Genomic DNA, 72,089 nt, shown 5'->3' with positions numbered 1-72,089 from the left:
GACAGCAGCGGGAGGCCATAGCAATGGTAGAGAATCGTGATTTTCCCCCGTCTGATGACACTCATAATGGCTTTTCTGTGGTAAGAGAACAACTGGACAAATTGGTGGGGAAACACAGCCGGGTTATGAGTTGAAGACAATGCTGTCTTGACCCCCTTTAAAATTCTGTGAAGGAAGCAGGGCAATGGCACAAAAAGAACCTCAGCTGGAGGCACCCCAAAAGATCTAAAATATACAAGTGACAGAGCTACAGTTATATATTTCAATATAACTACTATAAACCATAATACATTATTTTCTAACTAATGTAAACAACTTGGAATTGCAACATTAGGGAAAGGAATAAACCAAACACGTTTACCTCTAGGAACTAGGGAGGCGGCCAAGATATGTTTATCAGAAGATCAAAGCAAAGAGATGGAAAGGCATCTCTGTAAGAAAATAAACATAAGGTGGTTCTTAAAAGAGGGATCAATGTAGAACTGAATTAAAAGGTAACTTCATCACAGCAGAGAAATCTTGTGTCTATGTATTATGTTGATACTCCACATCACTAAATATGGTGTGTTCTCTCCTGAGAGAATTTGGAAGGATGCAAGAGGAGGGTACCAAGGCTGGATTACCTTTCTGTAGCCCTGACAATTCCCAGGGAAGAAGGAATGACTATTTCTCTAGTCCAGAGAGAAAATGTGCCTTTTAACATCAGAAAACAGATCTGGGGACAAAGACTTGTCATCCAGCATCCCTGCAATACTGGAGTGACATCATGGCTTGCCACTCTGTGCTTACACACTGATTGGAAGTTAAAAAACCCTGTCATGTTTTAAACACTTAAGCTGCAATTGTATCCAGGGGTTCACCCCAATGAACATAGTGGGGGTTATTTCTGAGTAAATATTATTTATTTATTTATTTATTTATTTATTTATTTATTTATTTAATTGCATTTCTATACCACCCACTAGCAAAAGCTCTCTAGGCGGTTCACAAAAATTTAAACCATGGAGACAATTAAAAGTATAAAACAAACAGTATAAAAACACAGTTTAAAAGTACAACATAAAAGCGCAATCAGGATAAAACTGATCAGCAATGCAGGAAAGTTAAAAAAAACCTAAGATGATAAATTGTTAAAGTACTGGGAAAATAAAAAGAACTTCACCTGGTGTCAAAAACAGTATAAAGTAGGTGCCAGGTGAATCTCTCTAGGGAGCTCATTCCACAGCCGGGGTGCCACAGCTGAAAAGGCCCTCCTCCTGGTAGCCACCTGCCTCACTTCCTTTGGCAGGGGCTCACGTGGAAGGACCCCTGAGGATGATCATAGAGTCCAGGCAGGTAAATATGGAAGGAGGCATTCCTTCAGATAACCTGGCCCCAAACCGTTTAGGGCTTTGAATGTTAATACCAGCACTTTGAATTGGGCCCAGACCTGGACTGGATATGCATAGGATTGCACTGTTAGATGCTTTTTGCAGCAAGGGATCAAGTAAGCAGGGCCAGCCTTAATAGGCAACTGCATGCAAGCAGTTATGTTAAAGGTTATATTCATGGGAGAAAAGAGGCCATGAATATAGCCCAAGGCTCACTACTGCAACCCTGCCACATGTGTGACCTCCACGCCCATCTGTAAACCACCTATAGATAATTGGATTAAAACTGACAGATTTGTGCCAGCTATTCATGAACATTTGCTTTATTTTGGTACATGTTGTGGGACTGAACAATGATGGGAGAAGTCCCACTTTGAGCACCCTGGGTGTGGTCTCATGACAGAGCAGGGGTTTAAAGCAAAGCAGCAGCAGCAGAAAAAAAATGTCCTGAAATACTAGAAGGGATCAAGGATTATATGAACAAAAAAATGATGCTTCTGGTTACCTCCCATTCTGTTGCCAAAACTCCTCCCTTAGAAAGAATTCACTTAAACGCCCTGACAGCTGTAGGTAGATGATATGTAACATCAATTGAAAGTCGTGTCACACCCTTCTCAAACTGTCTTTGTTGTAGTTTCTTGCAGTGCTGTTTTAGCTATTTATATTACAGCACCCTTTGGGAAAGGGCCCGTCTTTGTCCTGTTTAATACATCCTAGGCCAATATTTGGGGCTGAATGAAAGCCTGGCAATAATACAAAAATAACAAACATTCAAAAGAACGGGGGGAAATATTTCTGTTACACAGGGAGCTAATATCACTCTGCATTTGATTTGATAATACCATGGTGCTGTAGGCAATGACTAGATTCCTATTATCTCATAATAAAACAGTTTCAAAAAGGAAGGGCCCATAGGTGAGTGGTAGAGCACGCAAGCTTCCAGGTTCAGTCGTTGGCATCTCTGGATAAGCTGATAGAATTTCTTACTCTGAAACCCAGGAGAACTGTTGCCAGTCTGTGTTGACTGAGCAAGATCAGTGAGGAAAGTAACCTCAGACCCTGGGACCAAACTGCCCCCCCCCCCGGGCCCAATCTGGCCTTTCGGGGCTCCCCGATGCTCCCTTTCCCTGCCCCCCCTTTTCCCTCAATCTTCTTTTGTTTGGTGGAGGTTCAGTTTTTGTGAAGTTTCCCCCTATCCATTCTAAATGGTTGAAATGCCTCCCCTGAGGTTTTGATAATGGCATTAAGACAGGGTGGCTATATGGAAAGGAGGACAGGGCTCCTGTGTCTTTAGCACTTGTATAGAAAAGGGAATTTCAGCGGGTATCATTTGCATGCAGGCAGCACCTGGTGAAATTCCCTCTTCCTCACAACAGTTAAAGCTGCAGGAGCCCTGCCCCTTTGACCATATACAAAAGAAGGCAGGGCTCCTGCAGCTTTAACTGTTGTGAGGAAGAGGGAATTTCTCCAGGTGCTGCATGCATACAAATGATACCTGCTGAAATTCCCCTTTCAATACAACTGTTAAAGATACGGGAGCCCCGTTCTTCTTTCCATATGGCCACCCTAAATAAAAGCTTTAAGCTATAGTTTTCTGGTGTTTCTTTGTATTTTTGGTCACACCCCTTTTGCCTTTGGCTTGCCCACTGCTGGAATGAGAACATCTCCCAAACTGGACTTGGCTGTCAGGCTGAAAGGGGTTCCCCACCCCTATGCTAGATGGTCCAGTGGTCTGCCATTAAGTTCATCATATTGTCAATGCTGAGGTCAAATATTATGCTGTGGGGGCTCAATGGTCATCTTAGGCCCCAATGCATGTCAGTGCTGATATGGGTCTCATGTACGCAGCACCTGTAATTTAATAAGCAAACACTGAAGACATAGCTGCAAGCTGCACAGACGTAACATGTCATTTTGCCCTCACCGTGAGTTTGGCAGAGTGCTTCAACTCAAAGAGAACTGATCTTGGATCCTTGGCAAAATATCATCTTCTTCTTTTTCAAGCCCTCAGCTACAGGCTGGCAGCAGAGGGGAGACATGTGATGCTGTATCGGTGATGCTGTATCGGTTGTTCTAGAGCATTGTGGAACAGTTAAATGGCCAGTCAGCCCCGCTGTTGCCAGGTAAACTCATGGCCAGAGCCCCACGGAAAGAATCAGAATCCATGGGCCATGCCAGGGTGCTGCAGCCCTGGCAGCTACCCAAAGCTGCCAAATGTCAATGCCAGGTCTTTCAAATCTATAATCTCATAAAACAGCAACAGAAACTGGTGCGGAGAGAGAAAGCCTATGGAATATAGGGAGATCCTGGGTGGAGCAACCTTGGGGTGCTCCACCAAATTAAGATCTATGGAATATAGGGAGATCCTGGGTGGAGCAACCTTGGGGTGCCATCCAAATTAAGATCTATGGAAAGCAGTCAGATTAACTTCCAAGGAATTTCTTCGCAGGTATAAAGAAATATGTAGGCTGCAATCCTAAACATACTTATTAGACTTCAAACTCCATCGGACACCATGAGACTTTATTTCTGAGTAAAGATGCATAGGGGCTTCCTTTCTTGTTGGTGAGTTTAGGATTGTAGCCTAAGAAACAAACTCTCTCTTTACAAATGTAAAGTTTGTTTCTTAGGCTGCAATCCTAAACTCACCAACAAGAAAGGAAGCCCCTATGCATCTTTACTCAGTGAGGCTGATTTGCTTTAAAGTAGGGGCATTTCTGCTCCAGAGAAAATTACAAGCGTTTTTGCCTTGAAGGAGGACTTTGTCCAAAACGCGTCGGCAACTTACCAATAAATAACTTGTAATATATCTCCATTTCCACCCCTTGCCTTTGGCTTTTCCTCACGTGTTACTTGGAGTTTCCTTTCCTTTTGCTGATTAACTTTCTAGTCAATTTTACCATCAACCTATAGCCACATTGGCCATTCACATGGTTATATAATATATACTTATTTGCTAGTATATCTTGGATCAAGGGTCCCCAAGAGGGTTTCGAGTGGCACAGTGGCACCCTTGAGCTCTTTAATTGCACCCTGGTGATTTCTATGTGTACAAGGCATGTCTGCTAACTTCCTGGTTGTTCTATATTTTAAATCTATGGAACTGGTTTCTCTATAATTTTAAGTCTATGTACCTCAGCTTACAGCTTTGAAATGCCCCCTTGCTCTCTGATTGGCCAAAGTTATAGATTACAAACTGGTGTCCTTACTCCCGTTCAATGCCTTCTAGGAGTGGGTCTGAGTGATGGGTGTATAGGTGTGCACACAGAGTGTGCCCAGGCACACCCTAAATTTCCTAGCGCCACCTCTGCTTTAACACGCTGCCACCTCCCACACTTCAAATCAGAGCTTTTAAGGAGGTCAGGGAAACACTTTCTGAAGCCTCTGAAAAGTGCATAATTCCCCCAGGCATGCTGTAAAAAGCCTACTGAACTCAAGTTGTTTGCAGCAGCCTGAATAACAACGTACTGAACTATTACAAGCAGCAATAGACCTGTTGCATGAAATAACTGCTAGTCATAGAAATAACTGCTAGTCATAGAAATAACTGTCCCACCTGTTACCAGATGGGACAGGAGGACATATATAAAAGCTACTAACTTGGCAAACAACTTGAGTTCAGTAGGCTTTTTACAGCCTTTTAAAAAGCAACAGAATAGTGGCTAAGGCAATTCGAAAACCATTTTTTGTACTTTATGTGTATGTAAATTTTAGCATACCACTGAAGAAGACCATATAGGGTCGAAACGCGTTTGGTTTTGGTTTTATTCTTTATTGTGGTTTTATTGCTTATGGCTTGTATTGTTTCTCGATGGTTTTATGTAATATCATACAGTTCAGATTTATTTGAACTATATTGAACACTTTTGTTACATCGTGTATTAAAGACATCTTAAGTATTCCACTTACATTCACATGACTATTGATAGTGGAACGATTAGCAGGTTTTCCACCTCTTTTCCCTAGTTCATCGTTTTAACCTCAAGGGGTCAGGCTAGGGTTTTTTCGCTTCTGCGTGGGTGGGTGGGTGGATAAAGCAATGCAATTTCCAGCCCGTTCATTCATCTGCCCACATTGCTTTGCTTTACTTTATTTATTGATTGATTGATTACATTTTTATACTGCCCAATAGCCGAAGCTCTCCGGGCAGTTTTCAAAAATTAAAACCATGAAGAACATAAAAACAACCAACAATTTAAAAACACAAATACAAAATACAATATAAAAAGCACAACCAGGATAAAACTTCCAGGCTATGGGTACCTGCCTTGTATTTGCTGTGGCACTCTGGATGTTGTTTGGTGCATGTGTAGAACACGTTCAAAATTAAGGATTCTGCCACATACTTTCTCACACGCTTGCACTATTTGTAATCATTGTGCATGCTAGATTTCTGGGCTCGCTGGCTGCCCTACCCAGCCCTGTTTGGTTGGTTTTTGTGGCGTGCAGCGGCGGGGGCCATTATCAACTATTGATTCATAATGTTTAGATGTTTGTATTTCTGTTTTATTTATTTGTTATTAAACTATTTTTGCAGTCTTGCCATCTTTTTGAACTGCACCCACTGGCCATTTTGTGAGTAACCACACACCCATGGTTGTCATTTTGTGAATAGCCACACCCCCAGTGGCAGCCATTTTGTGGTGGCCATTTTCTCCCTGGTGCCCATGGCACTTTTTTCAGGATCCCAACTGCACTGACAGGCCGAAAAAGTTTGGGGATCCCTATCTTAGACTGTAAGCTGAAGGGCAGAGAAATTCTTAGAGATGCTATTAAAAATATCAACCATTTTAGAGACTCAAACAACCATCCCTTTATCCTGCTAGTAATCAGTAGCTAGTTAGATCCCATTACCAATCATTCTTCTTAAATAAATCAATTTAAGCATAGGCAGCTTGTGGCTCAGATTTATCATCACATGAAATGCCAAGAATCACAAGACTCAAGGAGGAAATATCCATGCAAAAAATAATAATCATAGGATCCTGATTAAACACAAGATGACATCATTTTCATTCATTTATTATTTTTTCTTAATACCATATTGCACAAAGAATCAGTAACCTAACAGGATCTTGAAAGGTACTACTACTGAATCCAAACAGAAGATAAAAATAATAAGCATGTAATCTCCATGATTTCCCCATGAAAAAGATCTGAACCAGTTATAAATTCAGTCTCCTAAAGGTCTGTACCCCTGTCAACTAAACCACTAAAGAGCTCTGTTTCCCATGAGAAACTTCTCTTTTTAGAAATATATTATCTCTACACTTTCTTTTTGGCAGAAACTAAGAGGTGAAAGTTAAAAAGTAAAAAAAGACAGATCAGAGGATGTTCTATGATGACATCCTTTTAACATCAAATGCATTTATTATTTTATTTGATCATGTTATTGCACCAGAACTAAAAGAAACACTGTATGTGAAATAGTGTCAGACACTCCATTAACTTTTCAAATAATAGCTCAGTAATTTGAGTTCAATGAAAACATTTAAAATTTGCTACTACAGCTTAAAATAATATACAAAATATGAGATTTACAAATATAAAGTCAATAGCAGCACTGTATTTTTAATGATGATGGGGATGGTTTTATCTAATCCTTTCTCTAAGTTGGTTACTCTACTCATGCACTCATGAAATACTACATGGGAAGGATCCTTAATATGAAAATTTTTACCCACCTGGCTTCACCCAAATTTCTTCCTATATAATCTAATTTATTGACTGGGTTTGGACAACATGATAAAAACGGTAGTTTAAATAGTTGATGGTTGGTTATTTAACCCACCATGCGATATCGTGTTGTGTGGAGGGAGTTCTTTAACCAACAATTGGTTATTTGGCCAAAATAGCCAATGCAAATAATCAACTCTGTGTAGAGTTGGCTATTTGAACCACCATTGGTTATCATGTCATGTGGAGGCACCATTGGTTATTTCCTTGGCCACTGTTGGTTATTTCATCAGCCACAGAGTCTCAAAGCAAGACCGATCAAAGTGGCAGTTGCTGCTCTAGTCCAGCCAGCAGGATAGATTTTCGGCAGCAATGGCTGATGGGATACTAGCAGAAGGACTAAGTGGGGGCAGAGAGGGTGGGAGATGAGTCAGTCAACTCAGCCTGGACTAATAGCCAACTCAACACTGGTTCTAATCCACACCACAGTTGATTATTGTCATGTCATGTGAAGAGTACCCCCTAAACAACTGTTAGAGTTGATTATTACCACACCGTGGACTATCCAAATGCAGCTACTGTCTTGCTTCCACACTTAAGTCTCTGAGGCTGCAATTCTATACACACTTATCTGGCAAGAAATCTCATGGATCTCGGCGGGGCTTACTTCTGAATAGAAATGTATAGGATTACATTGTAAGCAGTCTTGAATGCTTATTTTCCAGACCCTGAGAGGTTTGTGTCATGTACCACAGGATCACAAATGTTATCCAAGGACGCCACATTTGCTCTTCCAGGAAACAAGCCCTTGCTGGGATGCAGAGAGATGTTTTTGTTGTGCAACTTTGCTGTTTTGCCAAATTTATAGGTCCACTTAGCGAAACCCAAACTAAATTCAACTATTGATTGTGTGTCACACACACACACACACACACACACACACACACACACACACACACACGTACCCCCAAATCCTGGTTTGATTGCAGGAAATTATCTTATTTTTGCATTTCTTGGTAGAGGATAAGTATCTTTTGCTGTATAATGACACAAAAAGCATATTCTTCCTATTATTTTTTCTGAGTTCTCTTTTTTCAGGCAGTGATATTATACAGTATTTCTCAACGCCTTCTACTTTTTCCTTGAAAGATCCTTTTCAGTTTCTGCAGATTGGCTCATACAGAGTCAGTCATCCATTAAAACATCACTTTCGCTAATAAAATAGTGGTTGCAGTAATAGTAGGATGCAGTATCTTCAATATCCACGGCACTTTATAGAAAAAAACAAACAAGGGGAAAATAAGAGCGCCCTCCCCTCCCCTCCCTGCCCCTTACAATCTGATTTTCAGAAGAAGGAGACAACAGAAAAGAAACAAGACAACCAAGGATGTACATGAGCAAATGCATTAGGCTGTATTTCAATTGCATGACCAAAAGCAATCAAACACCAATTTGATTAAAATGTATAATGCTGTGTGATACGGACAGAGGGAAATTTAGAAATAATTAATATAACAGAAATAGAAATATATTAATTTTTGTGAACCGCCCAGAGAGCTCCAGCTATTGGGCGGTATAGAAATGTAATAAATAAATAAATAAATAAAATTATGTCTCTCCATTGTGCAGAAGGCTATGATCAGGTGTCCTGTCTGCTGTCCAGATGTTAACTGTGGTTGGGCAATTCCCAGGCCCCTGCTGCTCTTCCTCCTTATGGTTCTTATTGCTAAAACCTTGTTCACCCAAGTCTGGTTTAAACAGAGGATGTCTTCAAATAGAGGACTGACCTCTGTAAGATAAGACAGAAGGCCACCCTTCTAAAAGGTTAGACTACAGCAGTCTTCCCCAACTGGATGTCCTCCACATGTTTTGGACTACAAACCCCAGCAATCATTACCATTAGCTTTGCTGGCTGGGGCAGATGGGACTTGGAGTCCAAAACATCTGGAGGTCACAAGATTGGGGAAGGCTGGGCTATAGGTCTTACATAAAACTTACAATAAAAAGTATTCATATGTTGATAAGATAGTAGAAAACGGGAAAACAACAATCACAATAAAATCTGATTTACAACATAGAAACGGAGGCTCCCGCCACATGGCTTGCCCATGAAGCAGGTTAAGAGATTTCCTGGGTTTCAGTCGCTTCCATTCACAATCTGACTGATGCCACGACTGCAATACTCATTTGCTCGCTCTACCACAGCTAGGCTTTCTCTTGGCAAATGTAGTAATGCCATTTTGCATTTGTTCCTCCAGTTACGCAATTTGTTCAGGCTACGGAATCTATTCTATACCATATTACCCTTTTGGCAGTGAAGCCTTTGACACATGGTGACACGGAATGTTCAGCTGCTCCAGGAAGTCAACAATTTGCAGTCCAATTTCTATGGAGAAAAGGCACATTTGGTGGGAATGAAAACCTCACACAGAAACTAGTTGAGAACTGGGAGCACAGGAACATAGGAATGCCAAGAGAGACCATTGGCCCATCTAGCTCAGTATTCTCTGTGCTGAATAGCTGTGGCTCTCCAGGGTTTTAACTGGAGTGTTTCCCAAACCTATCTGGAGTTGTTGAGAATTCAACCCGGGATCTTTTGCATGCCAGGCTTGCGCTCTACCATTGAGCTGCAGCCCTTCCCATGGGAAGAGATCCCAGGATGGAGGGAAGCTAAGTGACAGAGGCTGGATAAAGAACGCACCTCAGAATAAGTATCTAATTGAGAGCAACGCAACATGAATATAAGGCGTCCATGCTCTGAATCACTGAGCTGTGCATTTTATTGAGTATTTGGACAGACATCCAATGAGAATTAGGAACCTGCAAGAGATGTGCCTTAAGATACTCTAAAGTCATGGAAGTCACTACAAGACATGTGACTGGTCTGGCAGTTGAATCTTTCAACAATACCAGTGATGGGACAGCGTCTTCCACAACACCTGAAGGCAGCAGGCGAGTTTAGGAGGTGCAGGCTAAGCTGCATGAAACACACACAACTCTCTCTTCCAACACCTTGTGACTGCCTCCAAGTGCCTGTCACCTGAACCACCCACCTCACTATGCCTCATTGTAAGGCCAGCCCTGAATAGGATTAATAAGATCTAATGTGGGGGAAGTGGACTAATGCCAATAAGTCTCCTGTGATCTCCTTCCAACTGAAACAAAACCTGGATAAATGTTGTATCCGTCGAACGTCTCACTACTTGGAGAAGTGTGCGTGTATGTGTGTGGGGGGGAGTATAACAGTAAATTGCCAGCCATATATCCCTGATTGGATTCAGCAGGCCATTTTTTGTTTTAGTTTTTTGAAAGCTATTCAAACATGCCAATCCTCTGTCAGCCATGACAGAGGACTATCAGCCTCAGGCACTGGCTTGTTTCCCTAAAGACAGGATGAGACAGATCACACCTAGACAAAGCCTTTTCGCAAAGCAGGTGTTTTAATACCAAGTCTGAATGGAAAGAAGATCAACATCATGATTATTTGGATTATTGTCCCAAGATGTTCCTTATTTCCAGCATTCTAAACTCCCCGGTCGGGCAAGGCCTTCATTACCTGGGTGGAGATTTTGGAGAAGCTCATGGGAGACACGTCTCAGTAGTGGGTGGGGCTGAAGACACAAGGGGGCAGGGCCTACCTCCAGCACATTGTAGTTTAAATCTCTTCCTACCAATAACTAAGCCTTAGGAGAGATATTTCAACCTTTTAGAAGGGTGCAGGGGGACTGCACAAAAGCCAGAAAACAACCAAATGACCAGTTATGGAGACAAAGAGGGTGGGGCCAGGGGAAGAGGTGTGGCCTTCTGGAAACCCCCATTGGGCCAAATTAGAGCTTTGGGGGCAGATTTGGCCCTTGAGCCTGAGGTTCCGCAGCCCTGCTTTATTAGGACCAGCCAAAGTGTCACAGAAGAGCAAGCAAGCTTTCACGTTCTCCAGAACTCTTAACCAGCCTCTTCTCTCTTCCACCACTTTGCTCGAAAGCCAGCCTGATGAAGAGTTCTGAAGTACTCAAAAGCTTGCTTGCTATTCTGTGACATTTTGGTTGATCCCAATAAAGACATTGCCCGATTGTGGATTTCTTCTTAGAGACCAACACCACGGCTTCCTTTGCTTTTTATTTCAAGAAGTCACCATCTACCACATTCTTTCAGATCACTCAGCTGTCAAACATAATGTGTATCCTTCTTTGCTTCTGCATTTCATAGGAGGTGTGCAGATGTTCCACCCTATGGGTATGCCAAACAGGAGAGGAAGAGGGAGACTGTGCTGTTGGCCACGTGGTCCATGCTTGCTGATTGCATGGAAGAGCCCTGTGGGCATAAAACCATATGCATGAAGGACCCTTTCTCATTTACACTGAATGTGTGGCCGTTGCATAGGCATGGCCAGTGAGTGCATCGGTATAGAGAAGGAAGCATCATCAATGTATTTAGTAACACACACACACACACACACACACACACACACACACACACACACACACACAGAGAGAGAGAGAGAGAGAGAGAGAGAGAGAGAGAGCGCCTTGCAGCCATAGCTCCTGAACCAGCTTTTAGCAAAAGGCATTATCACCCAACTGTCATAAGCATGCATCCTAAATCAGCTGACCCCATCTTGGTGCTGTTCAGATATATTGGGACTACAATCTCCACCACCGATCATCAATAGCCATGTTGGGTGGATATTGCTTTTTTCTGTGGTTTTACTGTTTTATTGTGTGCGTTTTTAATATATTTTATTGTACGCGTCTAGGGAGGGTTCCTGCCCTGAAAGGCAGCCAAGAAATATTTTAAATCATCCATCATAAAATAATAATAGGGGAGGGTTGTTGTTTGACACATCTGTATTTTTTAAAAAAAACTAAGGAAGGGGAAAATCCATAACAGCCCAGTGAGTATTGAGGGTCATCAGTGACCAAAGGATGTTGACTGAATGTAGAGGTGGGGAGAGAAAGGAAAGCCAGGGGAAGAATAGGAATGGAACAGAACAAAGTGGCTGGAATACTGAACAGGGAGCACACTACACTGCAACATTTTGTTGCAGGTCAAGTCCTACTTGTCTGCAAGGTTCCTAATGCTTTAACTTGGATATCTTAGTATTTTAAAGACTCGTCTAAGGAGCTACATTAGCCTTCCCCAGGGCCATGCCCCAGCCGGGAGATGATGAAGGCTGTAGTCCAACATATTTGGAGCGTACCAGTTTAAGGAATGTTGCACTACATTTCCTGCAAATAAAGAAGGTATGGGTGACTCTTCATGAATCTGTATTGAAGATGATAAATATGACTTTATCTATTATATAACAGCCACCCATGAATCCATTTTCTGACTTTAGCTGTAGTTATGTGGTGTGATTTAGCTTACCTCCTTAAGCGGTCTCTGCATTCGTTTTGAGATTCATTGGTTTTGCAATCTGAACTACGTTCCAAGGAGGTGTCCAGCTTTAACCCCTTTGGGGCATTCTGGGAACAAAATCAATCTATGGCTAGAACACTTCATCAACCATTGGACAAACTACGAATAACATCAAAACAAGGACAATGCTGGATAAGAATAAAAATGGCCTGCCTGAATGATGTAAAGTTTGAGATACTAAACCAGAAATGCCTTTCAACACATCAGGAAGAGGACGTGGGCTGAACGACCAAGGCAAAGTGTGGATGTGTGGAGGCTGGGTTCTAAGCAAGCACAATACGTGAGACTGTAGCACCCGCTCACTGCTGACATGGTGTGGAACTTAAGGGACACAAATAACGCTGCTTCCTAATCTGTTTCCAGAAACTAAGCAAGACCAGGGGGTCTGGAAAAAACTGAGCAATAAAGCAAATAGCAAGGCAAAATATCATAATGCTATTGCTGTTGACTTTGTTCTAATATTTATTTAATAACAAAAGAAAACAACTCTCTGGATCTTCTCCACTGGCTCATGACTACAGGAATGTGCAATTATAATTTAAAGGGGGGGGGGGAATTACACTCCTCAATGTTCCCTGCAAAGATTTCCACACACTCCTTGTATATAGCCACTTTGGAAAATAGGCAGCAGAGACAAAGATTTTCCTATTCATTAATTTAAAGAGAGAGAGAGAAGATTCACACCATTTATAACATGTATAAATAAAAAGTTCTTTTGCATCTGGGACTTTGTGCAGAACCCAGGCAGGCAATTGTACAGACAAATGACCCACTTGATTGTAAGTTATCTCCCCAGGACCCTGCTCTAACATTTTTGATTTCTATTCCAACCAAATTGTAATTTGGAGTGGGGAGAGTGTGTGAGTGAGTGAAATCTGACATAGTTGTTAACTGACTTCCAAAGAGAGGTGTTGCTTCCAACGTAGGGTTGGTTCTTCAGTACCAGAGGGCATCTCTATATGAGGCTTTTATCCCACACCTTTCCTGGGGCTTCTGCTTCCAGATTCTTTTCAGGATTAAGATCAGCTCCTTTACACATGCTTCCCCCCCACCCCAGGGAGTTTCTCTCTCTGCTTTTCCATATGTTTCATTATATATTCACTAGATGGTGCTGTGGTATAGCAGAATTGCACAATTACATGAAGAGTTTAATGGCGTCATTAAGGATATACCTGGCTTTCCCAGTTAAGGAAAAAATGTCATAATGGTCGCAAAGCACGGGAGAGGCCCCAGAGGATGACGATGTTGTATAAAGGACCCTCAAACCACCATGCGTGAGCAAGCACAAGCACACAATAAAAGCTTCATACAGAAGCTTCAAAGTGGCCTAGTCAATTCTGCTTGGCTGCACCCTATTTTGCTCCAGTAACTAGTGTAATCAGGAGGCCACAAGGCTTACTTACTGGGCCAGCCCCATCAGCTTCAGGAAATGGACAGCCCTGCTATGGGAAGGAACCATCTAATTCATCCTTTCCATGTGCTTTTTCCATAGCATACATTATTGCTGCAATGACATGAGAAGCAGCCACACAGGAGTGGCCAGTGCGGTACCGGACCAGTGATACCAAATTGGAAAGGACCCCACCCAGGTAACATGAGCACAAAAGTTGTTTTAGAGCAACTCTCAGGTCTGTTGATCACCGTGCCCCCTGCTCCCAGCTTCACCCTTTTCTCCCAACCACTGAATGTTTGGAGGTTTCCAGCTTTTGTGCCTCTCCTATGCATAGTTAGGCCCCACTCAGAAGACACCTTAAACCATGGCTTTAACCATGGTGGTTAAACCAGAAAGCCAGGCTGTGTTTTTGCCTTATTCACCATGGTTAAAGCTGTGGTTTAAGGTGTCTTCTGAATGGGGCCATTCTAGCAGTAAGAGCTTTAAGCTAAAATAGGCTGGTGGTTTTGGTCTTTTGGCCCCACCCCCTTTTGCCTTTTTGCCATGCCCACCACTGGAAGTTCCCCTTGAGAACTTCTCAGTAATGGAGTTCAGCCCTCGGACTGAAAAGGTTCAACATCCATGTTTTAGCGTAATAACCAAAAACATTTCAATCAATGTTACACTAACCCTTTATATACGGATAACATTAGGGTGCTTCCAGACAGAGGGCTCCTAGTGCTAGCAATCCGAAGGCATTGTGCAGGTATTTCATCTTCTTTTCCTTAACCAATTTTCTGCATTAAGTGACAACATGGAAGATGCAACAAGAGAAGATGGAAGGATCACAAGTAGAAGACTTTGGGGGTCATCAGACAAGCGTTTTAGAGCACACTCGATACTGCGTACCCATGGATTTTCACAGGTCCTTTCCATGATGCCGTTCGCCTTCCGCACGCCTCACACTCCTCCTGCTCATTTTCCCATTAAAGGAAAAGCGCCTGGAAAATCCATTTTTTTTCTCTTACAGCGAAAAAGATTTCCAGCTGTGTCCACCATTTCCAGCTGTGTGCAGGAAAAGCAGCGTGATAAAAACACTGAGTGAATGGGCCATGTGGTCTTTGCTTACTTCCTCTTTCTTCACAATATGGACAGTAGTGAGAGGCAAAGTGATGGGAGGGAACCGCCCGCCCCCCCAATCTGAATAAGCTCATTGTTGTCTGCATCTGGCATAAATGTCCATCACTGAGACAGGGCAATGGTGTCATAAAAGCATCATCTGGAAGCACCCCTAGGTATGTATACATAAAGCCGTAAAAATCTCCAGATATTTTGAAGCCATGGGGGTGGGGGAGTGGGATTTCCGCTGGGTTTTTAAGGGAAGAAAATAGAAATTTGGAGAAAAATTGAACAATATGCATATTGCGTTCATTTTGTATTTTTTAATATTTGATGGTTTAAATTTTCCCATAGTATTTATTGTTAATGGGTGGTATAAAAACTGTTGCTAATAAATAAGTATACATGAATTAATTATGTTAATTAATTAACATAATATTCGTAGATCACGAATATTACTTTTTTCCCCTTTTGTAATAGTAATGAATTGAATTCATTGCTCAGATGAATGAAATATTTTAGGGGGAACTGACTGAAGTCAGTTTTCTTTGCATGGAGGTTTTGAATACAGTGATTTGATTGTTTTAACAAGCCACCATCTGCTCCCAGTTCTGTGCTCATTCCCTGCAGAGTCAATGAAGGAACATTTCCTTTAATGCTGGTGAATTACTAGGACAACAAGGAACTTAATGAAGTGTGGCAGGATTAAGGGTTGCTCTGAAAGTTGTTGTGCCTTTTTTTATAGGCAACACCAGTATTTATACAATCCATTTTCATTGCTATAATTTATATTTCCATAAATACCTCCTTTGCAGCACTTATCTATCCATAACTGCTTTTACAATGACCTTATGGGATGCACTTTCCCTTGGTTGAAATATTTATGATAGTTGATTATCTGCTATAGTTATTTGGGGAATGCTCCATTCTAAATCAGCCATTAACAAGTGATTAAAGCATGAACTGAAAAATGGCAGAAAAGAAGCTAATGTAGCCTCAGAATGAAAGTGGCAAGTGTTAGCAAGATGGTGCCCATGGGCAACAGTGCGCCCCTGGTGTTCTCCAAGGTGCCTTACCCCTCCCACTTTTCTTTTTATAAAAGAGAAGATGAACACGTTTTCTTACCAGCTGTGGGTTTAAAGGAGTTGTTTAGTGAGTTGGGGCTCAGGTCCCACCTCTCACTTGTATTCAGTCTTTTGAGCAGGTTACTTGCATGGCCATTTTGTGGTGGTGCTCAGAAGCACCACTCCCATGGCATCTCTGATCCTTGTTCATTGTCCCTCAGCCAAGGAACCACCCATTAGAATCATCAGCTTCAATCCTATGTACATGTAAATGGAAGGAAGTGACATGGGATTCACTTTGAGTAAACGTAGATAAGATCAGGGATATTGCTCATTACTTCAAAGGTTTGGCCATTTGCTAGGCCCTGACCAGAAGAAAACTAATTCAGTGGGCAACTTCTTAGTAAAAGATTTCTTGGTACTTTTGCACAAAGTTCATCCTATCCAACTTCTCATCTCCACTCTAGTGGTGGCCCTTCTTAATACCTTAGAGCAAGAGTAGGCAACCTGGTGCCCTCCAGACGTTTTGAATTTCAACTCCCATCAGCTCCAGCCACCACAATAACTATTATTATTATTATTATTATTATTATTATTATTATTATTATTAATTTCTTACCCGACTCTCCCTCTGGATTGAGGCAGGAACAACACAAATACAATATAATACATAAAATTATTTAAAGGACATATAAAACTGATACAATATTAAAATAACAATAACAACATCTTAAAATTCTTTGGTTTAAAATTCATCTGGGTAGGCCTGCCGGAAGAGACTAGTCTTTATGGCTGTCTTAAACTCAGAAAGAGGTTTTTTTTTTAATTTTTTATTTACCACAAATTAAAACATCATACAAAAAAAGAAACAACAACACAACATACTACATACATTTTGAATAAATGTTGAATACATATATATTGAGTAAATATTAGCTATAACCTATCCTATCATAACAAATATAGTCAATCTTAACATATAAGTGCACCCCCCACCTTGGGATCTATTCTTGCTTCCAAAATCTCATACTTTCTTCCGCTGGCGGTTTCCCACTTCCCTTAGAAAACACAAATATTAGGAACTGTTTCCAAATTCCTTCAAACTCATTTATTTTCGTTATACCTTTCCTCCACCTTATATTACAAGTCAATTTATCATTAATAGCTATATCCCAAACTTCTTTATACCATTCTTCAATAGAATATTCCCCCTGAATCTTCCAGTTCCTAGCTACCATCAATCGTGCTGCAGTCAGCAAACTCGATATCAATTCTTTAATTTCTTTTCCACATTTTAAGTCTTCAAATAGTGACAGTAATGCCATTTTTGGTGTTTGTTCTATTTTCATTCCCACTATTTCTTCAATTTCAAGAAACACCATCTTCCATAATCTTTGTACATATTTGCATTCCCACCACATATGTAAATACGTTCCTTTTCCCCCACAACCTCTCCAACAATTTGCTGAGTGCTGATTATTTATCTTATTCAATCTAATCGGGGTTAGGTACCACCTCCACAAAATTTTAAAGTAATTCTCTTTTATTCTCACTGACATACTTCTCAACACTCTTTGTTTCCACAGTCCCTCCCAGCTCTGTCGCCCTATTTGTACCTTCAAATCTTCAGAAAGAGTATTAAGCCAACGAATCTCCTCCTGCAGGCCATACCACAGTTCTGAGGGCAGCAGAAGGAAAGGTCCTCTGGGTAATAGTTGTCAGCCTAGTTGTGGCTGACCGGAGTAAATTCTTCCCAGAGGACCTGAGTGTGGGGGGCAGATTTTACAGGAGAAGGCGATCCCACAGGTAACCTGGACCCAAACCATGTAGGGCTTTAAAGGTAATAACCAACACTTTATACTTTGCCCGGAAACTAATTGGCAGCCAGTGAAGTGATTTTAAAGTTGGTGTAATATGGTCACCCCTATATGTACCAGTGACCAACCTGGCTGCCATATTTTGAACTAGTTGAAGTTTCCGGACTAGGCACAAAGGTAACCCTATGTAGAGCACATTGCAGAAGTCGAGCCTCGAAGTTACCAGCACGTGCACTACCATCTTTAGGTCTTCCGACTCTAGGAAGGGGTGCAGCTGGCATATCAGCTGAAGCTTATAGTAGGTATTCCTGGCCGTCGCATCTATCTGAGCTGTCATTTGGAGCGACAGATCCAGAAGCATCCCCAAGCTGTGAACACAGCCTTTCAAGGGGAGTGTAACCCCATCCAGAACTGGTTAACACACCTCCAAACCCAGGTTGGGACCTTTGACAGCAAGCAGCTCCGTCTTGTCTGGATTCAGCTTCAGTTTGTTTTTCATCATCCAGCCTATTACCGCCTCCAAGTATTCATTCAGAGGAGACACACTATCCTTAGCTGACGCTGTTGTCGAAGGCATAGAGAAATATATTTGGGTGTCATCAGCATACTGATAGCACCCCGCCCCATGCCTCCGGATGACCTCTCCAAGTGGTTTCATTAGATGTTGAACAGCATTGGGGATAGGATGGCACCTTGTGGTATGCCATACAACAGCTCCTTCTTTGAGGAGCAGCTATCCCCAAGCATCACCACCTGGAACCTACCCGAGAGGTAGGACCAGAACCACTGGATCATAGTTCCCCCAATTCCCAATCCCCTCAGGTGTTCCAGAAGGATACCATGGTCAATGGTATCAAAAGCTGCTGAGAGGTCCAAAAGTACCAGCAGAGACACACTCTCCCTCTCAATACTCATGTGAAGTTCATCCACTAAGACAATCATAGCGGTCTCAACTCCGTATCCTGCCCTGAAGCTGATTTGAAATGGGTCTAGAAAATCTGTATCATCCAAGACTACTTGAAGTTGGAAAGCAACTCCCCTCTCAATCACCATGCCCCAAAACGGAATATTTGATACTGGTCTGTAATTATTAAGGTCCAGGGAGGGCTTTTTTTTTTTAGAAGCGGTCATACTATGGCCATTGATTAGGAATTATGGGACTTGTAATCCAAAAACAGTTAGAGGGCACCACATTGCTCATGCCTGCCTTAAAGAAAAGTGGGGGAAGTTACAGGAGGAGGAGAGGCATATAAGGGAGAAACATTCCTGGATGCACAAATTAGAAAGGGAACGTTGAGATATGCAGCTTTTAATACAGTGAAAAGAAAAGTTGCACCTACCAATGTTCTATTCCCTATGAAATGCAGCTGTGAAATACTATGGAAGTGCAGCCTCCTTGACATCTGATCATCCTGCAACCTGGTCCTGGCTCGGTGTGTGTGTGGCAGTGGGGTGGGAATGCTTTTTTCAGTTCCAGTTGGATGACCATTTGGGAAACCATTTCACCATCTTCCTCATGCATTTCTTCAAATAAGAATTGCACTACAATTCCTCTCCTGCTGCCTCCCACTTTGAAGTTTTCTCTGACAACAAGAATGACTGAAGGAGAGGCCAAGGGCTGGCCCAGTGGGGAGCATGAGTAAGGCACAAATTCTTGGTTGTAAACAAGCAAAGCTTCCATTGTAATGCTTTCCTAAAGCAAGTACTGTTGTTTTTACTTGTCTGGTTCCCTACACACACACACAGGTCACAACCATATATTAAAGCAATCCATAAGAAATGCCATCTCCTAGTTCTGCACTCACAAACAACAAATGATCTGATGTATGATTGCTCAGGAATAAATCCCATTGACCTGGTTTGTACAATCACCACAGCCCACCATGGCTTATTTAAACCATTATGAGCTGCACCACTTGCAGGTTGCCTGTTCAAGCTTCGGCTGCAGCTTCTCATGTATGTTCGAACCTAAGTGGCATGGTTTGTGGGAGAGGGAAACATCCTCCAATAACCCATGGCCTGTTGTTGTGTTATTGGAGAGTTGTTTCCCCCTCCAACAAACCCTGCTGCCCAGGTCCAGACAGCATGGCAAACCATGTTGTGGTTTGCCAGCATGACAACCTCCTGCCAGGGATTGAATACCCAAAATGGTTGAATATTCAAAATGTGCCATGAGCCAGTGTGGCTTACATAGGCTGCACTGCACTGATCATGCGAACTGGCTAATTCAGCAAAAGTCTACAAAGCTACCTTATACTGAATCAGGCCTTTGGTCTATCTAGTCCAGGGCCCGATCTACCCTACTGCTTTAAAGTGCTTTAGAAGAGTTTTGACAACTATATATGGAGTGTGTCCTGGGCCCCAACAGTTGTCAAAACTGTTATAAAGTACTTTAAAGCACTTTAAAGTAGTAGTGTAGATCCTGCCTTAGGCATGCAATCAGAATTGAATAAAAAAAATTATGAAAAATGCTTATCTCCCCCCCACCACCCAAAAGGAACATGGGAGCCGATTCAGTCCTGGGAGCCAAATCTGGTCCATTTGAGGCTGCAATCTGTCCCTTTGGGGTTCCCCAGACAGCCATGCCCCCTTCCCATCTTTTGTGCAGTCCCCCCCCCCCAAGGTTGAAATGCCTCTCCTAAGGCTTGGTAAGAGGATTAAGCTACAGCATTTTGGCTCCACCTCTTTACCTTTGGGTCCACCCACCACTGGCATGAGGCTCTGATTGCTTCTCCGAAATTGAATTTGGCCCTCAGGCTGAAAGAGTTTCCTTCACTCCTGATATATAAGATCACATATTTTTACTTTCTCCTTGATCGTTAATCTGGATGAACAAGTTTGCTGTTTCTGCACTCAATTGCTTAAGGTCTCTGCTTTACTCTTCATCTGAAGTGAGGTTTCTAGTCTGCTTTGGTGCCGTGGAACTTGAGGGCGGCAAGTGATTGGATTAATTCATGACCCTGTTCAGATGACACGCTAAGCCACGGTGATTAAGCATTTTGAGCTAACCGTTATGGCTTAGCGTGTCTTGTGTGAACCATTCCTAACCATGGTGGCTGCTTAACCACGATTTAAACACACTCACTAACCATTTGCTGCAAAAGGGTTAGCAGCATAACCATGGCTTAGCATGTTGTCTGAACAGGCCCAAAGTCCAACACAAGCATGTTATAGTGTGCCTTTAGACACTATACACATTGTAATGAATAAGGCCTGTTGTTGATCGTGCATCTGATGAAGTGGACAGTGTCCAAAAAAGCTTATGCCAGAATAAATTTGTTAGTCTATAAACTGCTGCCAGACTCTTTGTTGGTTTTGCTGATTATTTATTTTCTCTGCTGATTATCTATTGTTTTTATTAGAGGAGTAGTTATCGTTGCTTGCTTTTAATATTGTGGTTAGTTGGGATTTTTATGAAGGGTTGGATTAGAAATAGTAACAAGTAAAAATGCATATTCAAAATCACTATTCCAGTCTGTTTCTCATTTACACACTTGCACCCCCTTTCAAACATCACATCAGGATTGTTAAAGAGTTGAGAATATGAAAACAAGGGTTTGTACTTAAGATCTTTCAGCATATATTATATTAATTTTGCCCATTCATAGAGTTGAAGGATCTCAACCAGGAACCCATGGTCTTTTTAAGAGTTCTGAGACAGCTGTTGCACCCCATTTCTTGGAGCTGTCTGCACAGCACCGGGTTGGCACTGTGTCCCTCCTCAACACCGTGCTTTTCCTCTCCTGCTGTGGTGTCGGGAGTGAGAGAGGGGTTTCTGGGCGACCATCCGGGTCCCAGAGTCGCTCCCCGCTCTTCCTGGTGGAAGGTGACCAATCACTGGTTGCCTTCCACCAGGTTCCGCCCCTGGGTTGGCCACGGATTGGTTGCGGAGCAACATTAAACAGCAGTAAATGCCCAACTTTTTCAAATCGGAGCATTGTAGGGAAGCTGCACCTGCATCATGTAACCGACGGGGTGCAGATCCACAGCCACCATTGCACTTTCCTCACGTGTAGACAGCCCCTAAGAAGACCGGTTGCTGGTTAAAGATGCCAAGAGACAATAAATCCACTATACACACACCTGCACACACACCCTTGGAACTAGCAGTGTATAGATTTTGTAAAATCTGTTCCATCTGCGTTTCGTGGATCATCAGGCGTCTTTCGCTCCATTGTTGGCTCATTGTAGGAATCAATTTATTATTATTTTAAGGATGTACGAGCATTTTGTTCCACTTACACAAACGTTCAATAAGACTTCTTGCCCCCAAATTAAAAATAACAACAGTCCACAAGTCCACAGAAGCCGTGTGACTTCAGAAAAGCTGATCTGCTGCAGAATTCAAAGGTCAGATTCATAGAAATCTAAACTCATCTGAATCCGTTGTGGAATTCTCCGACGTTTCTACTTGGAACTGGGAAGAAGTCCTATTGAATTCCAGTGGGTTTACTTCTGAGCAGACATGTGTAGGATCGCACTGCACGTCACAGGGTTAGTGTCCCTTGCTAGGTGTGTGATACTTGGTTGTGTGGATCAAAAAGACCTACTAAGGGATGCCCAAATTCCTGGGGGAGGAAGCCCCTTTCCCTTCTACGCCAGCCCTCCTAGCAAATTTGAGGGGTCATGCTTGGGCTAAAATTTGAGGCCTGGGGCTTGTCAGATAAACCTGTGGATACCTTTCGCCTAGATTCTGAGCACTGAACTCCGTCCAGTCCATGCAGTCAGAATCTCAAATCTGCTTTCTCACCACTTTAGCTCCCTAAGAACACCTTTGCTCCCTCTTTAGAATCCTGGTTAGCAACTAGTTTTTAAACTCAGAGGGTGTTTTGCATTGAGCAAAGGCTGAAGGGCCAGCAATGTATGCTCCACCCACTGACCTATTCCAGCCAAAGCTGGGTGGGACACAAGCAACGTGCCCTTTAACCCTGTCTTCTCTTTTCCAGTGGGGCAACAGAGCAGGCGTCCCTTATTATGTACCTTAGCAACTCACTGGGAGTGACACAGGCAAAGGTCGGGGTAAGCATCTTTGTGCAACCTCCATATATTTAGGATGATGACGCCATCATCTTTTTGGCCATGATGGAGGGGACTGATGGGAGTTGTAGTCCAAAACCTCTAGAGGACACCATGGGTAGTACCCAGTATAGTGTAGACCCATTGAAATGAATAAAACTTAAATTAATCTGGACTATTTTAAATCCCATTCATTTCAATGGGTCTACTCTATGTAGGACTAAGGGCTAACATTGGATACTAATGCAGGTTGCATAGCACTGGGCAAAGGGCATTAAAAAAAACCCTCTACCCTATCGATGTGAATTGGAGCAAAAGTTCTCTCTGTATTCACTGCAATTTCTTTGCTTGGATCTCGACAAAGACCATAGCTAGACCTAAGGTTTATCCCTGGATCGTCCAGGGGTCAAACCTGTTCATCTAGGTGACACACAGGGGATCCAGTGCTCAGGCAGGGGCGAACCCTGGATGATCCCAGGATAAACCTTAGGTCTAGCTGTGGCCTCACACTCAAAAGGAGTGAGAAGTTTGAGAGCGCATAATGAGGAATGGGGCGGGGGGGGGAGTCAAACTGGGGGGCAGACTGAGCAGCTGGTCTGCCAGTTGCCTACCCCCTACTCTAATGCATCCATTACCGCAACTTACGCATTCTCCCCTCCCCCCCCCAGCAGCAAACCCTAAAACAGCCCTCTTCTTTTCTTCGACTTCCCTCCCCACTTATACTTAAGCCGTTATCATGCCAACAAACATGCCCCGTTCTCAACCGAGGAGCGCCGTTTTAGTTACATCCCAATTAGGTCTACCCGCTGCCCAACCCAGCCATCGGCAGGATCTTCTGTACGCCTCTAACAAGAAACAGGTGCCTCCATCCCCTTCGCACGAGACCGCCAGTTGTGAAAAAGCTGCACCTGTTGAATTTCTGCCCGGCTTAAAGGCGCAGGAGCACTGCGTCCGGTCACGCTACCAAAGCGGCCAACAGCCCTCGAGGCACAATGTCTGCACGTCGCTGCTCCCCCCCCACGCCCCCAAATGCCTTCCTCTGAATCTAAAGGCAGCCCCCGCCCCGTCTGCTCTCCCGAAATCGCGTGCGCGCTCGTACCTCAGGTGACACGCTGCCGCGCGTCCTTCGCGATGACCGGGCTCTGGTAGCAGCAGCAGCAGAAGCAGCCAGTCTGACTGCCCCCTCCCTCGAGATCCGATCTGCCCTGGCCCCGTGTGTCCGTCTATGCGGGAAGGGAGGGAGGGGGGAGGGAGGGGGCAAGGGTCAGGGGGGTCGCCCACACCCAGAGGCTCCTCCCCCGAGCCACTTGCGAAGCCAGCAGCTCCGGCTGGCCGCCGCGTCGTGGGATCAAAGCAAAGCACCCGCAGGAAAGTAACAGTGGAAAGATTTGGCCCCTTTCCCCGATTCTTGCAATCCGATTACTTAAATGCACTCTTCCCCACCCCTGGCTTTCTTTGGGGCATTGTGAACCTCAGGGATTTACAGACTAGCAACCGGCTCGTTAATCCGGTCTTGGGGGCGGTGTGAAGGAGGCATGGGGTCGGTGCGAGCCCGGGAGCGCGTTTACTCGGAAGGTAGTCGCGCCGAGTTCACCGGGGCGAGGATTGCTCCTCCCAAGATTAATAAATATACGCAGCTCTGCCCTTGCAACCGCGCGGACCCGACCCTAAGCACGTTGACTCAGAAGTAAGTCGCGCTGTGTTCAGTGAGGCTAACTCCCAAAGTCAGTGTGCGCTTGTTTGAAGCCACGACGCAGCTCGAGACGAAGCCTGGTAGCTCGGAAGTTCGGCTGAGTTCCGGACGGCGCTTCTGTGCTACGCCTCAGGATACCGCCGTAATTTTAGGGCTGCGCATAGATCCAAAGGCACTCCGCTAGTTTACTTCGGGACTCTCCGTTACTCAGCTCTAGAACCTGTCTTAAATGCCAGGACACATCCTGGGCATGCGAAGTTGTGATGAACGTGAGAGAACCTCTGAGCACGAACAACCAGGGTGAATCAACAAGGGAGTTACAACTAATCCTTTCCATTGCTGAAGATAGGTTTGCAATGCTATCCCCTCGCTCCTGAGTTAAACATTGTTGTGGAACTTTCAAATGGTACTCACTGCTCCATCACATTTGCCTACCATCGCTTCTCAGCTCCTGCTTTTGTTGCTCCATACTTCTTCTTTTGAAAGAGGAAGTAAACAACTTGCACGTGGCCCATTCAGTGGGCTGTTTTGATCCTGCTGCTTCTCCTGAACACAGCAGGAGATAGCAGCAACTTCGGTATTATGGACTTACCGGTGGGAGGCGCGAGGGACGCAGACGATGTCCTGAGAGGGATACGCAAAAATCCCTGAGGGCCCAGTAACAAGCGTGCAATAAAACTCACCTTATTATGTTGATCCAAGAAGCTCAAGGTGGAGAACATGATACCCCCCCACACACACACACACTGTTTTATTCTTACAACAACCCTGTAAGGTAGATTGGGCTGAGAGAGAGTGAATAGTACAATGGGTTTCATGGCCAAATGAACTTCACCAGTCCTAGTCCAACACACTACCCATTACACTACAGTAACTCAGAAGCTATTGGGCTGATGTGACTGCTACTATCCAGTGACATAGTCCTACAATTCTGGTCTGCCCCACACCTGGCCTGCTGCCCTCAGTAAGCTACTTTTTTATCCTGTTTTCATCTGTGGTTTCCCCCTCGTGTTCCCTTAGCAAGTCGAGCGCTGGGAACTTTCATGTCTTGTGCATTGTTGTGCTCTTTCAGCTCATGTATCTCTTTACCTGGAGCACTACCATGCCAGCAAAATCTTGCTTTTTTCACAGCAGACAGCCAGACACCGTTTCAATGCTTCCATCTATTTCCACCACAACTCTGAATCCCTTTCTTGGACTTCCATCACACCAGGGGTTAATACGCTCCCTACCTTGTGTTTCCCTTCCTCAGTTACTTCCTCTTTTCAAAAGAGGAAGTACAGAACAAGCAGGAGGCCAATTGAGTCCGCTGTTCTACTGGCACTGCTTCTTCTGCACACAGCAAGAGAGAGCAGCAATTCTGCGTTTAAAAAAAATCGGACTTAATGAGGGTTTTCTTGTTGCGCGAGGAAGGCCAGAAGGGATGGAAGGCATGCGGGAGGCAGATGACGTCATGTAAGGGACCTGAGCAAACTCCATGAGTTCCCAGTAACGAGTGTGCGATAAAACACTCGTAGGATGGAGCTTTGGATCTGTCAACACCAGATCATACCCCATCAGTGCACATGTGAAGTTATGTACATTACTTTACACCTGCTGCTTACACTGAACTGCATTTGCTGTTTTAATGTCCATTCACCCAGTTTAGAGAGATCCTGCTAGAGCTATCCCTTTTTGTTTTAAATGTCCTAAACAATTTGGTGTTATCAGTAAACTTTACCACCTCACTGCTCACCCCTAACTCCAGCTCATTTATGAACAAGTTCCTGCATTGAGCAGGGGGTTGGACTTGATGGCCTTATATGCCCTTTCAAACTCTACTATTCTATGATTCTAAGTTAAAAAGCACCAGTCCCAATAAAGATTCTTGTTTATATCCATCCATTGTGAGAACTGGCCATTTACTCTTACTCTACATTTCCTGTTCTTTAACCAGTTGCCAATCCATAAAAGGATCTCTCTTGTATTCCCATTCTTGTATTCCCATTCTTGTATTCCCAAGACTCTTATGTTTTCTCTGGAGTCTTTGATTAGGCACTTTGTCAAAAGTCTTTTGGAAGTCCAAGTAAACTATGTCTACTGGATCATCCCTATCCACATGTTTGTTTATTTACACTCTCAAAGAACTCTTAAGAGGTAAACTACACACTATCTTAAATATGTAGTGTACAGATGATCCTCCATTTTTACCTCAGTGGTCCAGTCCAGGTCAGCACCACCACATGCAATTAGGAGGGGTTTAAACCTTCCCACCCAATTGTTTTCTCCACCTTAAATTGCCCACCCCAGTGCTTGAATTTAGAAAAAGAGCAAAAAACACAACCAATGGAAGGTCCCTCCCTTTTAGCTCCTGTACAGAAGAAAGTGGGGGTGTGGTAGGGGGTAGAAAGCAGCAGAGAGGCAGATTATTAGAGCTCCCCCCACTTCACAAATGATGTTTCTGCTGATTCCTGGTTGTTACCAGTGGAAGCTGGCAGTACGTTCTAGACATTTCAAACTGACTCAGGCACCTGGCAAACTTTCTTGAGAAGTGACTTTTTAATTCAGATTAACATGTGCCAAAGCAAACACCAGTGAAGACTATTAGCATGGATTTGTGTTACCTGTCACATTTCCATCAAAGAGAGTTATCAGCAAAGAAAAACAAGAAAGGCAAAATGATCTGGGAAGGGTGACTATGCATGCTGTCCAGGATGGATACATTCAACTTTGTTTCAAAAACATTATAAAAGATCTCATTACCGTATGTATACATGTTCTTGTTTATTTTTTAATTTTACAAAAAATAAAAACTTATTAAAAAAATAATTTAATTTATATAGGTGTGTATACCCCCATTCTATCAACCCTAAAAAGTTTCCAGGGCAGCTAACAATTAAACTAACCAACCATGAACATGACAAGTAAAACACGCAAGTATGATTGTAAACTACCTCCAGGGCATTTGCCAGTTGGCTGGTATATCAATCTAAGAAAGAAAGAAAGAAAAAGAGGACTGCAACTAAATTCTAAGGTTTTATCATTGGCATAGTTGTCACTACATAAAAGTATTTTGTTCTGATGAGAATTTATATTGGCAGATGAAAGGGGTAGCCATGGGGTGCCCCATGGTACTAATCTTTTCATAAGCCACTGATCTCTTTTAAATATAATAGGAATTTGAGAGATGATGGTTAAAAGTGATTTTGGTGTTTGTCAGCGAACAATTTTGTGGCTGACTTACTTTGAAGGGTCATCGTCTATGTGGAAGATGTGTATTATTGCAAGCATACATCCAAGATGAAGGGGTTTGGTTGTTGTTTTTAAATCAGCAGGATGGGGGAAAGTACATTTTAAACCATTTTACAATCTGTAATAGTATATTATATTATAAATAACGTTCCTACCATAGGAAAATGTATGTGGGGAAAAGATCCATGGGTCCTTAAAAAACAAGCGGATGATCATTTAAGAAACATCAGGAATGAAAGGGAATGGTCCATTTTGGTACAACATTTTCAAGAACAACCATTCTATCTCAGACATGGGGCAGGGGAAAGGTTGGACACTGGAATGGGTGGATCAGAAAGATGAAAAAATGTTATGAAATCAAGTGGAGTTGGTTTCCAGGAAAGGTTGATTGAGATACAATTTCTTCTTTTATTATGATGGTGGCATTGTGTTACATAATATTTAAATGTCATGTGAATGTACAACAGGTAATTTTTCACTAGTGCAAGTAAGTGTGTCTTAGTTTTAGTGGGTGGTTTTGTTTATTCTGTTTATTATTTTAACATACATTCATGTTTGAGTTTTCTATTTATGAGTTTTGTGAATTTTCTTGTGTTGAAAGTTTCTATTACATTTGTGAATGGATGCAGTTAATTAGTCCATGGTGGTTTTTGTGTTGTATATTTTGGATGTATGTATATAAAATTATTATATTCTCTGTTTTAGGAAGCCTCCAAGGAAGGAGTTTATCTCTAAAACATTGGGCAGACTGGTACAAAAACAGGTGCCTCTGTGATTTTGTGTCATTTTTGGTTTTTTGGCTACTCCATTTTGGTTGAGAATAGACCTTCACCACCTCTACCTCCTTTCCCTCTTTCTCTTCAAACAGTGAATTGCACATATTGATTTTAGACCAATCTTGTTTATTATTATTATTATTATTATTATTATTATTATTATTATTATTATTTATATAGCGCCATCAATTTTCAAGGTGCTGTACAGAACAAAATAAAACAAAATACAAAACACCCTGCCATATGGCTTACATTCTAAAATTACAGTAACAAACAAACAGGGAAGGGAAAGGCCAATTCAATTGTAAATGTCACACTAGGGCAATCAGAGGCTAATAGCAGGATGGTTTTCTGTCCATGTTTTAAATCAGGGGGTAGTCTACAGGCAACACTTGCCCCCTAAGGGGTTATTGGGCATCACTGTGTTTGGTACCATATTGAGGGAGTGACTTCCTCTTCTGCAGCAACAAACACTGCCCAAAGTCTGGCTGCAGGCTTCCATATAGCTGTCTAGAACCTAGTGTCTCAAAAGGAAATAGCTTCAATCTTCTTGGGCCCTATAACAAACCTTCCTTGTGGAATTCATGAATGAAGCAACCCTCAAAAAGAGTTCGCATATGAACACACACACACACACACACACACACACACACACACACACACACACACACACACACATTTTAAGAAATTGGCTGCTGATCGTAACTCTGAATGCCTGGGTGAGCCAAAGGAACACAGCTGAGATCTCCCTTGACTCACAGAATATGAATGCGTCTCCAGTAGGATTCTCTTCACTTGGATACTTAAAATCACAGACTAAGTTTAATTTTAAAAATCCAGAGGGAGATCGGAAGAGATATGAATGTGCAATTCTGGGATAGCCAAACAGCAAGTGGGATTCAAAACCAGATAGAAATTCCACACAGCAGCCTTCCATCACCAGGTGCCCTCTAGGCATTTTGGTCTACAACTCCCATTATTCCTGGCCATTGACCATGCTGGTTGGGGGTGATGGGAGGGCACCATGCTGGGAAAGCCTGTCCCACAGCATCGTTCACCTTTTCCATGTCATAAGTGATGGGAGGGGTCCTCTCTGTTTTGGGTTTTGCTGTTACTACTACCTCTTCCTATCTTGCTCCTTTTTATCCCTGTTAATGAGACTAGGGCCATAATTTCACCCCACAGGAGAAATCAGTTAGACATTTGGATGTGGCTTAGTTGCATTGGTTAATGGATCTTATCCAATGGGGCTTTTCAACATCACTTTGGTATACTAGCACCAAACTACAGTGATGTTACGTAGCTTTGCTAATGCAACAAAAAACAAATGTATCATGAAAGGTGTCAGGGGAACACAAGACTCTTAAAATAACCTGGATAATCTCTAGGAAGTTTTTGAAGGGTAGAAGATGTAAAGATGGACATCTTGGGGGATTTGAAGGGGCAGTGTTGAGGAAGACATATGGTAACCTTCCCCAAACTGGTGCCCTTCAGATGCGCTAGACTATAACTTTCAGTGCCTCCCCGCACTCCCAGCCAAGCTATAGCAAGTAGAGTCCCAAATCAAGTGAATTTCCTATGACAGATCTACAGAGTAGCCAAAGCCTACTCAGTCTTTTAAACACCAATGGTATGAAAAAGAAGTTATATTTAAGCTGTATTGAGTGACATCTTTTTCAACACTGGCTTTAAATTATTTTAAAAATACAATATTCAGTAACAGCAGGGGCAAATATATCACTGCTCTCTAAGATGCATATATGAAATCATTTAATCCATGGCAATAGGGGCATTGTTGGGTCTTGTCTTTGATTCAAATCTTTCTGTGGTTCACCTTGCTGGTTCAAGGCCATCACCCTCTCTTATCTGGCATGCAATCACTAAGATGTTTTCAAAAATGTCATTCCATTACTATTACTTTGTTAATTTGTTCACTGCTGGACTATTTTTGCATAAATCAACGGCATATAAGATATGCAGTAAGAATTTTCCAGTGAAATCTTGGTGTACAAAAGCAGGCCTAATTTATTAATATTGCACTCAGCTTATGACTGTGAGATAAAGCATAAAACAGCTGATAAAACAAAGTAAGTGAAAGATTACTTTTGATACAGTGCTTTTGATACTATATTTTGTATTTGTGTTTTTAACCTGTTGGTAGTTTTATTATGGTTTTAATTTTTGTGAACCACCCAGAGAGCTTCGGCTATTGGGAAGTATAAAAATAAACCACCCAGAGAGCTTTGGCTATTGGGAGGTATAAAAATAAATAATAAATACTCATGCACGTTCCATGGAAATGAATGGAGATTATGGATAATCAGTAATAAAACTTAAATATATTTAATCAGCATGTTCTTCACTTCCCCCACTGTCGCCCCTGTCCACCACTTCAAATGCTCAGAGTGCTTCCTAGAATTATTTCAAAGATTCTTCAACTTTTTGAAGATCAGCAGTATTGTATCTTACAGATCTTACTTCTGGATTGTAGCTCACACTCATAACCAACAGAAGCAGTGCTCTTTCAGTTCCAGATGGGTATTAATAACTACTGAGGACTACTTGGTCACCTCAGTGTTTCTGCCAACGTTTTTACAATATTGTTTGGCTGGCTGCAATTACCAAAATAGTATGGTTTAGCCTGCAATCCCATACACTTACCTGAGTAAAAGACATTGAAAACAATGAGACTTCCTTCTGAGTAAACATACATTGGAATGTCGTGAAGGTTTTCTTTGGATAAGAACTGGAGACTTGTAATGCCTGTCTTGATTGTTTTAATTTGTAACCTATACACCGGTTTCATTACAGGCCTTCTAATTTGTGGTGCCTCAAGTATGAAATGCCCTCCATAGAGGAGCATGCCTGGCATCATCTCTGATCACCTTTTGACAATTGAAGATTAGGCATTCCCTATTATGTCTATAGCTGGATTTAGGCTCTTTTATGGTCCCGGAGAGGTCATTCCAGGAGCCATAGGATAGTTTGGATCACCCTTGGAGGGAGAGATCCGACCTCAGATGCCCTCTCTCAACTCCTGTGGAATCCTGAAGGGTGCCTTACAAATTGACTGAGTAAACAAATAAGATGGTATCTTGATTCTAACAGCCCATTTCGAAATGGACAGCTAAAATTCATGCAGTTATTGCTGAATGCTAAGATTCAACTGACTTGTCTCCCCCCCCACCCCGCCTGCCCGCCCATTTCATCTTATATCAACAGGAGAAAAGCAATAGGCTCTCTTTCTCTCAAGCAATTTATAGATATTGAGTCTTTTTTTAAATCTCCCTACCTCGAAGAATAAACTTTTTAAAAATAAAAACAAATGAAGTAATAAATCTAAACTATATGTTCAGATAAAAGCATTTTGACAGATAAAAGCAAACAAAAGAAACACATTAAGCTCAAACTCCAGTCCAACAATGCCATCTCCTGGTGAAAACAAGGCATGATAGGAAGAGTTGTGAGGGACAATGATGTCATTGCTTTTGTAAGTGCTGCATAAGAGGAGCTTTGAGATTTTTAACTGTGGAGTCGTGTCATGACATTCCAGAATGAATTACTTTGCAGCATCCAAACTTTCTGCTTTTTGCATTGCTCTCTCAGAGCCTACCACATATACACCCAACATTAAAGTTGTTTAAAACTGATATTGATTCAAGTATTTTTTTTTCAGTTTGTAGGTGCTATCACACCTCTCTAGCCCCACTCACTTTGGGAACACTCAAAATATTGTCTCCGCTACTTTGAAATCTTTAAATAATACTTCAACCCTAGCCCCTCCTGGGAGTTGTCAACTTGTGGTCTTATTTTTTTTCTAGCACAAAATGCCTGACATTAAAATACCGAATAACATAGTAAAGCTGATGGTTACATTACAACATCACTAAAATAAAAAATACCAAATGGCCTGAGCAGGGTTCAGCACATCCTGAAACCTTTCCCCCTCAGTGCCTCCACTCTCCTTCCCTCAGGCCCAGTTGGTAGTTGCTAAGCAACAGTATAAGGAACATTACTAGGTGAAACATAGTGTAAAAAACGCTGTGTAGCCCAGTAAAAATAAGGTTGAACTTTAATTGAAAAAGGAGTGTGTGAGTGTGTGTTTGAGAGAGAGAGAGAGAGAGAACAATCAGACTAGCGTAAGGAAAAAGATACTAAAAGTCACAATGTCCAGTTTGATGCAAACTGGGTGTGTGTGTTTCATCAGCAGATCTTAAGTGTCAGAAGGAACTTGCTTCTTGGAAGCATCAGTGGCTGCCATAGCAGTCACAGCAAATTGGTAGCTAACGAAAGTTCTATTATACTAGCAAACTAGCACTGCCACAATATCACCCACCGGGTCTTCTCCACTACTGCTGATGGCAAAGGCTGATATCTTGGCAACAAGAAATCCTCCACTGGCAAGTCCTATTTCTCCAAGCAATGCTGCAGCAGCAAAAACCATGATGCCTCTTCCCAGGCCTGCTCTGCTCATAGCTCTATTTCCATCCCTGCATCCAAGGATCAAACTGCTGTTCAACATCAGAGTTATAATAACCAAATTTCATGCTGATAATTCAGTGCTCAAGTAGATATTGCAAAACTGTGTGCTTTATGTCTTTCCTGGCCCCTATGAGAGCAGATGTGGGAGTCAGACTGGAGTTTGAACTTGCATAGAGTTGGCTCCTGAATATGTGTACCAAATTTCAATATTATTATTATTATTAATAATAATAATAATAATAATGTTACTCGCCTCTCCCTCTGGATCGAGGCGGGGTACAACACAAATTCAAACACCATAAAATACATATAACTAATTAAAACATTTAAAACTAATACATTATTAAAAGCAGCACATTATTAAAAAGGCATCTTAAAATTCAACTGGGTAGGCATGCCGGAAGAGATCAGTCTTTATGGCTTTCTTAAATTCCGGAAGTTCAATGGTCATTGTATTACAAACCAACAAATACAATGCCAAGAGCAATTGTGGTATAATGGTTAGGGTGTTGGACTGGGAGTCAGATCTGGGTTCTAGTCCCCACTTGACCATGGAAGCTCACTGGGTGCCATTAGACCAATCACAGACTCTCAGTCCAACCTACCTCACTGGGTTGTTTTTGTGAGGATAAAATGAAGAGGAGGAAGATTATGTACCCTACCTTGGGTTCCTTGAAGGGGGAAAAAGTGAGATATAAATGCAATAAACAAAAAGAAAATAGGCTAGTTAAGCCCAAGACCTCATTTCACTTGGCCAAAAAGTGACTAGATATCAAGGTGAGCCCATTTCAAAGCTCTTTCAAAAGCTAAGGCCAGAAATTTACTTTTATATTCTTTTCAATGAAAGTTTTGAATGCTGAAGAGCTGCACCTCTCCACCACTGCTTTACACATGACAAGTAAACAAAAACTAAAAATATTTACAGGAAATAAGGACAGATGTAAGGTAAGGTATACACACTCATCCTTCCCTCCAAGGGTGTGAGTATTTGTTGTTGCTGCTTTTCTTCCTAACTAGACGTTTTTAATTGGTAAAACTCTGATCACTTATATTCTGGTCTTTTGGTATAACAGCAGAGATTCAGGTGCTGGGTGGGTGAACTGGATTGGTCACATGTGAGTGATGCTCTTTTCTTCTAGATTTCTTTTAAAGCAACCCAACAATAAAAAGTACCTGTTGCTAAAACTTAAAATGGAAAGGAAACAGGACTGCAGATTCCTTCTAATCATTGAGGGAATGAAGACCACAGATGCATTAGAAACCATCACAACAGTCATGGACTTTTATTGAGCCAGGTAAGTCAACAGTTAGAATTAATTCATGAAAGGTTTGAAGATAAAGAAAAAAATACTGTATTCCAAAGAAAGAAATCCAATTTATTAGAGAACTTTTGCTCCCTGAAACATATGCTGTCATGTTATGGACACTGCACAGCATGTGACAGCAGAACTGTCCTTCCAACACCAGTCAACTAGATAGAAAATAATTTAGTATGTAATGCTGTTCTTTGCAAGGTCTGGAAGTTTCTAGTTAATCACACAATTGTAGTATGTATGTATTTATTCTACTTTTAACAATTGAATTTTGAATACCACTAATCATTTAATGAATTAGTATACATTACATTCATTCTCAACATAAAAATTGACTTGTGTTTGACATTAGCTCAGTTTCAACTCAACGGAGAACTCCATGGAGCCCACCACACAACATGCAACATGACAGTTGTGCAGGAACTCTCCTCTGCAGTGTGAATATTCTCCATGGAATGTTTTCCCAAAAAAATCCACCGTTGTGCGGAGTTTTCCTGCCAGACAATACGTTTCTCAAAAGTGGTGTAACAACTCCACCACAGAGTTCTAAAACCATCATTGACTAATATGTTGTCCGAACTGAGCCATTTTAAAAGATGTCGAACAGATGGCATAATATTCATCTTGTATGACTTCCGTTTCCATGTGTATTTATTGTAATAAACATGTCCTTTAAGGCCTGTTTCTCACATAAACAGATGATAAACCTATTTCTGGATTGCACCATTTCAGACTGCTGGTGGGGCCTCACATGATTGAATGCTCCTTCCATATGAAATAATAATAATAATTATAAAAACCCTGCAAATAGAAAGCCAGGATGTGCGAGGATTTTTTCTCTATGTAGAAGAGCATTCAGTTATGAGAGAACAGGTTTACCATCTTGTCTACTGTTTGTGGGAACCAGGCTTTTTAATGTCCAATAATAAAATGTGTTCAACTCAGATTACTAGGTTTTGGGTACTGTGGATAGTAAACTCAGTGCATACATTTCCAAAGTGTACATGGTGTATCAGGATAGGTTGAAGTGTTCTCCCTATTTTCAGTAGATTTGATGGCACATCGAACAGTACTTCTCATTATTGCTAACATGGGCTTTCAAACAAAAGTAGTCTGCTTGGGGAAGATGGGGAAATAGTTTAATGAACAATGAAGGCAACAAGATTCATTACTTTAGTGTTCACACTAAATGCCAGTTTTTCAGTTTCATTTGAAACCAACAGCAATCATGAAACGTCATGAAAGATTTTTTAAAAATCTCCTAGAGCGATTACTAAATGAATAATTATCACACTAGATCAGTAAACCCCAGAAGAAAATAATAATAAAACCAGTGTCTCATATCTTATGTCCTTTTCCCATACAGTATCCATCATTATTTTTTACATAATCCATAAAAATCTGCCAATGTTTGGCCACATTGCACATTTTGTCTTAAAAAAATGTAGTATACAAATAAAAATGCCTTTTTAGATTCCTGGTATGAATTCTGAAGTTAACGTCCAACCCTAAAGTTAAAAGATCAGCTAAAACAAGTTTAAATTATTATTTACAAATCCAGCAGGTAGAACGTCCATCATGGCTTCTTTCCCATCCTCTTAGCAGCTGTCACTCTTACAGCAGTCTTGCAGATCCTCGGGGCTTTATCACTGATCATCTGTCATTTTAAGCAACTCTAGAAGGGCCCCAACAGCACCAAAATAACCCTTCAAAACAATTGGGGGGGGGAATTAGTAAAATTAATTTTCACAATGTTCAATATGTAACACAACAGAAAAAAAATAGTTTTTTTTAAAATGTAAACATCCAAAAACATCAGGAATCATAACAGATACTGTAAAATAAAATACAGAATGTGTAGAAGGCAAAGAAAAGAATCTGCATTAACCAGTGACCATGAATGTTAGGAACAGCAAACAAGTATACTGAGAATATAATTGGTTGGTCTCAAAAATTCCCAACACTTTTAAACAAAAACTAGTTGTCCTAATAAAAGATTAAGCACTTCACATATTTTACCAATACACTGAAGGTAAGACTTGGATACAAAAGCCAGATCATGTGTTGTGTTCATTCATACACTTGAATTTTATATGAATCTTCTTCCAATGAATGTGAATTGAGGAAAGGGTTGAACCCATAAAAAGCAAATCATCATAATATGAATAGATAATGTCTTGCCTGTATTATAGTTGCACAGAACAGCCTCCAGATTATAGAGGCTCCATGTATCTTGCAAGTCCCCACATCTGGGGAAGTAGATAAAGACTTTCATAAATTCACTAGTAATCAGGAAGACATCTATCTGGTCAATGTGGTACAGCCATAGACCCTATGACTTGCTTTCATAGCGAGTCATAGATTTAACATTCTATTCGAAGTTAGTTTAACAAAAAAGTCTGAGCCAGTTTGGAGCCAGCACATACATTACAGATGCCACTTAGAAAGATCCTTAAGTAACACCACACGGGGGCCATTCACAATGCGGTGAACTGTCATAAGGCGATTTTCTCCACAGTGCTGCAAACAGCCCCAAAGGGTGTGTGGTGAAGAAAAAGTGTCCTTGCCGCACAATAAGCTGCTGCGTCCAAATCATCTACCATGTGGTGATAGCTACACCTCAGAATGGCCTCCAGGTGGCAGGTGGAAAGCAGAAAGGCTGTATAATCTTATACATGTCTACTCATGTAAGTCCCAATGAGTTCAATGGAGCTTGCTTGCATGTGGGTATAGGACTGTATCCTAAGTCAGAGAAAAATCTATATTTCCTAGAATATTCATTCTCTCTCTCTCTCTCTCTCTCTCTCACACACACACACACACACCCCCATACACACACCTTATCTCTTGCTACTATGTTTTCATCTTCATTAAAAGGTCCTATTCAACTCTCTAATAAGTAAGATTCCCCAAAAGGTGTGTAATCGATTTCTTAAATTCCAAATGAAAAGTCTATAGGATTTCCCTGGAGCATATTCTGTCTTTTTTGTACAATTTTATTAATCTGCATTGTTATATTTAATTAACAGTGGGTTGTATCCAATTGGTGGGCGTCTTGGATGCAGTGGAGATTTGCATTAATGGCAGTGAGAGCAAAGAGATTTTTGGCAATTTCCCTTATCCCTAAAGCCTCCCCACAAATCTGGAGAAGAGGGCAGGAAGTGGTGTGGGTGACTGTACAAGAGAGCAGGAAATCACTGTAAATCTTCTCCCTTCCTGTTCTACTGGCAGGATCATCTGCTAGATCAAAGAGCCTTATGTCAGCAAAGGCCCACCAACTGTATACAACTAAGTATTTCTTTGCTGTCTGTCCTCACCGGGAGGCTGCATACCTACTACTACTACTACTACTACTACTACTACTAAACATGTCAATCTGTTTTTGAATGAATACTAATCTTTCTTCTCATACATGCTTTAAAAACTGGAAAAGATTTGTTACAACTTTGATCTTGCAGGAATGCACTAATAGATTAACAATGTTAGAATCTTGCTGTCTTTTGAACAGCTTTTACCTCATGTTCCAAAAAGAGAGCTTTGAGTTGTCCCTTTGACCAATAGTCCATGGCATAGGCTAGCACCTTCATGGCGACCATGTTGATTCTCAGAAAGTTTCCAACGAACACCACCCTCTCAATGTTCTGTAAAATATAAGTGAAATATACACATTTAAATAGGGTGCCATTTTACCTTAAAATATATGAATTTTTTCCACAGCATTTACAGCTACAAGGTTTATACCATGTATTTTAACAACAGGACATCAGACAGCCAAAAATAGATAATCTTGATTAGATAGGAAAATACCCTGAGGTAATATTTCTGGGTAAATTAGAAAGCCATTTCTGGGTGACTCTGATGAACTGTATACAGTGCTACTACTGTCAGTATTTTATATTCTTTCTCACTTAGAGAATACCACATTTTTAAAAGCAAAAACAGCCACTGTCGTACTGTGATAACACAGCCTTGCAAATGTCCACAAATACTGCTAGCTCTCCAAAAAAATTTAACTAGCTCACCTAAGATTATGACAGCAATCTGTGGTATAACAGTGAACTGTGGGAGAAAGAGGCAGAGGAGACACAGCCATAGGTCCAATCCTATAAACACTTACTTGGAAATGAGTGCAACTTTCTTCTTACTCACCACAGGCAACCAGGTGAGTAATTATTTACATAACTAAATATAATATCTAAGGGATATATTGATTACAACATTTGTCTTCAGCATTACCTGTACTAAGGCAAATAATCAAATTCTGTGGTCAAATCATATTCCTCTGCATGACCACAATCCTGCCACTGAGACATCTAAAGTGTGAGGCAATGCAATAAGCACTATATGAAAGCCCATATTTTACTGTAAGCCATGGATGGCATCACGTTGCTAAAAGACGCTATATTTCATAGACGGGGTGGAGATTCCCTCCAAGAAGAAAGAACCTGATCAGAAACCAAAAGATTGCTACAACATGCCAATCATCAGGTGCTGGAGGTCAATGCCACCTCAAAGCTAGTTTTGTAGGTAGCAATGGGAATGAACTAGAGGACTGGTTATGAAATGGGCACAAGGAATCTCTGTGCTGGAACTGCAGCTCCTACATGCAGAACAACCTAGAAGATGCAAGAGATCTATGCTACTGGTTTAGAAGTCGCTACCTATGGCAAGAATCTGTTCTTCTGCAACACAAAAGCATACCATAAAATTAATTTCAGAATTGTTTTTTGAGCTACCTTGTATATTTTACACACCAGATAGATAGCATCGTTGTTCTGTGCTGGCTGCCTGACAAGCGTATGCTGAAATATTGTATGACAGCCATCAGTATTTAGCATGATAGAACTAATTTGGAAAGAAAATGATCAAAAACTGTTTAAGAGCACACTATTTATGGCAGTGAATGCTTTCTTCCAATACTGCAGTTTCCGTCTCAAAGTTGACAGTCTAATTAACACCCTTGGAGTTGGTGACTAAATAAGCATCAGCTTATTTTATTTTTTTAAGGTTAAGTGCAAGTTATTTTTGCCTCAAAAACTTCCAAGGTGCTAACATGAGGAAAACTAGTGTTAATCATGCACATCTACCTCTTCTGACAACTCAGTTCTCTTCCTGCAATCCAAATATACTCTTAGTAAAATTGGAAAATATGTATCCTGTATCATTTATACTACCTTTGTCTGAAGTTCTCTTTGCATTTCCCTCACAATATTTGTATCTTTACAAAATATTCCTTCAAGTAGGCCAGTATTATTGTTATCCTCATAATACAGATGAAGATCTGAAGCTAAGAGATAGATGATTGTCTAAGGCTGCCAGTAAATTCAGAGCAGAGCAGAGGTTTGAGCCAGAACCTTATTATTATTATTATTATTCCTGGGTCATCATTCATGACTTTAATTCTTGTACTACACCACCTACTAGAATGATTTTAAAATATCGCTTTTAGAAGTCTGATTGAAATAAAAGCTTTGTTTTTAAGATGACTTAGGGCACAATCCTATGCATATTTAGACAAAAACAAGTCCTACAACTCCCAGCATTCCCTAGCCAGCCGCACAGTAGCTGTTTAGGGACTTCTGGGAGTTATAGGGCTTTTTTCAGCCTAAATATGCATAGGACTGCTCCCTTAAGGATCCTACAGTAGAATATACATGGAGTTAACTGCCTCCCTATTAACCAAAGAGATGGCTGGCCATCTTCTCTTAAGAGAAAAGGGGAGCTTAGGGAAGAAAGATAATTCTGCCACTTGTCTTTTGCCTAATGGAGGCACAATGGTCTTTCTTGGTATAAAGTAGCTCCCTCTATTCAAAGCTCAGCTAAGAAGAGTCTTCTGAATGCAAACAAATTAATGGAATTAAGGCTTTGTTACTCTTGGTTCATAGAATGGTCCTCATGACCATTATGGAATGGGCTCTAGGTTTTTGTGAGAATCATAGGCTCATTTTGTGAGAATTAGACTCCTCCAAATGATGGTTTGGAAGATCAGAAAACAAGCCACAGGCTCATATGCTCCTTCCTTTGCTCTTGTGTAAATTCACTTTAGTACAAACCATAGTTTGCCATGGCCTCAAAGTCAGCAAACTATAGTTTGCATTTGCCCTTAAAACCAGAATTGGAAACCATAGTTTGAATGGGCTTCCAATGGTGGCGTGGAGGAAAATGTTAACCATGATTTCCCACTTTGGACATTAATAGTAAACTGATTATTCCAACACTGCAAACCAGCCTTTCCCAATCTGGCACCCTCCAGAGTTTTGAGTCTTCAACTCCCATCTATCCCAGCTAGCATGGTCAATCATCAGGAATCCTGATAGTTGCAGAACAAAACATTGAAGTGCACCAGATTGGAGAAGGCTGTTGTAAACTAAAATTAAAGCCATGTGGAAGCCTTAGGTCTGGTTCACACATCATTCTAGCCCATGGTTTATTTAAACCATGGTTTGTTGCCCTACCCAGAGTTTGTCTGGTGAATGAGCTAACAAACCATGGCTTTTTTCTCAGTTCCTGGGTTTCTTTCCTCCTTCACCCGTCCTCTCCCTGTATCCCAACTGCCTTTGCAGCACTCCATGTTAGCATATAAAGAGGCTGGGTATTTGCCCACATTTGCCTGTTGCTTCTGTAGTCTGGTGAAGCAACCCATGAACAATCCACAATTCTGGATTTGCATGTATCAACCACCCATGGTTTAAACAACCCACAGTTCACAACCCCTCAGTAAACCATGGGTTCTCTTTGTGGGTTGTTCATGGTTAACCGGCAGTTAATCCCAATTCGCAGTAATGACAACCCATGATTAATTAATTAAACCATAGTTTGTCGTTACGTGCGAACCAGATTATAGTTTCATGAACTACAGGCCTTTGCAAAATGTGGCTAGATGACCAAAAGACCACAAGGATGCATATCCAAGTACACAAAACTGCAGTCAATTTCTGCTGTCAAAGAAAATAACAGGAACACATAATTTGTCTAAGGAATCCCATTCAATTATATTCACAGCACATACACACACACATCCCGCCCTCCAAGAATTAATCCTCTTTCAAAACTAATGACATCATACTGAGTAGTGGCCATTCTCTTCATATCAAATGCAACCTGAGTCGCTCACTGTAGTTAACTCTCTATGCTTTGATAGCCCTGTACAATGCTGCTTGAACTCCATGCCACAAGGCAACACTGTAAAGAAGCTGAAAGCAAAGAGAAATAGGATCAGGATTACTTGATATTGAAGAAGCTTCCAATGATACTAGTATGGAAAATTTTAGTTTGTATCATACAGGAATATTAAAAAGAGTTCTCAGTCACCAACACATGGAAGAAATAAAAGACACACATATGTACTTTGCTTGATCTGTTATGTTGGTATCTTGCCTTCCACTTGATCTGCTTTGTTAGCATCCTACCCCCTACAAATTCCTTGATGTTATGGCAGACACCTGGCTGTTGCAAAAAGCAGTATCCCTATGCTTTCTCTCTCTCCTGACAATGTCTAATCATGTAAAATGTACAACAGGGTGTTCCCTTGCTCTGAGTTTCTCTGCCCCCACAAGTGGCACAGCTAACAAAGCGGAGATGAGGCAGAGATGGCACTTGTGTACTACTAGATGTTACCACTGGAAAGTAGGATGTGGACTGTTGCTTTAGGTTGCAGCTACAGATGTCCCTGTAACAGCTAGTTCTGGCTTCAAGATGTATTCGTCTCACAAGCATTGTGTGGGGCAGTGTGGTGACTTGTCTAAACCATCACTGAGCTTCTTGGTTGAACCCAAATTTGAAGTCTTCCACAGCCAAATCCAACACTCTAGCTATGGCAGTACACTGGAACCAATTTGTAAGAGCAGAGCTATAAACGCACACCTCCAATGATGTACCAGGATCCAATTGGTTTGGCTTGACTTTGAAAAGGCTGTAGATGTCCCTGTGTGCTCAAGTACATATTAGGAGGCATGTAACTCTCTTTCTTGTAGCAATAGCCCTACTAAAACAAAGATTCCAATATACTGTGCTGGATGACAAGCAATTCCAACTCCAAGTGGTGGGGAAGAATTCAGCCCAAAGGACCAAACAATATAGAAAGCCATAATTACCACGCAGCCTCACTAACAATGGCCTCTCCATCAAATAAATGCAGTTCACAGGCTTACATTATAAATATTGGGTTTGCGTAAGAGAAGAGTACAAATCTGATATGCAAACCTTGAGCAGACACAGAATTCTAATGGTGGTGCTGAAGAATAAGAAATTTGGGAACCACCGACATTGTACATGGATTAAGTCCTCATGGAATAAGACACATTAACAGTAACTCTGTTGAACAGTTTAATCATTTAACAACAAACAAACCTGTGGATCCGTAGGACAAAGCTTCATACGACAGTAAAATAAATACTATAAAATGGAGTGGGCAACTTGTGGCTGTCCAGATGTTTTGGCCTACAACTCCTACCAACCCTCACTATTGGTTATGGTTACCAGGGCTGATGGGAGTTGTGTTCCAAAACGTCTGTAGGGCCACAAATTGCCCACCCATGCTGTAAAAGGTTCTTCAGTGTTTACATCTGTTGGACAAGTTATACAAACTAGACAGAGATCCAAGTACTTTCAGTAGCACAACAGAAACTTTCATAAGTTTCCTAATAAACACGCTCTTACCTCATTCAAAGCACACATCCGGGCAATGGAACCGATGTTATTGGTGATGGTGACTAAAGTCGCTCTTGCTAGGTCCTCTTTACTGATGGAATCTCTCTTTTCTTTGCTCATCATGTTGCCAAAGCTGTGTGATAATACTAGAGGATATGATCTTTCTTACATTTTTCAGAAAGGGCAAGGTTTCTAAAAATAGGTTTTTAAATAGTTTGTCTGGGATATATATTCAAGGCACAAACATAAACACTAAGGATGTTACCAATCAGAACTACTATCTGTAGTAAGCTAGCATTACTTTCTTGCATTACTTTCTTACAAAAGTATTGTATTTAAATTGAAAGTGTTTTCTGTGTTACACTGTAGATATTTACGAGTGAGCAAGAACCATAAACAGAGACCTGAGATGCTTTAACAACTAACAAATTTATTTTGGTATGAAGTGGACAGAGAAGATGTTGGATATTATATACACAGTGGGGGAGGGAATCCGTTTTTCAAGGTGAGATTCAAGTAAAAGCAATGCATCCTGAACAGCAAAGGGATACCATATAGGAGCCAAATCAATCTCAAACACTAAAGTCCTACACACACAAAATACATAACTATGGTTTGTTTACCTTAACAATGTAAGCCAACCTTCCCTAAACTAGTGCCTTCCAGATGTTTTAGACTACAACTCCCAGTTTTCTTGACCATTAAACATGAACACAGGTTAACTGAATTCCCTATGGCTCTTTATTTTCAGGGAGGGTTGCTATGGGAGGAGACAATTCTAAGTAGAGAAGCATAGAGGGTGCTTAACTCTTTCCCCACATGTTGTTTCTCCAGGCCATATCGCCCACCAGCAAGCGGTTTTCCCTCACTGGTATTCCAAATATGTGTTTCTGTATGGAGAAAACACAGCTTGGCATAGACAATTTGGAACAGAGAAACAGCAAGTAAGGAAAGAATTTAGCAGCCATCATCCCCACCTTCTTTAGTGCTTTTCTGCTCTAAACTGCCTCTTGAAACAGCTTTTCCTGAAACAAAGGGTGGGGGAAAGTTGCACGCATCTGCATATAACATGTTGTTAGTCCCTGAATACCTAAAACCATGTGTTTGGCATGGTAGGAATTGGCAGCAATCAGGATATGAAATGATAGTTTGATCTGAGTTTACAAAACCATGGTTCATGTTAACGATGGCTTAACATTAAGGCAGATGCCCTGCCTCTCTGGTTGTAAGGTGAACAACAAACCTCACTAATATCTGCCTATACATGCCCTTTAAGACATAGCTTAGTTTGGCAAGCTGAACTATAGCTTTACTGTACATTTGGAATGTTACCCAGGGTTAAGGCAACAAACCATGATTAGTGCCAAGCATGGTTAAGTGTTATGCCTAGAGGCTGACCAGCTCATAGCTCTAGATAGGGCCTAGCACACACACCTAACTTGCAACTTGGTGATCGAGTTTTATCACACCATTGCTTTCAGGATTTCTGCCCATTTTCTCATCTCATCTTGTACCCCACCACATCCCAGCCTCATTTCTATATGCATGTACCATTTTCACTGTTCACTTCACATATTTGACGAAATATGCTCTTATCTCTTACAGCTCACGACGCAATACATTTGACAGCCTTTAAGGCACCACAGAACACTCTTGTTTTTTCCTGCAGAAGTCTGACACAAAAGGCTAATGGTGGTCCACATCACATAGTCTAGGCAAACATAGGACTAGCAGGCACACCATGATTTACACTGAACTATTGATATGTACCTTGATGCTACAGCAGATCCTTGAAGTCCAAAACGTTCGTAGTCTCCTCCATAAATATCCTTCACCAGTTTATCAACATTAGTGCTATCTCCTTTAGCTGCCATTTCTAGAGCTTCTTCAAATGTCTCACAGCCAGTCAGCAAGCAACATAGGCCCAGGAATGTACCACCACCAAGACTAGGAGAAGAAAGGGATCATTTCAGCCACTTGTCACTGCTTGGGTTCCTAAATACCTGTCCTCTGTGCATGTCTCAAATTTCTCCCTCCAAAAGAGCCCCTTAGGTTGCCACTTCACTGCACATTGATAAGGGGGTGGGGTGGGGAGATGCTGATCGCACCCTCAATCAGTTTTGATAGTCGAAATGAGATGCATCTGGCAACGTTTTGGTGGTTGTGGTTAGAGTTCTGTTACAGAAGAATCACTCTGGGATGGTCCATACATTCATCCAGGCATAGTCCCAATTTGTGAAATTCTTTCCCTTCAACTGAGAAGATAGACAATGCTAATTGGGCCAATTAGCCCAATTAGCATTGTTACGTGTGTGTGACAATGCATGTTATGTGTGTGTGTGTGCAGGCACGTGCATATTCTTATCCACCACCTGAGAAGAACAGACAGCCAAATGAACTGACTCAGTTATGCAAATTCAAATCCTCTTCACCCGCTACATTTTAGTGGGTTCATGTTATATAGTAGGTCCTCAGTATGCACCTGTTCAAATAGTAACCTCTGTAAATAGGCATACCTGTAGTATACTTACAGTCTTAGAGAAGGAAAAGATATGTAGCCAGTTCCAATATAAAGGTTACCTGAAGGATTGCCTTCTCCCATATAAGCCTGCCCAAATACTAAGATCAGGAGCCCCCACCAAATGAAGTAGGGCAGATGGCTACTAGGAAGAGGGCCTTTTCTGTTGTGGCACCCTGGTTGTGGAATGAGCCCTGCAGAGATTCACCAGGTGCCTATATTATGGTCTTTTTGGCACCAGGTGAAGGACTTGGTTTCTTGGAAAGCCCCCTGGCAGACTTAGCCAAGACTCCCTCCCTTGGGCCTTTCCAGTGCTGCTGGCCTGCTCGTGCCTGAAAGCTGAAAAAGACATTCTGTTTTGCTTTGTTGTTAAGAAAAGTCCATTTAATAACAACAACTCCTCTCTCAGTTTTTAGGCACTGAGCAAGCAGCAGCACAGGAAAGGCCCAAGGGAGGCAGTCCTGAGTAAGTCTCTAGAGGGGTATTCCAAGAAGCTCAAGCAGCCAGAGAGGCTGCGAGGACAGAACAGGGGGTGGGTGGGGGGATAAAAGAGCCACCTCCTTACAGCAAGGTAATCCCTAAATCCCTGCACCCAGAGAAATGTCTCCAAAATTCTCAACATCCCAATGAAAGAGACAAAAAACCCAACAGCCTCTTTCACAGTGAAACAAAAAGGCTGAGAAAGGGCAGGTGGGGTTTCTGCACAGCACTAAAATAAATAAATAAAATCTTAATGAGCATATGCTGCAGGATTATTAAGAAAGATCTGTTAAAATCTAGGGCATAAAGTGGTTCTCAGTGCTGCTACTTGTTTTAAAGGCCTGGACTGGCTCCTGCCTCAAGCTTCCTTCTCTGCGCAGTTTTGTCTGAATGGCTCCAAGCAGGCCCATGAATGGTCAAACAGCTCGTGGATCTATTTGAGAGCATCAGCTGCATGCATTAGTCTTTTAGTCAAGGCATGTGCAAAACCTTTATAGCCCAGATGTTTCTCTACATAAGTCGCCCAGTCTTTTTCTCTCAAAATACAATAATGCAGAATTGTTCTTGGGTATAAGAATTCTGATCTGAGAAGGGCATTTCCTCCACATTTTTGTAAGCAACTTGGAACACTTTAGCAGCAATGATGTCTGCAAACAACAGGGCCAGCTGTCCCATGAAGATGGGTGGGGTGCTGATATCAGGTGGTGGAGTGGTAAATAGCACCATTTCCCCACACACACACACACACACGAGGCCCCACCACAGCTGCCCCACTGCTTCTGGCAGGTGCTCTAGATAGCTACGCCAGCCACACCCCTGCTGTGGCATTTACTGCAAGGAAAGAGTGGCCAGCAAGACTTTCTGGAGCAGCCACTGGCACTCCGTTTTCGCTTGCCCTCCCTTACTTTTGCTGCTGCCACATCAGCTCTGTGGAAAGCTGCATGGCCAGGAGCAGTAGCTGCAGGGCTCTGGCAACAGCTTGCCTGGGGTCTCACGAGCAACCTACCTGAAACCACTTCTTCTGCCATCTACACGTGACTCTCCGCAGAGCCAATGTGGTAGCAAAAGCTTGTGCTGGGGCTGGCAAAGAGTAACATTTATACTTGAAAATTAAGGACACTTTACTATTAAGTACACTTCATTACACATAAGATGTGACCGCTACAGATAAATAAGTGGGGTATATTGTTAGACAAAAGAGAGGGCATGAAAAACATTGCAAAATGGTGGGGGGAATAAGAGCTACCTGAATTTACTAAGTGACAAGTGACAGACAACAGTGTTGCAGATTCAACTGAATTAATTTTATCAACAATATTCCCTACAGGAAAATGTCTCTATGAATATTTAATTTACATGGTTTCAGGTAGGCTGAGCGTTTCGAGTTCTTAAGATAATTCTAATATTCTTTGTGTTAAAACCTTAGAACTAGTTCACTGTCTAATTTATTTGCTAGGCAGCCCATAACAAACAAAATAATGTTCAGCAGTTTATTTGTCAAAGAAATACATCTCAGCAAGCTAACAGTCAGCTTTATAATTGACTACGATTTATGAATACTGGTGAAAGTGCGCAAGTAGTCAGGCAGAGAGCACCAGTATAGGATTTGGCAATGGTACGCAAGTACTATTACATTTAAGCTTTTAAGTATTTCCCCCACCTAAATCTGGATTGCAGCATCAGAATTATGTGCATAATTTCTAAAAAGAAGCTCAAAGCTTGTGTGGACATCCTGTTTTTATTTTCTGGAAGGAAGCCCTGTTCCTTAATTCTAAGACTATGGGGACAGGCTGCAGTTGCTCTGTGGTGAGGAAAAAAACACTCAGGCCTGTTTAAGACATAGCATTAAACCATAGGTTAGTGTTATGCAAACAAGCCACAGCGAGCCTCAGGGTTACATGTTCTCTCCTCTCTTCCTCCAGAGCAGCCACAAAGAGGAGATTGGAAGCATCCAGTTCTTGTTTTAGAGTAACCAAAGTCTGTTGTTTTATTCAAAATGCAATTTAAAGTATGGTTAACAAACCAGGACCATACACGGCAGTTTGATCCTGGCTAGTTTAAACTAACCAGAGTTCTCCCCCGTGCCCTCTGCCCTCTGGATGGTAGGGATAATCCAAAGGCTCATTGCTGCTCATTCCTATAACACTAAACCATGGTTTAAAGTTACATGTGAAATCGGTCTGTGCATGCTCAGATGCATTTTTCTTTATTACTTTGCAAACACCTTTCTCCAGAGAAATACATACAAAGAGGAAGTGCTAAATGTAGTGGTTTAAGAAAGAGAGGCAAGACTACACAGCCCTGAGATCTTAATCATAGAATAGCAGAGTTGGAAGGAGCCTACAAGGCCATCGAGTCCAACCCCCTGCTCAATGCAGGAATCCACCGTAAAGCATCCCTGACAGATGGTAGTCCAGCTGACTCTTCAATGCCTCTAGTGTGGGAGAGCCCACAACCTCCCTAGGTAACTGATTCCATGATATAGGGAGGGATAGAAATGTTTTAAATAAATAATAATAAAATACAGTGTCTTCAGGAATTTCTTCTTTGAAGATTACCTTAAATGCTGATAACTACTCATACATTTCAAACCTTTTAAAAGCCTGTAAGAAAGGCTACTTAAAATCAAATTGCTCAGACAGTCCCTAAGCACTGGATTCCTTTCCTTCTAATATAATAAAAAACCTTATTGAAAGGTTACATTTTTCATTTGCTTAAGAAGACACCTACTTAGCTTATATAGGCAGTAGATTATTGTCAAAGCCTAAAGGATTTGTGTGTCTTAAAAGTACCTTATTGAGTTTGAAAATAAGGCAAGACAATGAGTTGTTGATTATCACTACACTTTGGATTTTTTTTGTCAAAGATCTCAAAGAACATTCTACTCAACTGTGTCGACTGAATCCTGGGCATTTAAATGAAGCAATTTGCTATTTTGCCTCCCTCTAAGATTCATGCACAATAGACAGTGCACTCCAATGGATAGTCCTAGGGATGAACCTGGGTTTAAAATACAGCTCAGCCATGGTGTCTTTTGGCCCCAATTACCCAACTCAGGGGCCATTTTTCCCAAACTCATGTATGCTTCAGGAGGTCAGACACTGACTTCAGCTCTTATCTGACTTTAAGAGGCCTGCTGTAATAAAGATTCAGAATCTTTGATCTAGAAGGGTTGACATTGTATTCCAGCAAAACAAGTTATTTTTGAGACGTAAGTATATTCACCTGGTCCCCGTAACTCTCTTGTAGTTGTCCTTGGAATACACTGCTAAGATGCTGACCCCAGAGCCTATATTAACTAGCAGCATAGGGAAAGGATTATCAAGGCAGTAAGGCTTTTTCTGACATCGTTCAGGATCTGCGGGATTTTCAAAATAATAGCACTCCGGCTGGCCGTTGAAACCAACAGAATCCACATAGAGCAAACCCTGGATCAAGCAGTCCAACTCATCTAGCTTATGAAGCTGAAGGTCAGCGATCTGGAAAAGAAGTTAATAAATGAACACACATTGATACTGCATAAAAACTAATGCATGAGTCAAAAGGTTCTGCTGAAGTACTTTGTACTGTTTGAGTTGGCCAATGGGTCATCGCTAGAATAATAAAGAACTATTTGCACAGGAAGTTTCAAGTCAAGCAGATTGTCCATCTGTCTGACAACAAGCACAACCACCAGGTCAAAGTGTGTTATGCATTTGAGGTTTGGACCAGGGTCTTTTCTCTCCTTGGAGAGATCTCGCTGCTATAGGTTTCTCAGAGAGTTGATGGTATTTTGAAAGATGGATCACAACTACACACATTTCACTTTTACCTCTGGTCAAATAGATTTTTCTACTGTTTCATAAAACCTGCATAAACTGTTTTTCCAGAGTCAAAGGTGGAACAAAACGAATGTTTGAGTGTGAATGTATGTACACACACACACACTATGGGAAGCAATGTCACCCTCAAACCGTTTTCAGTTCTCCAACTTTAAAGTGCAGTTACAAAGCCAGAATCCAACTAAATGGCAGAGCCCTGCAGGACAGTTTTTGTTTTGGAGCAGTTGAGAACTACAGCCAACATGTATACTGCTGGCAACACTTTGTAGTTGAAGTGAAAGCTCTAGGTATGATCTAGGACTTGAATATCGCCTTGGGACAATTTGTTCCTGTCCAAGAGAATAAGAGGTTAAGAACAAAGTAAATACTTTCACAGGATTAAGCAAACTTTCCAAATATAATTAATTCTTCCCATCGGGTGGAATTGAAAAACTTGCTAATGCTCTTATCATCATCTATATCTACATGAATGGAACTGTATGTTCCATCATCTATATCTACATGAATGTTACAAATGCAAGTTTTCAAACACCACCCTATATAATTTAAACTGAGTTACACAAAACCAAGAGCCACAAATTGCTTTGTTTTCAGACTCCTGTGTCCTCCCCTTCTTCACTCTCTACAGCAAACACAGGCAATGTAATTGACTTTTGTATAATGAATGAAGAGTGCACAGTGGAAACTGCACTGCATCACAAGACTGGAAATATTAACTGCTTCAGTTACAGTAGTGAAACCACTCCATTGCCATGCCTACACTGGAGTGATCCATTAGTTACCACCAATGAACTATGTACACAGAGTGAAATCCATTGCTGTAGTATAGAACATCAACTGTTTGCATATAATGAAAAAGGGTAGGTTTGGGTTTTCTTTCTTTTTTAAGTGATACCATTCAAAACAAACAAAGGCTTCTATGAACACCTCTTAATTTGGAACAGCTTCTGCCTCTTTTAGCATAAGATGCAGCAACTTGCAAAACAATGTGTGTGCATGTGTTACATAATCCCCAGTGGCATGCTCACCCACACAAAGAAATACAGTAAGAAGGTATCACTTTACCTATCTTGCCTCACCTTTTGCCTCAGGCCAACAGCCAACACAATAAATATATTGAAAATTATAAGCTGTTGGAATGCTAAAGGAAAGGCACAGAATTCTTGAATTTTTACTGAAACTTCTTCTTTTAAACAACCTCCCCTCTTCTCTCATACTTTAGAATAAACTAAAGTAGCCCATAAGCAATTGCTAAGCTCCTGGGAACAGCTGGTGTCACACTAAATCAGGGTGGGGAACCTGTGGCCCTCAAATGTTGTTGGACTCCAATTCCCATCAGCCTCAGCCAACATGGCCAAGGGTCACAGAATATGGGGGTGGTAGTCTAACATAACTGAAGAACAACAGGTACCCCATCCTTACACTAAGTAGGCACAAAGAAAATTACAGAGGCTTGAGCATGAAGGTTTCTCAGGCCTTTAGCTTTTAGGGATCTTCCAGTCTGCAAGCAAAATTTCAGAAACACTCAGAAAGGAAGGTTCTATAGCATTAAAGGGTCTGTAACTCTTGCTACTATTTAGAACAGGGCTGGGCAACTTGTGGTCCTACAGATATTTTGGCCTACAACCTCCATCATCGCTAGCCAGCATAGTCAACGATGAGGGATGATCGGTGTTATAGGCCAAAATATCTGGAGGGCCACAAATTGCTCAGCCCTGCTTTAGAAAACACCTAAGCTTTCAATATGATATTTTCATATGCCTGTTTGATAACACAGAATACAAGATAGCTATTTAAGAGAAACAAAAGAGAAATGAAGACTTAAAATATACATTCTATCGGTCCAGCAGTATTTTTTTTAAATCGTTCAGTTAAATGCCAAGTCTACTATTCTACAAATATCGATCACCTGGGGAAGCGGGCATGTTTGGAGGAAAGTGAAGTAGGAGTACATTACTTCTTGAAATGACTCAGAAAACCAGTTCACAGCTCTTATTCATCCCACTCACCCACGCAGCCAGTTTTTCCAGATTTCCTTAAAACACATTCATTTGCGATTAATGTTAAGACTTGACAATCAACAGCATAAACAACAGCCTGTCAAAAGCCCTGTTCAGACGTCTCCCCCTCATGCAATGACTGACTCTGTGCCTGAGTCCCTGACAGCCCTGTCCACATGTCCACACATTGGGAGCCTACCTGCATATGGGATATCTACCAAACACACACAGGTTCTCCTGGTGATCTGGAACTCCAATTGTTCAGCGTTCCACATCATGGGGAGAAGAGCCAATGCACATTCAGGAAGCTTCCTCTCTGCAGACATGGCCCCAACATATGGATGATGGGGCTAGTAGGCGTGGCCTTATTCTTCCCCTCATGTGACTGTTAATCGTGTGAGGGGAAATGGCTGAAGGCAGCCCATGTTCTTCCATTTAAACCCACCCACCACTACTGTTCATCAGGGCTGGTGTCAAGGGTAGGCTTGGCTGAGCATCTGCAGAAGGCCACACCCCAGCAGGGTCCCAATGACAAGAGCCCACCCGAGTTGCTCCTTCTCCTCATCACTGCAACCTGCTGGTTCAACTGCCTCTCGGTCTGGCCCATACAATGGTGGCCGTGATGAGAAGCTGTAGATGCCCCTGCCTCTCTGCCTATCAAGCAAGCAAGTGGCAGCAATGCTGAGAAAGAAGATGAGGAGCAACAGCAGCTGGTGACAATAGTGGTGAGAAGGCTGTATTGGTCCCTCCTTGACAGCTGCTTGGCCCCTGTGTGAACAGAGTGCTGGACTAGATGGACCCGCCGTCTGATCCAGTATGGCACTTATGTTCTTATGGCAGACTCACTGAGGGAGGGGGCCCACTGAGGGTATCTGGACCAAGGGCGCACACAACTTGTGACCCACCAAACTCAAAACAAACAAAAACCCAACCAACCCATTTTTGCTTCATTCTCTTGGACTGCAAAAACAGGGTCTTGCCTTGTTGGAAGTCTGCAATACTTCACTTGTGGATGCATGGCTTGGTTGGTAGAAGACATGCATGCCTCGTGTTCAGTCTTAATACCAATATATTTCGCAAGTAGTGTAGCGCGCCCTAGTTGTGGAATGCCCTCCCCAGGGAGCTTAAGCTAGCCTCCTCCTTAGTGTCCTTTGGACAGCTGGTAAAGACGATATTGCTCCACCAAGCTTTTACTAGTTCATACTGCTCTCTGTTTTTATCATTAATTCCCAGTTTTAAAATATGTTTTAGGGTTTTTAAAAATATAAATATATTAATCTTTGTATTTTTATTGTTCTTCATCTCAAGCCTTCACAGAATGACGGAGTGAGCCAAAAAATATTCTAATTACATAATAAATAGATGTGGTAAGGGGGGGGAATCAGCATGACACATCTGTTAACATGATAAAACAAACACTGGCCGTCTTGTTCACAATAAAGGACAGGCTTCTGCAGACAACCCATCTCAAGTTAACAATTATTTAGGTTCCAATCCTATACACGGTTACCTGAGCAAGATGCATTGAACCTAGAGGGTTTACATATATAAGGGTTGCACTGTTGAGCTGAAAAAATGGTCTGAAGTGACAAAAATAGGCAATGAAGTTATAGGCTTGACTGACACAAACACTCTTCTATATTTGATTGGGCAGCACTACCACAGGGGGGACGGGACTCTTAACCAAGACGGTGTGGAAGTCCAACATACCATTCGAAAGTCTTCCTCAAACTTGTACGCTCCGCCTCCTGTGGCACAAAGTGTGGTATGCAAGCTTGAGAAGTTCTTTTCACTACCCATCTGTATGAACCTGTGCATAGCACAGCTTGGAAAACGGATGAAATGAAGGTTCCCTTTACGCCCACACATAGTCAAGTTTTTCAGTTCGAGGTGGACATCTCGAATTCCAGTTTTACCATAGGCTGTATTGGAAGTCAAGTACTTCCTAATGCTTTTCAGGTTTTCCACTTCCTCCTGTTCCTCTTCGGCTGTAATGTCTTTTGGTTCAAAGTAGACCAGTTTAACAAGCGTCCCACCAATATCCATGCCAAACCATGGGAATGCTAGGGGAAGGGTGGGGAATAAGAACAGAGAAACGTGGATTACTAGAGGCATACACAGAACATTTCTGAAAATGGCATTCAATGGCAACAAAGCCCATAACATTAGAAGAATTGGTCACCAACGTTGCTCATTTGAAAGTGCTGCTCATCTCCCAGAAGAAAGCCCAAATCTCTGGTGATGGTTTTTGGCTTTTTAAATGGCCTAGGGTTAGGGTGCCATTTCGGAATGCGATAGCGGAAGCCAAAGAAATTTCAACAGGGAAAGGTTTCCAACAAGTTTAAAAGGTCCTTTTGGGAATATATTCAATAAATAGCAAAACAAAATACAATGCACATTTTTTAATAACTCTTAATGGCAAGATCAACACAGGTGAGCCTTCTTTTTCTCTTTTTTTCTTCTTTTTTAAAAAAACTAAATCCTATTTGGGCCTGTAACATGCATATTTGTACATAGACTCTTCTGGCTGCTTGATATCCTGCCCTCCATTGTGGAAAGGCTGGAACTCAGAGGGAGAGCACATGTACATGCTTTGCCTTCAGAAAATCCCAGGTTCAATCTTTGCTATCTCCAGGTAGGACTGGAAAAACTCCTGCCTGGAACCCTGGAAAGCCGCTGCCAGTCAGTGTCGACAGTACTGGGCTAGATGGACCAATGGTTTGACTCTGTATAAGGAGAGGACCAATGGTCTGACTCTCTATAAGGCAGCCGGCTAGGTTCCTATGGCTCCATTTTATAAACCCATCACTCATCCTTTCCCATATTTCCAAGAACTATAGCAGCAAGCTTCGATTAGGTTCAACTCTTGCTTCTCTTTTCTCTACTATCTTCACTGCCAAAATGTAGACTGTTAATATCCTTGATTCTTTTGATTAATATTCCTCTGTATACTGCCCTATAAACTGATGACACTAAATACGAGTAAGTCAATAAATAAATAAATAAATAAATAAATAAATACAGGCCCAGCATGTAAGTTTTTCATGAGAAAGATGAAAGCATCTCCTTGCCCCCAGACCATTTCCAACAGCAGCTTCCACAGTCATCATCACAAAATAATTATCACCTTAATGGTAAACACAACACATATTCTGTTATGTAAGAAAGCAAGCTGTTAACTGTGTTTTGGAATGTAGCCCACCCAAAATTCAACTTTCAAGAATACCAAGGAATACTAGTACCCAGGAAAATGTCTGCCCACGCCGTGTTTAAGCCTTGCTCTCACTCAAAGGAACAATGCACAAATGTAAAATTACTTATTACAAAGATCTCCTCAAGTCTTGAACAATTCTTGATCACAGTCATCATCACAAAGCAAGTCAACAGTATGTTATCACATTTTAATTCTTAGAATCCACTGAATGGAATGAGTCAAGATTAAAAGAAAAAGGAGGAAACCAACGTCACTTCCTGGTCATCTCTTTCCTTGTAGGCCTCCCTTGAAAAATGCTCCCAAAATAGCTACTCTGCTTCTATTTTTGGCACTGAAACAACTGATGCAGGGATGAAGAGGAACATGCCCACCCAGACCAGTTGCTCCAAGGGGGAATCCGCACGTCGTTCTCAGGGCGCTTCCATCCGCCCCCAGTGCACCCCGAAAACTTGCTTGTAAAAGAGACGAGGAAGAAGCGTCCTTGCCAGCGCCGGCACCCAACTCCTTCCTCGCCGGCCAGCGAGGAGAGCTCGGCAGAAGAAGGCGGATGGAAGCGCCCTGAGAACGACGTGCGGATTCCCCCCAAATTTAACAAGGAAACACATGGCAATATTGTATTTTATATCATGTTTTTATACTGTTTGTTTTATACTTTGAATGGTTTTAATTTTTGTGAACCGCTCAGGGAGCTTCAGCTATTGGGCAGTATAAAAATGCAATAAATAAATAAATGTTAAACTCTTATCAAATGGAAAAATGCTGTTGTCTGTTGACATAATTTATTCTTTGTGTTACTTATGGATAGCTATTGAAATAAGCAACTTATTCACTTCAGAATAACACTAAAAGCAAGGATTAATTTGAACAATTCAGTTCCCACATCGAGGCTACCAGGAGTCATAGATCCAAACTCATGCTCCACATGGCACATATAACATTTAGGCTGCAATCTTATGCACACTCACCTGGGAATAAGTCCCATTGAGTGCAGTGGGATTTATACTGAGGAATGCACTGTTAAAAAGGTTCTTACCACTAATCCAGGTTCCATATGCAGCATGGTTATGCCAGAGTTGTACGCTGCAGGCAGCAGCCACACTGATAAGCAGAAGCTAGATGCACTGGGGCATAAGAACCATCATTGTGGTACACCTGTGGCAATGCATCAAGCTCTGAAACGGGAAAGCTGGCTTCCGTGCGAGGAGTGGGGCGGCACAGGGGTTGGGAACATCAGGCTGGGGTTGGCTAAATGCGGCATTCCTAGGTTCCCCATATGGCCATGTCCCTTTCATCTGTCACCTAATCATTTATCATCATTATTATTATTATTTATTTATATAGCACCATTAATGTACATGGTGCTGTACAGATTACACAGTAAATAGCAGGACCCTGCCGCATAGGCTCATCAGGAAAAACTTCCTGACTGTTAGAGTAGTACGACAATGGAACTAGGGTGACCATATGAAAAGGAGGACAGGGTTCCTGTATCTTTAACAGTTGTACTAAAAAGGGAATTTCAGCAGGTGTCATTTGTATATATTTACTTATTTATTTATTACATTTATATACCGCCCCATAGCCAAAGCTCTCTGGGCAGTTTACAAAAGTTAAAAACAGTAAACATTAAAAATATACAAAATTTAAAACCATCAAAAAACAACAGTATATGGAGAACCTGGTGAAATTTCCTCTTCATCACAACAGTTAAAGCTGCAGGAGCTATACTGCAGCTACTGTATACTGTGACCAAATTTAAAAGAGGGCAGGGCACCTGCAGCTTTAACTGTTGTGATGAAGAGGAAATTTCACCAGGTTCTCCATATATACAAATGACACCTGCTGAAATTCCCTTTTCAATAAAGATACAGGAACCCTGTCCTCCTTTTCATATGGTCACCCTAATGGAACCAGTTACCTAGGGAGGTGGTGGGCTTTCCCACATTAGAGGCATTCATAGAGGCATTCAAGATGCAGCTGGACAACCATCTGTCAGGTATGCTTTGAGGTGGATTCCTGCACTGAGCAGGGGTTGGACTTATAGGCCCGCTCCAACTCTTCTATTTTATGATTTGCTAAGTACCCAGCTTTTGTGCAGTTTTTTCCTGCATTCCAAAAGGCTGAAATGCCTCTGCTAAGGCATAGTTATTGGTAGTAGGAACTTTAAGGTACAATATGCTGGTATTTTTGTATTTGCCCCATTCTTTTTGCCTTTGGCTACGCTACCTTTGCCTTCAGTTCCACCCTCCACAGGAATGCCGTCCCTGGGAGCTTCTCTGAAACAGGTTTTCCCCATAGTCAGCCCTGAATAGCAAAGCAGTAATGGTAGAAAGATCATTCTTCTTCTCTTGTGAACAATGTTTGGGGACAATTTCATGGAAAGAGTGTAACAAATATTCTTTCTTTGGCCAACCAAACAGAAATTGGGGGCAGGGGAGAAGAGAATTGAAATTTACAAATTTCATTTTTTTAGGTTGTTGTTATGGTAGATTTTTTTTTTAAAAAAACCCGAGTACAATAACCTCCCTGAGACTTCCAAATGGACAGGCTACAAACCTAAACCGATTATTGTACGTAAACAAGGCAAAACTACAAGGCTGAAGAAATCTGGCAGAAAGACAAATGTAAAAATCTGAGGGCCTGTTTGGATAACACACTAAGCCATGGTTACCTAGGGTGACCATTTGAAAAGGAGGACAGGGCTCCTGTATCTTTAACAGTTGTATTGAAAAAGAAATTTCAGCAGGTGTAATTTGTATATATGGGGAACCTGGTGAAATTCCAGGTTCTATACTAGAGTGACCAGATTTAAAAGAGGGCAGGGCACCTGCAGCTTTAACTGTTGTGATGGAGGAAATTTCACCAGGTTCCCCATATATACAAATGATACCTGCTGAAATTTCCTTTTCAATACAACTGTTAAAGATAAAGGAGCTCTGTCCTCCTTTTCATATGATCACCCTATGGTTACCCCACAAACCCTTTTGCAGCAAATGGTTAGTGAGTATGTTTAAACTGGTTTTGTAGCCACCATGATTAGGAATAGTTCACATGACATGCTGTCATGGTTCACACAACACACTAAGCCATAAGGTTTAGCTCAAAATGCTTAAGCACCGTGGCTTAGTGTGTTGTCTGAACAGGGTCTGATTGTAGCCAAGCTATTTGATCCACACAACCCAGCATCCTATGATCTTCTGGCTCTGGCCTTGGGCAAGCCATCATTTCTTGGCTTAATCTATTTAGAAAATTGTTGTGAAGCTAAAATAAGACACCAGAATATTTTTCATGAAGCACTTCACAACAATAATGAATTTCATCTGGATCTATATTATATTTCCTGGCAAAGTCCAAGGATAGAGATGGGAAAGGATGGGGGGAACCCAGAAAAATGAAGAAAAGAACTCCACTCCCCCCCCAACTTCCAAATGGATTTTCCCCAATTATTTCTGTGGTTTCCCCAATTTCTTCTGGGGGTGGTGGTTCCCCAGGTCTTCACATCTGTTTCCAATTGTAGAAAGATATATAAACAATGTAGGAATAGTGTGGTAAATAGGTGCTTGGGTGTGAACTGGGTACTGTTATAATTTTCAAAAGTTAACCGTCATTCAGGCTAATCACCTTCTGGAAATTCCAAGGATTCCAATTTTAAATTTTCATTGTGCTCTTTTGGTAGTTTAGAAGAGAAACCAATATTTAAGTACTTGCTAATAGAGTGAATAGGAGTAATAGTTTAAATGTTTAAAAGTAGTTAAAATAGCTTAAGAGTAACAGCCAGATCATATGAATATTCACTCAGAGGTACACCCCATTGAGTTTAATGGGGCTTAGACTTATGTAAGTGCACAGAGCAGGGGTGGGCAACTTGTGGCTCTCCAGATGTTTTGCCCTACAACTCCTATTGCCTTACCCAGCATAGCCAATGGTGAGGGCTGACAGGAGTTGTAGGCCAAAATATCTGGTGAGCCACAAGTTGCTGACTTCTGGTGCAGAAGATTGCAGATTGATTGAATATTTTTTCTTCAGTCTTTTACAAAACCTTATATTGCTATATAAGAGTTCTCCCTTCTTGCTTACAACGTTGACCTTGTTTACAATGATGACCTGAGGATAGAAAGTTGTTCATTCAAACTTCCATAGCATCTTGAGGTCCATTTTATACAAGCGTTAGTTTGATATGGAAGATTATTTCTTCCCTTAAGAGATGCAGAACAGTATGTCCTTGAGGCAAATGTACTGAATTGGCACTTGTACATGCACATGGACACTGGTTTTCTTGAAAGGTTTGGTTGCTTCCATACCTGTCCTACTCTCACAACTGAAAAGATAAGCCCTTGTGTCTCTAATTTCTAACAAACTGCTGCCTTTTCCAACCCAGCTAAAGAAGTAAACAGGAGACTTTCTAAACTCCTTGGAAATTTCCACAAAAGTCTTCCCTGTTCTGCACACCTTTTGCAACACAAAATCATAGTTCAAAAATACACTTGCCGGATGGATTTGGTCATCAGAAGATAACAAACTTTCATGAAAGGTAAGCCAAGCCGGCAAAAACTTACCATTTATTGCACAATGTTTCCCAAGCTTTAAAACAGGGGTGAACACCTTCAGGAGATCCAGGGGGCATTTTCACCCCCACGGAAGCTTTCCATGGGTCACATTTCTGTCAAAGCTGGCGCTCTATGCAATTCTGCCCCAGCCAAGGAATTTGCCACCGATTTTCAACAGAAATTCACTAATGGAACACTACAATTTCCAATATTACATTTCAAATACTGAATTATCTTGTCTGTCCCCATGAAAAGAGGCAATATACAGGGACTTGATTTATCACCATAATAATTCAAAATACCTTAGAATTTTGATTGCCTTCTCCAAAATCCTTCATACTATGCATATCGAACATGGTAAGACTAAATCAACTAACACCACAAAGATCCTCCACCAAAAGGCCATGCATAACTTGTTTCCAACCAGAAAGTACCTGTACTGACCAGCTAAACAATGATGCCTCATAGCCTCTCTCTCTCTCAGATACTTATCTGGTTGCAGCTATGACAAGGTAATTTGGTTGACCAGGCAGTTCAAAATATTTTAGGTTCTACAATATTTACACAGAACTACTATCCTGTTCGCACATATGAAAATGTATGCTGTTTGGTTAACGTTGCTATTTCTGAAAAAATATAAAAATACAGTTTTTTATTTTATTTTTTTATTTAGTACATGTCAAAATTTGCCTGCTATAAATAAAGAATAACCTACAAGCCACAGGAAAATGCCACAAGTATAGATGTGTTTCTTGTGTTGAGCTCTGAAAAGCAACGACCTAGAAGGTCATGTATAACAGTAGCCATTAAGTAAAGTAGTTTGCATCTTATATTTTAAATAAAATGCTGAAAAACTTGAGTCCAGTATCAACAACGTAACATTTTAGGATATTCAAATTAAACACTGAGAAAGCCAAGTAGCTCACATCATATTCTGCTACAGCACATTGAAGCTCATAGCACTAATCCCATTACAGACTTACACAAATCCTGGTTTTTAAGCTACAGAGAACTCTAATTACATGCCTTTATGGGGAAAGATGCAAATTCACATTCCTGGATCGCCACATCTGCCTAATTATTTGCGGGTGGCAAATTTCAGTACTTCAAAATTCAACAAGACTCACTTGCACTATACAGAAAGAGTTCTTCTGGGAGCCTTAATTCACCAAAAAGAAAATGTGGAGCCAGAGTAAATTAGTTGCATCTAATCTACTAGAGACAACAAAACATGTGGAAACTTGGAGCTATACTCTAACCTAGCTTTCCCCAACCTGCTGCCCTCCAGTTTTTTGGACTTCAACTCCTCTCAGCCCCAAGGATGCTGGGAGTTGTAGTCCAAAACATGTAAAGGACATCACATTGGGGAAGCCTGCTCTAACCTGTAGAAATCTATAGCCACAATGTAGAAGGATGGAAATATCTATGTCTACAAATCAGTATTTTTCCACCATTCCTGTATATTTAATTTTAAAATCAGGATTTTCAAAACACATTTTCTGTTGGTTGAGAGATGTGAGAGGAGAAGCAAAGTACACGTGTGTGTGTGTGTGTGTGTGTGTGTGTGTGTGTGTGTGTGTGCCTGAGAGCTCAAAGTAAACAACAACTACCCAGCTACGCCCATTTAACCTTCGCATTAGAAGCCACAGCTTGTGGAGACAGAGCAGGGACTCTCTGGATCATAGCCATTGGTTAGAGTGACATGACATCAAGCATACACCATGCAGATTTAACATTTAAGTGTCTTACACGTCCTCTTATCCCTGCAAAGGAAGAGATGTGGCAAGATGTACATTCTCCCCAAAGAAAAAAACCCACCAATTGAAATGTGCATGTATTTCCTTTGGGAAGTGCAAGGACAGGAAGCACAAGTGACTTATGCTTCCATTCTTGCCACATTTGTTTAAAAAACCACCCTAAGTGATCCTGAGGGTTTAGTCAGATACTCCTTTACACGAGTTTGTTTTCACTGAGGATTCATGGTTTACATGCTGATAAGAACATAAACAAATGCTGGTCCCTTTGAAAGTGTTGTGTTAAGTACTACACTACTTGCAGCCATTAATCCAACACAAAGGAATTTGAACTGTGGAGAGGAAATCATATGATTGACCTACCAAGGGCACGCAAGCTTTAAAATCCACATGAGGGCAGCAGAGAAATTATGGTACACAAACAAGAAACTGGTGGATGGTATTGCAGTTATGTTAATTGGTTCATGCTGTGTATTAGCATGCACCACATCTACCCATCGCCACATTTGATTACGACAAGCTAGCTCATCCTGACCTAGTGCTAAGCAAGGAGTTTTCCTCCACTTATTCGGATATGAACACTGAAGCCAGCAGGGTTATAAAGAATGCTTTAAAGATCAACATATTTTGTTTGATGACAGTTTTCTAGGGAACTCAGTACACTCATCTATTTGGATTTATGTTCACCTCCAGATAACATCCCTGTTTTAATTGGTCTATGAATCATACTTCAGAGCTGTATAAAAAGTAGTATTATCTCCTTGGCAGTACAGGATCTTCTCACAAAGATAGTGCACAGTATAGTGCTTTTAAAAACTGCAACAACCATGGATCTACTGATTGTTCAGCAATAAATGCTTTAATTCTTCCCCCTACAGATGCAGACACTAGTTTTGCAGAGTTCACATCGGATAAATACATTAAAGACTGCAGATGAACAGCAACTTAGGACCAGAAGCCAATAAATTCCTTGGAAAAAAGAGCCTCTGAAGAATCTATTCAGCCAACAGAGATTTAATAAATTTTATGAAATATAGTGCCAGACAAAGTAGCACACAGGTTTTTCATGTAGTAAAGTTGCAAATAAAACATAAATAATAATGGAGCAGGCTCTCTCCCTTGATGTCACATAATGCACCATGTATATGTCCCCTAAAGATGCGAAGGCCCAGGGGGGAAAACACACAAAAAAACACCCAAAAACAAATGTCCATTTCCCCCCCCACCCCCAAGTACAAAAAAAGTCCGGGTGTGTGTGTGTGTGTGCTTTGTTTCTATTTTTCTGGGTCTTCACTTAGGATGCCTCTTAGGATGCAGTCAGGCTGATGCAGAGAGAAGTGCGTCTTCAGATATTTTGGTTCTAAGCCCATTTGGGTTTAGAAATCAAAAATAGATTTATAACGTTCCCATCCTTCATATATAAAAAGGGGCATTAAGCTCATATACTCATTTCAAGCCTAAATAATGGCTTCCTTGTATCCCCATTTTCCTCCTTCTCCCAGATCAGGGAGGAATGTGGTTCTCGTCACAACACTGAGGCTAGGCTAGGCTAAGAAACCATGATGCCAAAGGCCACCCAGTGTACTCCATGGCTGAACAGAAATCACAACCCAAGCATCCAAGTCCCATACTAACACATTGGCTCATGTTTATTGCATAGCTATAAACCTCACAAGCCACAGGTTGTGGCTTTCAACACAGAATCCTAAGCAACCTAAGCTGGCAAGCTTGGGAATGCTGCAAGTTGTAAGGCTTTTTTTAAATCATCTAAACATGCATGGACTGCACCCTTAGTTCTCTTGGGGTGTGTGTGTTGTTTTTAGGAAGTATCTATCCATTAGGATTAAGACAGAGGGCAGCTGCCTTTAAAACTGTGCAGCTTTTAGGACCTAGGAAGAATTTTCTCAGTCTTTGTAACTTCTCATGAAAAAATTGTGGCTCCATTATTAACAAATCCAATTAAAACTTTAGCTGTGTACACCGGTCTTTTAAAAAAAATCTAAAGAAATCAGTGAATATTTTATATTAGCTAAACTTATCACATTTATTTATTTATTTATTTATTACATTTCTATACTGCCCAATAGCCGGAGCTCTCTGGGCGGTTCACAAAAATTAAAACCATTCATAATATAAAACAACAGTATAAAACCATAATATAAAATACAATAAAAAAGCTCAACCACATCATCCATAGTCATTGCAATGAGATGTTCTAGGTACTACAGTATTAAAACAGGATGCAGTAACATTAGTCATAAGACACCTCATAGGTTAAGATACCAACAGATGAAATTTTAAAATATTATTTATTTATTTATTTAAAACATTTGTATACCGCCCTATATCACTAAGATCTCAGGGCAGTGTACAGATAGAATCATACAATATAAAACAATAAATATACACAGATTAATTAAACCATTAATCAAGTTAAAACCAGTATACTATTTATTGCTTTTAAATAGTCAATAGCTTTAAACTATGCAATGTTGTAGAAGTACTGTGCCCAGCATCAATTTATGATATAATGGGAAATCAAACCAAGGCACTCTTAACAGTTGAAAAATAAAGTATGGCTTAACTGTCATTGAGGTGGTAAACTTCAGTCTGAATTATAATATTCAAGATTGCTGGAGGGAGGGCTGGGTATATGTTATGACAATACCCCCTCAAAGTGAAGAAAAAACAACAACCACACCTATTAATAGAAAGTAGGTCTGTCAGGGTCAAGGCTAGGGTAGGCACACTGTCTCAGACATCTACTTTTCTACATGCAGGGGATTTCTTCTTTATTAACAACAAAACAGTCATATGAGCCCCACATGCCATCTAAAGTGGTATAACGCAGATACAAATTTGCAACCTCAATGAGAACTAGGTCTAAGCAAACAGAAGGTAATTGAAAGATTACAAGGGTCACTTAACTTGATGGATGCTAACAGCTGAACAATCTAGGGGAAAGTTCATTTATGGATAATGTGGGAGTACCTTTAACACAGTTTCCAACTGCATTTTAAACTGGACACATCCAACTGATTGTCCAAAACTGTAAAACATTACAACTGTGAGTGTTTTAATATATACTTTTCTTCTTGATTTATAGGAAAAAATAAACACCAGGTTGGGGATTCTAATTGACTTTAGTGGTTGTGGGTATAAAGTGAAGAACTGGTAATTCTCCAATTAACTAGCATGGCCTTCCAGGGGGAGATATTACACCAGTTCACATGATCAGAACAGCCCACTCTAGGTTGTTTAAGCCACATTGGGCTGTGGCAAGTGCAAGATGGAATTTGCTTATTTAATACCCAGAGAACCCAGGAACCATAGGGTTGTTTAACAGTCACATAAGTCATGGTCCCTGAGTTTGCACAACACAACAAGCTGCGGCTGGGTGCTGAATATTCAAAAAGACTGTCCGCACACACCACAGCCGACCTTGGCTTAAATAGTGGGCTGTGTATTACATGAACCAGGTCATTGTGTATAAGGTGCAAACTTATTCTGTTTTGGTGGACGACTCTGTGAAGTCAGTTTTAGCATTGGATCACCATAGTGTCAAGAGGGCAACAGAGAACAACATGATTGTGTATTTATACATTTGTTAGATATGAACATGATACAGAACCCTCAACCCCATGGCTGCATATTACATTGCTTAAAAGATTACTGCATATTACATTACTTAAAAGATAGTCATTAATTATTGCAGCATAACAGGTCATTAATTATTGCAGCACAACACCTCCAGGGCAGCTGCAGATGATCCACCACACAGCCTAAACTGAAAAAAGTCAGAAATGTAAGAAGCCATCCCTCATAAGGAGAACATGCTTCTAAGGGATGACAAAGCTTTCCTCTACAGTCCTAATGTGTCCATTTGCTTAACATGTGCTTAGGATACTACTCCATAATTCAATGACTATTAAAGCTGGTTCACATGTATTTCACTTGTTATCTCAACATTTGGTGACTTGCAACAGAGTGTGAGAACCAACTATTGAACAAAATTGGGTCTACAGTTTTATGATAGCTCTGACTGTGATGTCTATTAGAAGTCACCACCTGATGCACATGCACACGAGAATCAACCCTAGATCACTTCATACAGGATACAGAAATGCCCAGTATTATCCAGCTTGACTCTGTTAACAAAGCACTTCTTAGGATGAGTAATTGTTAGATTCTTTTATAGTCTGCCCCATCCCAAGAACTTGAGACAGGCAACAATATGCCAATAATTCCCCTACCCCCATTCTCCTCCCCATCCCTGGTTTTAGTCAAGTCTCCAGGGAAGGAAATCTCAAGGTTGAAGGAAAGGCTGTGGACTAGATCTGGCACATAAATAGTACATTTCAGCAAACTTTCTTGGTTACTTTAAATGCCTTGTTGAAACAGACAGGATGCAGACAGTCTTTTAGGTACATTGGGCCTAGGCCTTTTAGGGATTTATAGATAATCACCGGCCCCTTGAAATTACTTTAGAGCACTGGGAAGCCTTACCAACAATTCTGCTCTCCACAGTGATGCAGAATATCTAGACAATTTTTGGGATGGAAAAAAACTATTTATAGTGTTTCAGCTGGGGTGGGGTGGGGTGGGGGGAGAGAAAAGGAAGGGAAAAAGACACAGAAAATGGTATTTGACTAACAATACCAATCTTAGTTATATTCCTTGGACATAAAAAGGAATATACAAAACTGAAACAGCACAAACTACTGTTCACTTAGATAAAGCCAGTACATCTGCTGAAGGCTCAATACCTAGTAACCTGTGATAGCTTCCAGCCAATTTCCACATAAACTTTAAAAAGAGGAGTTTGTTTTGATGGGCAAGGTTCACACAGCAAAATAAGCAGTCACATGCTGTCACTCCACAAAGTGCCAGCAGCAGCAGGAGATAGAAAAATACAGATTCAGGCCCATCACTACACTTGAGCAGGCATGGCCAAATTGAATGCTTAAAAATCTGGCCATGCCTGCACTTATCCATAACACTGGACTTGAATCTGTCTTTCTTTATATTTCCCCCCTAAGGCACTTTGTGGTATTCCCTTATATAAATTGTGCATGCAAGGGGAGCACATATGGTTTAGCACCCAGCTGCTGAAGTGGCCAATTCAATAAAAATGAACTTTCAAGAAGTTCAAGCCCTGCCGCCAAGATCATCTTCCTGGCCCGCTGCTCTGACCATGTCACTCCACTTCTGAAATCTCTTCATTGGCTTCCAATTCACTCCAGAATCCAATATAAACTTCTCCTGTTGTCCTTCAAAGCTTTTCACGGTCTAGCTCCTGCCTATCTCTCCTCTCTCATCTCACACTATTGCCCCGCTCGTGCTCTCCGCTCCTCTGATGCCATGCTTCTCGCCTGCCCAAGGGCCTCTACTTCCCTTACTCGGCTTCGTCCTTTTTCTTCTGCTGCCCCTTACGCCTGGAACGCTCTTCCAGAACACTTGAGAACTACAAACTCAATCACTGCTTTTAAAACTCAGCTAAAACTTTTCTTTTCCCTATAGCTTTTAAATATTGAGTTTGTTCTGACCCTATACTGTCAGCTTCACCCTACCCGGTGCCTGTTTACACTTCCCTGTGCCTGTTTGCATTCTCTTTCCCTCCTTATTGTTTACTACAACTTTATTAGATTGTAAGCCTATGCGGCAGGGTCTTGCTATTTACTGTGTAATCTGTACAGCACCATGTACATTGATGGTGCTATATAAATTAATAATAATAATTATAATTGTGCGAGGGGGGAGAAAAATATACTAACTACAGCAATATAACATTACATGCTTGGCCCTACAGAATTCACAACAGACTACTTTCCATGGATCTGCAGGACAGGGCAACTCAGAACCACAGGTAGGTTAGGCAGATCAGACACAATCAGCTCCCAGAATGGATGCTGGCCATAGGCTTTCACTGGACCGCTCCAGCACTAGATCATCACTGCAATTTCAGTTTTGGCACTTCAGTGCAAATCAGCCTGAACTGGAATTACTTCAGATAGCCTTCTTCCTCCCCAATTCTGGATTTCCAGTGTCTTATCATGCTGTTACATGGTTGCTACCAAACAAAATCAGAACTAAATTTCATGTATATATTGGTTTGGCATTATAACTGGGAGTACTTTTTCCCTTGACATGAGAAGTTTAACAACTGCTTTTGTGTCATGCAAGGGATTAGTGATCAAAGAAGTACAGCTTGGACTTCAAGGCTTGCATTATCAGGACCTTTCAAGAACAAGCTGCCTTCACACAAATTAGTTCATGCAATTTGCAATGTACCCTTTAACATACATAGCTAAGAAGCACCTTCAGCGTTGGCCTCTGAATAACTACATCAAACCAGAAAGACCGGATTATTCATTGTTGTGTTCTACTCAGATTTGTTCAGTGCAAACTTCTTATTTTATTTCATTACTCAGTTGAAAGTTACCCAAAAGTTATTCCAGCTCGACCCAATGAATTCCAGTTTAAAGGATTTTATAATCTCTTCTACATCATTTCTTCCCTTACTGTTCTCTTTAGAAAAAGGGAATGTAAATCCACAGTTTCTCTTATACTAAAGAACAGTGTGAAACTGCAGAGATCTTAAACAATTCTTTGTAATGCAAATAATTACTTTAAACCTTTTGACATTCTATGCAAGTCTGGGATTAATGTGATAAGCAAAGATGTACTGGCCTTATATTTTCACATTCAGTGAAGACAAAATAGAATGTTGTCTCTTGCTATTTTCCTTATAAACATGACACCATCTGCAATTGTGGAAACTGGAATTGGAAAGTGTTCTTTCACCTTTATTTACTTAAACCAGGTTTGAAGACTGTATCTAGAACCTACATGCAAGAGATAGTTATACCTTCAGTATTTCAATGAAAAGAAAGGTGCTGTTAGGACAGCCCTTGTAAAGCTACAGACAGGATAGTCTTCTAGATAATATAACAGCTCATATCCATCCTGTTTTTATTTCTACTAGGTAACTGAAAGAATACAAAAGAATGCTACCAAAACATACCCATAAATTCCAGAAAAAGGAGGCGGGGAAGCATGCTGGCACCTGACTGACCACATGCAATCTTGCAAACTGTTTTATTCTACCTGCTTCAGAATTAACACATTTGAGAATTCTGCCATTTCTTTATTTGTTAAATAATTATTTTAAGGTAGATTCAGAGTACAATGCTAGTGTTAAGATCCACTGAGTTAAAGGGTTTACATCTAAGTAAACATGCTTAGGACCATAGAATCATGTTATACAATTCCAAAAATGTTGTATTATGTTAAAAAGGTGCACTGAGTTCAATTGGGCTGTACATTTGCAAAAGTCATTCTTCATCACAAAGCCCCTAATGAAATTAGGGGCTTTGTGATGACATCACCACAGCTAATGACAAAGCACTCATCTTTAGAACAGATGCAGTTTCTATATTTAAGTTTTCAGCCATAATAAATAAATCCATGCGTGGAAGACCCAAGTCTCTCAGATCCAATGTACTTGTGGTGAATGTAACGATTTCCTGAGGCACTTCTAAGTGGATGTGTAATTTCAATGTGTTCAGCCTTGGTATACACTTTAATTTATTTTATCCCGCTCTTATCCAACTTTAGGTTGTAAACTCTTCAGTATAAGGAGCCAACTCTCACACCAGTTTTGCCTCATTATGCATAGTGTTCACATACATAATGATCCCATAAAAACACACACCAAGTATTTGTTTTCAATTAGGATATGAGTGAACATTTTCCAGCTCATCAAATTGTCCAGAAAGGTGGTTTACCTTCCTTAAAACACAATAAGAAGTGCAGTGTAATTATAATCTACACTGTAGCTCAATAGATGTGCAGGAATCCAAGACATGTACTGATCAGCTAGACCTTTTTGAGAGACTTCAGATTAATCTTTGCAATATAAGTGGAAAAAGAAATTGGATTTCACAGAATCAGAGGGTTGGAAGAGATCCTGTTGATTATCAAGTACAATCTCCTACCCAAAGGCAGTATCATTCACATGTTACCCAGCTGAAGATTAACCATGCTGACTGATCAAACTCTTCCTCATTTCCTAAGAGATTTCCCTACATTTAATCAGAGAAAGAGAGAAAAGCGCATTACTGGCAAGTTTAACACTAGCCTTCATTTAGACATCAATATGATTTACTTACACCGTTTTTCATCAATTATAAGCTTCATTTTGAGTTATTAAAGGGAACAGGAGCAGATTTCCTTGAGGGTGTCAATCCGAGTCAGTGTGACTTTTACATCCCGGCAACTGGTTATGTGTACTTGCAAGGTCACATTTATGCAGACTATAAATTGAGAAATCTCTCATTTTAGCGTTCTGCAGCCAGCGATGTAGAAACCAAGACAAACCCACTCCCTCCCAGCCTCCTGATTGGCCAACCGTGGGGCCAGCCTACGTGGTATCAGTGGGTGTGTTACCCAGGAAGTCTCCCTTATTGGCTGGCCCGAGATGGTATTTAATCAACTGATTGTTGTGCGGTGAAGCAAAGAGGTTGCTGCACACATCATTAGAGCAGCTCCTTGGGAGTAATACGGGATGGAAGGATCAGATCCTTCAACGTAGGAAAGGCATATACTGCTGGAGGAATCACTAGAGACCTTTCTCTTCATTTCCTATTGCCTTTTTAAAAACAAAAACAAAACAACCCCCCCAAATAATATTAATTAATCTGCATCCAGCTAAATAGTGAAGCCGTTGCTGTTCAAGCCCCGGATTTCATCGCGTAAAGGTGCTTTACCACCTCTGCCAACGCGCACGTGAGCAGGCGCCGCCACCTCATTCCTCCGCCGCCGTTCCCCTCCCAACACCTTGAAGAGGCGCCCGAGGAATGGGGACGCGGCGTTGGCTGCCAGACCCCTGGAAGGCGAAGGCGAACAGCCTCGCCTGACCTGAGCCGCATCGCGCGATGCCGCCGTACAAGGCCCTTTGCATGCCTGCGCGCGCGCGCGCGTGCTCAAAACCCAAACGCAACGCGCAGCCCAAGGCGGACCTCCTCGTTCCTCACTTACGTGGCCTGTTTTTCTTGCCCGAGTCCATCCTCCGGCGCGTCCGGCATTTCTTCGTCGGCGACCCATGGCTGGGCAGAGGCAGGTCCTGACGGAAGAGCAGCGGGCGAGGCGCTTCTCCATTGCTGGGCAGCGGGTGAAAGCCGTTGTGCAACAGCCCGTTGTGCAGCGAGCAGGTGGGGGCAGCCGCCGTCGTTGCCGCCGCCGCCGCGGCTGCAGAGACGCCCGCTGGGCTTCGGAGCCTCTCCCCCATGGCGCTGGCGGCAACAATACGGAGGCGGCCGCCGCTCGCACGCTGGCTGGCTCTTTGTCTTGCCCGCAGCGCGCGCGCGAGCGAAGCCGGCGAGGCGGAGACTCTCAGCGCTCGCCGCTCATGTTCGCCTCAGCAGCTCCCTTGCGCCCGGGATGCGCCGCCTCCGCCACCGCCACCGCCACCATCCCCCTCCCCAGGCAGCGCCAGGCGCAGGCGTCCTGCCCGCCGCAGGAGGAGGAGGAGAAGGGAGGGGAGAGGCAGAGAGAGAGAGGCGAAGGACTGACGGGAAGGGGGCGGTGGCAGCCGCCGCAGAGCGCTTGGCTCCTTCCAGAACAGGGGCGAGACCTCTTTCTCCCTCACGTGTGCGCGTTGCACACGTTTGGGTTGCCTCGACCGCCGCTCTCTTTCCCCCTCACACAAACGCACCTTCCAGGGTGTAGGTTGGTCAGCCTTCTCCAACCTGGCGCCCTCCAGCTGAGTTTGACTACCATTCCTATCAATTTGGGAAATGTAATCTGTGCCATCCTTTCTCTTGAACGTGTCGCAAAAAATGGTGCTCTGCAAAGAGTTCTTTGGTTTTATGTTCCATCCAATCCTATGCGTTTAAGGACGCTTGTTTGTTTATTATATTTATAGTCCATCTTCCTCCCAGGTCTAAAAGGGTAGAATGTATTGCTCGCTCTCTCCCCCTTCCCACCTCCCTTTATCCTCACAACAGCTCTATCAATCAGGTTAAGTTTATCCACGGTGCCTTCCAAGTTGTATCTGTCACTGCTGCCACAATAGTCACAATCTAAGGCCCAAAAACAGTCATTTAAAACTGTCAAGCAATTACGGTTTTGTTTTGTTTTTTCCATTTTTACTCTAGACACAGAGGGGCGAGCTTGGCCAGATCTACACTAAACAGGGTATATCCCTTTGAAAATGGTGTATATATAATGTGTCCTGGGCCCAAACAGTTGTTAAAACCATTATAAACCTGTGGTGTTGTGACCCTACACACTTGACTCTAGTGTGTGGCTTTAAGATCCAATGTGCCCCCTCTGTCTACTCTAGGATAAACATGAAAAGAAAACATAGCTGCTAGAAACATTTAAAATAATGACTGTTTTAGCCATGGGTCAAAGGTAGTTCCCCTCCCCATATCACAAGCCATTGACTCAAAGAAAAAATCAGTCTGGGTCTGTCCACAAGTAAGGAGACACCTTTGAAAGCCAGGAGAGCTGAAGGTGAAAGTTGGAATAGGCTGCTGCCTGATCCACATCTTGTCAGGTGGGTGCCTTCCCTGAGGTGTGCTTAGCCTCATGTCTGAAGAGAGCTTTGAGAAGAGCCAGATCCAAAACCAGGCCATAGGTTCCGCATTCCCCAGATATTTTGGACTTGACCAGATACAAAAGAGGGCAGGGCTCCTGCAGCTTTAACGGTTGTGGTGAAGAGGAAATTTCACCAGGTGCTGTATACATACAAATGACA

At 41.6% G+C, this 72,089-nt stretch overlaps 1 protein-coding gene across 1 annotated transcript; it reads right to left on the bottom strand.

The window, feature by feature from the left end:
- Nucleotides 1–34,290: 34,290 nt before the first annotated feature.
- On the bottom strand, nucleotides 34,291–69,643 carry PANK1 (pantothenate kinase 1). The gene is made up of 7 exons (XM_063132908.1): nucleotides 69,499–69,643; nucleotides 53,523–53,875; nucleotides 49,217–49,470; nucleotides 44,764–44,940; nucleotides 43,003–43,126; nucleotides 37,860–37,985; nucleotides 34,291–36,050 (listed from the first exon to the last, which is right to left on the bottom strand). Exons 1-7 carry the CDS (start codon nucleotides 69,524–69,526, stop codon nucleotides 35,991–35,993), a joined length of 1,122 nt encoding a protein of 373 aa, XP_062988978.1. The 5' UTR covers nucleotides 69,527–69,643; the 3' UTR covers nucleotides 34,291–35,990.
- Nucleotides 69,644–72,089: the final 2,446 nt, after the last annotated feature.

The sequence above is a fragment of the Elgaria multicarinata genome, chromosome 8 (assembly GCF_023053635.1).
Source record: "Elgaria multicarinata webbii isolate HBS135686 ecotype San Diego chromosome 8, rElgMul1.1.pri, whole genome shotgun sequence".
Classification (NCBI taxonomy): Eukaryota; Metazoa; Chordata; class Lepidosauria; order Squamata; family Anguidae; genus Elgaria; species Elgaria multicarinata.
Note: the sequence above shows the minus strand (reverse complement) of the source record. Positions and strands in the feature narration are given on the sequence as shown.

Coding starts and splice junctions, on each gene's coding strand:
- PANK1 (XM_063132908.1), bottom strand. CDS start 69,526: ATGAAGCTTATAATTGATGAAAAACGGT. Junction 49,471..53,522: donor TTGAGGAAGACTTTCGAATG/GTATGTTGGACT, acceptor CTTCTTTTCCAG/ATCGCTGACCTTCAGCTTCA. Junction 44,941..49,216: donor AAGAGAGTTACGGGGACCAG/GTGAATATACTT, acceptor TTCTTCTCCTAG/TCTTGGTGGTGGTACATTCC.